General features: G+C 41.9%; 1 protein-coding gene across 3 annotated transcripts; it reads left to right on the top strand.

Moving 5' to 3' along the window:
• The first annotated feature begins 17,636 nt into the window (after window positions 1-17,636).
• Window positions 17,637-54,414, top strand: LOC121859676 (protein arginine N-methyltransferase 1-like). Of its 3 annotated transcripts, none has more exons than XM_042356597.1 (9): window positions 17,637-17,715; window positions 24,030-24,496; window positions 32,995-33,146; window positions 34,076-34,180; window positions 39,777-39,961; window positions 40,264-40,487; window positions 44,489-44,617; window positions 50,367-50,597; window positions 54,081-54,414. In XM_042356597.1, exons 2-9 carry the CDS (start codon window positions 24,046-24,048, stop codon window positions 54,188-54,190), a joined length of 1,587 nt encoding a protein of 528 aa, XP_042212531.1. In that variant the 5' UTR covers window positions 17,637-17,715; window positions 24,030-24,045; the 3' UTR covers window positions 54,191-54,414. The 3 variants fall into 3 exon arrangements, with proteins under 3 accessions (XP_042212531.1, XP_042212533.1, XP_042212534.1); XM_042356599.1 differs by lacking the exon at window positions 17,637-17,715 and adding an exon at window positions 18,472-18,500; XM_042356600.1 differs by lacking the exon at window positions 17,637-17,715 and adding an exon at window positions 19,249-19,276.
• Window positions 54,415-63,728: the final 9,314 nt, after the last annotated feature.

Raw genomic sequence — 63,728 nt, 5'->3', positions numbered from 1 at the left:
ACATAAACACAACTAGACCACTCACACAGTTGATCAGTCTCTCACTCAGGTAACACTGTACTGTGCCAGTATAAACACAATAGACCTCACACGGATTGATCAGTCTCACTCAAATGTGCAGCTGTGGCCTTGACATAACACAATAGACCCCACTCACGCAGTTGATCGGTCCTCCGTGTACTGTGCTTGACCTTAAACACAACTAGACCCCTCACACAGTTGATCAGTCTCACTCCGTAATACTGTACTGTGCCCGACATAAACACAACCTAGACCCCCACTCACACAGTTGATCAGTCTCACTCAAGTAATACTGTACTGTACTTGACATAAACACAACTAGACCCGCTCTGGTTGATCGGTCTCACTCCGTGTTTGGCCTTTGTGCCAGCATAAACACAACTGAACCCACTCACACCGGTTGATCAATTCTCACTCCGTATGCTGTGCTGTACCCTGACATAAGCTTACAACAAGACCCTCACACAGTTGATCAGTCTCACTCAAGTAATACTGTGCTGTACTTGACACTCTACAACTAGACCCACTCACACAGTTGATCGGTCTCACTCAATGTGCTGTACTGTGCTTGACATAAAGACAACCAAGACCCCACTCCTGGTTGATCAGTCTCACACTTCCGTGTACTGTGCTGTGCCGACATAAACACAGCCCCTAGACCCACTCACACAGTTGATCAGTCTCACTCCGTGTACTGTACTGCAGCCAGCATAAACACAACTAGACCCACTCACACAGTTGATCAGTCTCACTCAAGTAGCCTAATACTGTACTGTGGCATGCCCACGACATAGCTACAACTAGACCCACTCACACCAGTTGATCGGTCTCACTCCAAATACTGTGCTGTACTTGACATAAGCTTACCCAACTGAACCCCACTCCAGTTGATCAGTCTCACTCCGTATGCTGTGCCCGGCACAACTAGACCCTCACACAGTTGATCGGTCTCCTCCGTATGCTGTACTGTGCCCGACATAAACACAACTGAACCCACTCACACAGTTGATCAGTCTCTCCCACTCAAGTAATACTGTGCTGTACTTGACATAACCTTCAGGCCCACTCACACGGTTGATCGGTCTCACTCCAGCTCAATGCTGCTTTACTGTGCCCGACATAAGCACAACAAGACCCACTCACACAGTTGATCAGTCTCCTCCATGTCTGTACTGTACCTGACATAAACACAACTAGACCCCACTCACACAGTTGATCAGTCTCCTTTCAATGTCTTTGGCCCTTTATGCCTGACATAAGCACACAACCCCAGACCCACTCACACAGTTGATCAGTCTCACTCAAGTAATGCACAATACTGTGCCCGGCACTTAAACACAACTAACCCTTTCTACACGGTTGATCAGTCTCCACTCAAGTAATACTGTACTTGACATAAGCTTACAACAAGACCCACTCACACAGTTGATCAGTCTCACTCGTAATACTGTACCAGCGCGGCATAAACACAACTGAACCCACTCACAGTTGATCAGTCTCACTCAAGTAATACTGTACACAGCCCTTGACATAAACACAGCTAGACCCTCCACAGTTGATCGGTCTCACTCAGTAATGCTGTACTGTGCCCACGACGCCAAACATAGCTAGACCTCACAGTTGATCAGTCTCCTCAAGTATGCTGGCTTTACTGTACTTGACATAAACACAACAAGACCCTCACACAGTTGATCAGTCTCCTCCAAATATGCTGTACTGTGCTTGACATAAAGCTATGAACCCACTCCCTCTACAGTTGATCAGTCTCACTCAAGTAATACTGTACTGTACCCGACCTCGCTTCCACAACTAGACCCACACACTCACACAGTTGATCAGTCTCCTCCGTAATACTGTGCTGTGCCAACATAAACACAACTAGACCCTCACACAGTTGATCAGTCTCACTCAAGTGTACTGTACTTTGTGCCCGACATAAACACAACTGAACCCCACTCACACAGTTGATCAGTCTCACTCCAAATAATACTGCTGTACTTGACATAAACACAACTAGACCCACTCACACAGTTGATCGATCTCCTCCAGTAATACTGGCCTTGGCACTTGACAGCAAGCTTACAACTGAACCCACTCACACGGTTGATCGGTCCCACTCAAATGTACTATTGCTGTGCCGGCCTCTTTCAACTAGACCCTCACACAGTTGATCAGTCTCCTCCGTGTATACTGTGCCAGCATAAACACAACTAGACCCACTCACACAGTTGATCGGTCTCACTCCGTATCTGTGCTGGCCTTGACATAAACCTGTAGACCACTCACAGTTGATCAGTCTCCACCTCAAGTAATGTCTTGTACTGTACTTGGCATAAGAAGCTTACCGACTAGACCCACTCACGCAGTTGATCCGATACCACTCCGTAATACTGTACTGTGCCCGACATAAGCTTGAACCCACTCACACAGTTGATCAGTCTCACTCAAGTAATACTGTACTGTACTTGACATAAACACAACTAGACCCACTCACACAGTTGATCAGTCTCCTCCGTGTGCTGTACTGTACTTGACATAAACACAACTAGACCCCACTCACACAGTTGATCAGTCTCACTCCATTAATGCCCAGCCTTGACATAAACACTGTAGACCCACTCACACGGATTTGATCAGTCTCACTCAAGTAATACTGTACTGTGCCCAGAGCATAAACACAACTAGACCCACACTCTCACACAGTTGATCCCAGTCTCACTCAAGTAATACTGTACTGGCCTTGACATAAACACAACTAGACCCACTCACACAGTTGATCAGTCTCACTCCAAATGTGCTGTGCTGTGCCGAGCATAAACACACAACTAGACCCACTCACACAGTTGATCTATCTCCTCAAGTAGCCACAGCACTGTGCCGACAAGCACAACAAAACCCCCACTCACACAGTTGATCAGTCTCTCCTCAAAGTAATACTGTACTGTATGACCTCAAGCATAAGACCCTCACACAGTTGATCAGTCTCCTCATGTACTGTGCTGTACTTGACATAACACAACTAGACCCACTCACACAGTTGATCAGTCTCACTCAAAATACAATACTGTACTGTACTTACGACATAAACACAACAAGACCCACCACGGTTGATCGGTCTCACTCCAGGTAATACTGTACTGTGCCCGACGCCAAACACAGCTAGACCACTCACACCCAGTTGATCGGTCTCACTCCAAATGTCTGTGCTGTAATATGACATAAAACACAACAAGACCCACTCTTTGTTGATTGATCGGTCTCACTCCCACAAAAATGTGCTGTGCAGAACTTGACATAAACACAACTAGACCCACTCACACAGTTGATCAGTCTGCTCAAAAATATACTGTACTGTACTTGACACCAAACACAACTAGACCCACTCACACAGTTGATCAGTCTCACACTCAATGTACTGTACTGTGCCCGACATAAACACACACAACTAGACCCCTCACACAGTTGATCAGTCTCACTCAGTAATACTGTGCTGTACTTGACATAGTACAACTAGACCCACTCACACAGTTGATCAGTCTCCTCCAAATGTGCCTGTGCTGTGCCCGACATAAACAACAAGACCCTCACACAGTTGATCGATCAGGTATTACTTGTACTTGACATAAACACAACAGACCCACTCACGCAGTTGATCAGTCTCCTCCGTGTACTGTACTGTACTTGACGCTAAACACAACTGAACCCTTTCACACAGTTGATCGGTCTCACTCAAGTAATACTGGCACTTTGTGCCGACATAAACACAGCTAGACCCGCTCACAGTTACAGTCAGTCTCACTCCATTAATACTGTACTGGCCTTGACATAAACACAACTAGACCCACTCACACAGTTGATCAGTCTCACTCAAATAATACTGTACTGTACTTGACATAAACACTAACTAGACCCACTCACACAGTTGATCCAGTCTCACTCAAATATTACTGTGTATGACATAACCTAACTAGACCCACTCACACAGTTGATCAGTCTCGCTCAAATATGCACGTCCTTTGTGCTTGACATAAACACAACTAGACCCGCACTCACACAGTTGATCGGTCTCACTCAGGCCAATACTGTCTGTACTTGACATAAGCACAACTGAACCCACTCACAGTTGATCAGTCTCACTCAAGTAATACTGTACTGTACTTGACGCCAACACAAGCTAGACCCACTCACACAGTTGATCAGTCTCCTCAAATGTACTGTACTGTACTTGACATAAACACAACTAGACCCACTCACAGTTGATCAGTCTCACACTCAGTAATACTGTACTTTGTACTTGACAAACACCAACTGGAACCCACTCACACAGTTGATCGAGGTCTCACTCCGTGTACTGTGCTGCTGACATAAACACAACTAGACCCACTAACACAGTTGATCAGTCTCCTCCAAATATGCTGTACTGTGCCTGACATAAGCACAACTAGACCCCTCACACAGTTGATCAGTCTCACTCAAATGTACTGTGCTGTACTTGACATAAACACAACCCCTAGACCCTCACACAGTTGATCAGTCTCACTCCAAGTAATACTGTACTGTGCCCGACATAAACACAACTAGACCCACTCACACAGTTGATCGAGTCTCACTCAGGTAATACTGTACTGTATGACATAAAACCTGTAGACCCACTCACACAGTTGATCAGTCTCCTCAAAAATTAATACTGGCCTTGACATAAACACAACTAGATTACTCACACAGTTGATCAGTCTCACTCCAAGTATCTGTGCTGTACTTGGCATAAACACAACTAGACCCACTCACACACAGTTGATCAGTCTCACTCAAGTAATGCACAACTGTACTTGACATAAGCCGCAACTAGACACTCACACAGTTGATCAGTCTCACTCCGTGTACTGTACTGTGCCGGCATAAGCTTACCTGGCTTAGACCCACTCACACAGTTGAGTCGGTCTCACTCCGTAATACTGTGCTGTGCCCTGACATAAGCACAACTAGACCCTCACACGGTTGATCGGTCTCCGCTCCCGTGTCTGTACTGGCGCGACATAGCAAACACCTACAACTGAACCCCGCTCACACAGTTGATCGGTCTCGCTCAGGTAATGCTGGCCTGTGCCACGCAAACACAGCACGGAGCCCACTAACAGTTGATCAGTCTCACTCAAAAAAAATGTGCACAACTGTGCTTGACATAAGCCACAACTAGACACTCACACAGTTGATCAGTCTCACTCCGTCAATACTGTGCTGTACTTGACATAAGACCCACTCACACAGTTGATCAGTCTCCTCCAAGTAATGTACTGTATGACATAAACACAATGAACCCTTTCACAGTTGATCGGTCTCTTCAAGTAATACTGTGCTGTACTTGACATAAACACAACTAGACCCTCCTGATTGATCAGTCTCCTCCGTGTCTGTGCTGTGCCCGACATAAACACAACTAGACCACTCACACAGTTGATCAGTCTCACTCATTGTACTGTACAGCCCTTGACATAAACACAACTGGAACCCACTCACAGTTGATCGAGTCTCACTCAAGAGTAATACATGCTGTGCGACATAAACACAGCAGAACCCACTCACACAGTTGATCAGTCTCCACTCGGGTAATACTGTACTGTGCCCGACATAAGCCTGTAGACCCCTCACACAGTTAGTCAGTCTCACACTCCATCTGTGCTGCTTGACATAAACACAACTAGACCCACTCACACAGTTGATCAGTCTCCTCCGTAATACTGTGCTGTGCCGACTAAACACAACTAGACCCACTCACACAGTTGATCAGTCTCCTTTCCAAGTAATACTGTGGCTGTGCCCGGCATGAAACACAACAAGACCCCACTCACAGTTGATCAGTCTCTCCAGCATTATTACTGTACTGTGCCGAGCATAAAGCACAACTAGACCCACTCACACCCAGTTGATCAGTCTCACTCAAGTAATGCTGTACTGTGCCGACATAAGCACAACTAGACCACTAACACAGTTGATCAGTCTCACTCAAGTAATACTGTACTGTATGACATATATACAACTAAGACCCTTTCACAGTTGATCAGTCTCGCGCTCCAAGTAATACTGTGCATTGCCAGGCATAAGCCTGACTAGACCCACTCACACAGTTGATCAGTCTCACTCAGGTGTACTGTGCTGTGCTTGACATAAACACAACTAGACCCACTCACACAGTTGATCAGTCTCCTCAAGTATACTGTACTGTGCCGACATAAAAACACAACCTAGACCCACTCACACAGTTGATCAGTCTCACTCAAGTAATACTGTACTGTACTTGACATAAATAGAAGCACAACTAGACCCCACTCACACAGTTGATCAGTCTCACTCCGTATGCTGTGCTGTGCTTGACATAAACACAACTGAACCCACTCACACAGTTGATCAGTCTCCTCAGCCCAATACTGCTGTACTTGACATAAACACAACTAGACCCACTCACACCAGTTGATCAGTCTCACTCAAGTAATACTGTACACTGTACTTGACATAAACACAACTGAACCCACTCACACAGTTGATCAGTCTCACTCAAATGTACTGTGCACAGCCTTACGACATAAGCTTACAACTAGACCCCACTCACACACAGTTGATCGGCTCACACTCAAAAGTAATACTGCTTTGTACTTGACATAAACACAACTAGACCCACTCACACAGTTGATCAGTCTCCTCCAGGTAGCCTTTGTACTGTACTTGACATAAACACAACTAGACCCCTCACAGTTGATCAGTCTCACTCCATGTCTGTACTGTACTTGACATAAACACAACTAGACCCACTCACACAGTTGATCAGTCTCCTCAAGTAATACTGTGCTGTACTTGACACTTAAACACAACTAGACCCACTCACACAGTTGATCAGTCTCCTCCGTATGCTGTACTGTACTTGACATAAACACAACTAGACCCACTCACAGTTGATCGATTCACTCAAGTAATACTGTACTGTACCTTGACATAAACACACAGCTGAACCCACTCACACAGTTGATCGGTCTCACTCCGTGTGTATTTTATACTTGACATAAACACAATAGACCCACTCACACAGTTGATCAGTCTCCCACTCAAGTAATACTGTGCTGGCCTTGACATAAACACAACTAGACCCACTCACACAGTTGATCAGTCTCCTCCAGGTAATACTGCTGTATGACATAAACACAACTAGACCCACTCACACAGTTGATCGGTCTGCTCAAAAAGTAATACTGTACTGGCCTTGACATAAGTAGCTAGACCCCGCACACAGTTGATCAGTCTCCTCAATGTACTGTACAGCCTTGACATAAACACAACTAGACCCTCACACAGTTGATCAGTCTCCTCCAGTATGCTGTGCTGTACTTGACACATAAACACAACTAGACCACTCACAGTTGATCGGTCTCACTCAAGTATGCACAATACTTTGTGCTTGACATAAGAAGCTTTTAACTAGACCCACTCACACAGTTGATCGGTCTCACTCCATTGTACTGTACTGTGCCCGGCATAAACACAACTAGACCCACTCACACAGTTGATCGGTCTCCTCAAACATTAATACTGTGCTGTACTTGACATAAACACAACTGAACCCACTCACAGTTGATCAGTCTCACTCGTATTACTGTACTGGCAGCATAAACACAACTAGACCCACTCGCACACAGTTGACGATCTCCTCCGTAATACTGTACTGTACTTGACATAAACACAACTAGACCCACTCACACAGTTGATCCAGTCTCACTCAGCATTGTACTGTGCTGTGCCCGACATAAACACAGCAGACCCACTCTGATTTGATCAGTCTCACTCAGCATTAATACTGTACTGTACTTGACATAAGCTTCCTACAACTAGACCCACTCCTTTGATTGATCAGTCTCCTCCATGTGCTGTGCTGTCCTTGACATAAACACAACTAGACCCACTCACAGTGATCAGTCTCACTCAGGTATGCTGTGCCTGTGCTTGACATAAACACAACTAGACCCTCACACAGTTGATCAGTCTCACTCACAGGTAACACTGTACTGTACTTTATGTGAAAACTTCAATGGAGGTATTCTAAATTCCCCAAATCAATATTTATAATACTTTAAGTCTTATGTAAAGTAATTTCTAAACATATTTTGGATTTACAGTACAGTACAGTACAATTGCAGTACAGTGCAGTATGATCAGTGCAGTACAGTACAGTTCAGTACAGTACAGTACAATTGATGCAGTACAGTACAGTACAGTACTACAGTACAATTACAGTGTAGAGTACAGTACAGTGCATTGGTGTTACAGGCAAGTACAGTGATACAGTACAGTACAGTACAGTACAGTGAAGTACAATTACAGTACAGTACAGTACAGTACAGTACAGTGCAGTGAGTACAGTACAGTACAGTACCAGCACAAGTACAGTACAGTACAGTACAGTACAGTTTTGGTGCAACACAGTACAGTACAGTACAAGTACATTTGATACAGTGCAGTACAGTACTGTGCAGTACAGTACAGTGCAGTGCAGTACAGTACAGGTACAGTACAGGTACAGTGCAGTGATGCGATTGAAGTACAGGTACAGTACAGTTACAGTACAGTGCAGTGATGCAGTACAGTGCAGTACAGTACAGTGCAGTACGGTACGGTGAGAATACAGTGCGAGTACAGTACAGGTACAGTGAGTACAGTACAGTTGCGTACAGTGCAGTGCAGTACAGTACAGTACAGTACAGTACAGTGCAGTACAGTACAGTACAGTACCAGTGCAGTACAGTACAGTGCAGTACAGTGCATTTGATACAGTACAGTACAATGCAGTACAGTACAGGTACAGTACAGTGCAGTACAGTACAGTACAGTACAGTACAGTACAGTGCTGGTACAGTACAGTACAGTGGTATTACAGTACAGTACAGTACAATACAGTGCAGTACACAATGCAGTGCAGTACAGTGCAGTACAATACATGATACAGTACAGTGCATACGATCAGTGCAATGTACATTGTACAGTACAGTACAGTACAGGGTGCAGTAGCTGGTGCAGTAGCGCAGTACCGGTACGATACAGTACGGTACAGTACAGTGCAGTACAATACAGTGCAGTACCAGTACAGTACAGTACAGTGCAGTACAGTACAGTGCAGTACAGTGATGCAGTACGGTGCAGTTAGTATAACACAGTGAGTACAGTACAGTGCGTGATACAGTATAGTACAGTACAGTGCGGTGCAGTACAGTACAGTGCAATGAGGTGCAGTAGAGTAGAGTGCGGTACGGTACAGTGAAGTGCAGTGGGGAGTGCAGTAGAGTGCAGTAGAGTGCAGTACAGTGCAGTGCAGTACAGTGCAGTACAGTGCACTGCAGTACAGTGCACAGTGCGGTACGCAGTACAGTGCAGTACGGTACGGTACAGTACAGTACAATGTGCAGTGCAGTGGTGCGGTGCGGTACTGTGTGCAGTACAGTACAGTGCAGCACAGTGCAGTGCAGTACAGTACAGTACAGTGCAGTACAGTACAGTGCAGTACAGTGCAGTGCAGTACAGTGCAGTACAGTTCAGTGCAGTAGAGTACAGTGCAGTACAGTGCAGTACAGTACAGTGCAGTACAGTACAGTACAGTGCAGCACAGTGCAGTACAGTACAGTGCAGTACAGTACAGTACAATGCAGTACAGTACAGTATAGTGCAGTGCAGTGCAGTACAGTACAGTACAGTGAGTTCTGCTATGACGCGTGTTTTGACAACGCGAATTGGCTCTAACGCGATTTATGAATAAAGGAACAATATTTGTATAACGCGAACACTTGTTTCCTGTAACGCGATTTTTGCTTACTAGTTCTCCAATTTTGTGGTATTAACTGTGAATATGGTAAAGAAGAATATCTCCAAGAAGCGTTCTGGTGATCGCATTCCCGGTGATGATCGTAAAAGAAAGGATATAACACTTGAAGAGAAGCTCGATGTTATTAACCTCAAAATCACCCTTCTCCCCCATCAAGTTATATTCATATTTTTTCAAGGTAAAGTGTTACATTTACTGTATGATTTCATTATTAGATATGAATGTAACATTTACTTAGACTGTGCTATCCTTTGTGTTAGGCTAACTACTAAATTTTTTTCGATTTCGAGTAGTAATCTGCACCTAACCCTATTTTCTCCATAAGCCCTGTTATTTCTATTACGCGAATTTCTATAACACAACTATCGCGTTATAACAGAACTGACCGTACAGTGCAGTACACATGGAAGACCAGTTGAGACACAGGTAGGTCTAACAATGTACTCCACAACTGTACTGTACATCAACTGCCAGTACAGGCAGTCGCTGAGTTACGACCATGTCACAATCATCCACACTTACAACAGGATCACAATACATTCAACGCAAATTGTTTTTATTAAATCCCATTTTTACATTATTCTATATCGTTTAATGTCACTTTATTTATTGTGTCTGGGATATTATTGTTGTTTTGTATAGGTAGAGTTGTGCTTTAACCTAACTTAAACTATGGAACTAACACTGTTGTGACTTACCAACAAATTTTCTTATGATGAGGGTCCAGGAACTGATCCCTGTCATAAGTCAGGGACTGCCTCTGATTATACTGTAGTCTCTATACTGAAAGCTTGCAACTGAGGTCTAGGGTGAGCGTGTAGCAAGGCAGCCGATTGGTTGATGAACGGACGAGGGAAAAATCGCTACTGTTCGTTTGTACAGCTGTTAACTGTTATACTGTACTATTGACTGATTTACAATTGATCAGTTTTACGATGTTAAGAAATTAACAAACACCGCTGCGTGATGACTAGGATCAGATTTACGACGGTCACCACCTGAATGCTCTTCCTGCGTCGTCACTGCTATGAAAAGGCGATGTGAAATAACTCACAATACTCAGAGAAATGTCGACACAATATTGGAATGGCGTAAGACACAGGGTGTGTGGGAGGTTCTGTCCGTCCCCGGTGACTGCCAGACGAAGCAGTTGAACTGTCAAGTCACCCAGACGATGGCTTGCATGTGGGAGAAACTATTCTTTCTACATAAAACATATGCTGTACCAGTAAATATGAGGAATACATACAAATTATAATTACAAATTTGCATTACCACTTGGCAACTGTGTCACTACAGAGGACAGCTGCTCCCCCTCCCTGGCTCTGTGTTATCTCTCTCACCCATGTAATAAATGTTTATTCCCTTTATGTTTTTAACCTTATAATATTTACTTGTTGCACAGTCTGTATGAAACATTGTGTGTGCATGTGACAGAGCCAAAAAAATAATATTAATACAATAAAATTACAGCTGTCAACCTGAAATATAACCAGTGGGTGATAACTCTGGCTCTTCAGGGTCTCAGGAACAGAACCTATTTTACCCATAAGTTATTAATATACTGTACTGTGCTGTACTGTGCAATCTCTCAGCTTATGATGGCTTTTCAAAGTCCTTACCCCATTATATAATGGTCAAAACCTGTATATAATGTATCATATTTATATTAAGAGACAATAACTGTTGTGTATTGATCTGTGATAATTTCCAGACTTGAGGAAGTAAACATTGAAACACTCTGGTAACATAACTGTCGTACGAACATGATGAATAAATTCTGGGACATAAACTCCGCCTCACCACGTGTCATCACGCAGAGTGGTGGACGATCTCACTCATAATTTGTACTGTACAAGAATTGTTGTTCTGTTTATGTTACCAGATTGTTTTAATGTTTACTTCCTCAAGTCTGGAAATTATCACAGATCAATACACAACAGTTATTGTCCCTTATAACATCATAATATAAATAATATGCAGTGGTCCCTCGGTTAACGAACGGTTCAATTAACAAAATTTTGGTTATCGAATTAGCTCCCATAAGGATTTTCAGTTCGATTAACGAACAAAACTTCGATTAACGAAATCCTTACGCCAACACGTTTTGTTGTGCGCATCAGCTGATCGGCTAGTACGCCAATACAGTAATTGGTTCTATGTTTACATTCGTTTCCAGAGGAGTAAATATCAAGAAAGTTGTGCTCTTTAATATTTTTGCATTTTTTATATTAAAATTATTAGTCATTTTAAAATTTAGTTAACATATTGATAATATATGCAGTACAGGGAACTAGTTTTTTGTGCGCTCATCAGCCGCTTGACTCACCCGCCAAAGCATTTCTGTTTAACTTTGTTTACAGTGGAGGAAACATCGTGTTTGTCGCTCTCTTGAATACAGAGTATTTTTACATTTTTACAGTAGAATTATTGGTCATTCTGAAATTTAGTTAACATATTGATAATATATAGCGCAGTGCAGTGTTGATTTAAATAAAATAATCTTGAATTACAGCTAGTGAACTTAAAATTTTAGTTGTGAAATTACTGCATCAGGCAAGGGTCCAAAAAAATCTAGAAAGGCGAATTCAATTCAAGTGAAACAGGAAATTATTAAGAAACATGAAGAAGGTATTAGAACCACTGTACTAAGTAAAGAATATGGGCTGTCGGCATCAACTGTGTCTACAATTCTTGCGCACAAAGAAAAATTTAAAGAAGTGAAAGTGAGAGACAAATCTACCAGAGTGTTTAAAGGTAGATCATTAATTGCAGAAACAGAGAGGTTACTTCTCATTTGGATTAAGGAAAAACAAATGAAAGGAGATTCAATTTCTACTGAATTCATTTGTGAAAGAGCCAGGGAAATTTACGAACATTTCAAGGAAGATCAACCTAGTTCTTCTGAAACTGACTTTGAAGAGTTTAGGGCCAGCAAGGGCTGGTTCGATAAGTTTAAGAAAAGAGCTGCCATTTTTAGTGTTGTTAGGCATGGTGAAGCTGCCAGTGCAGGTAAAGGAGCTGAAAAATTTGTAGTAGAGTTCAAGGAACTGATGGATGAAGAGGATTATCTTCCACAGCAAGTATTCAATGTGGACGAAACTGGGCTGTTCAGGAAGAAAATGCCCAAAAGAACATTCATCACCAGAGATGAAGCCTCTTTACCTGGGCATAAACCCATGAAAGACCTTCTCACACTATTGCTTGGTGCCAATGTTTCAGGGGATTTCCGACTGAAGCCTATGGTTGTCTACCACTCTGAGAACCCCAGGGTGTTCAATCAACAAAAGGTGGTAAGAGGACGGCTTGGAGTTTATTGGAAGTCCAACAGTAAGGCATGGGTAACGAGACCACTCTTTAATGAATGGGCTGTTGAGGTGTTTTGCCCTTCTGTCAAGAGCTACCTAACCACCAATAAACTCCCTTTAAAGGCTCTTCTCCTCATGGATAATGCCCCTGGTCATGACCCTCAACTTGCGAGCACTTTGGAGGCTCGATTTGACTGTCAAAGTGTTGTTTTTGCCTCCCAACACTACATCAATCATACAGCCAATGGACCAGAATGTGATCAGCAACTTCAAGAAGCTGTACATGAAGAAAATGTTCAGAAAGTGTCATCAGGCAACTTCCACTGATCCTGATCTATCACTAGCACAGTTCTGGAAGACGCAATACAAAATCCTGGAGACTGTAAAATTCATTGTGTCCATTGGTCAGTCATTGGGCCTTGAAGTGGAGGAGGAGGATGTAGAAGAGCTTGTGATGTCTCATGAGGAGGAACTTACTCCTGATGACTTGAAGCAACTGGATGAGATGTTACAGGTAGAGGCTGACAGTGGTGAGGAGGAAAAGGAAAGTGATGACCATATGTCTTCTTCAGACTTAAAAGATGTTGTTCACTACTGGGAGATGTTCAGGAAACTGGCTTCAAGGCGCCCAGATGTGGAAACAACAGAACCTAAGTTGTGTGCCACGGAGGACAGAGTGGTCTCCTTCAAGAACCAGCTAATGATCAGGGGAAATACCACACTACTAACACTTGACAGCTTCTTCTTTAAAAGACAGCGTGAGAAAGATGCTTCCCCTCAGTGTTCCTCTTCAAGAAGGAGAGAGGATTTTCATGTTAGAGAATCTGTCAGTCCAGAGGTCCCTGACATTATTATGGAAGGTGACTCGCCTTCCAAGAAGCATTAAAATGCTTTTCTTCTCCCTTCTCCTCCACCCCCACTTCCTTCTCTTCTCCCTTCTCTTCCACTCCAACGCCTTCTCTTCTCCGTTCTCCTCCACCCCCACTTCTAATTCCCATAATCATCAACCAGGAACCTTCTACATACACACCTCAAAGTAAGTGTACTTTACTGCATTTTTTTTTTTGCTTTGTATGTACTTTTCGGAGAGCTGGAACCAATTAACCAATATCCCATTGAAATAATAGATTCGGTTAACGAAATTTTCTGTTAACGAACGACCTTCTGGAACGAATGGTGTTCGTTAACCGAGGGACCACTGTACATTATATACAGTAGTGACTCTTCCCGTCTGCCAACCAATCAGCTGCCTTGTTACAAATTGACCCTAGGCCTGAGTTAGAAGGTTTGAGTGAAGGGACTACAGTGGTCCCTCGGTTAACGAGCACAATTCGTTCCAGCAGGTTGCTTATTAACCGAAAAACTCATTAACCGAAACCATTGTTTGAATGGGTTTTTGGGTAATTGGTTCCAGCTCACCGAAAAGTACATACAAAGCAAAAAAAAATGCAGTAAAGTACACTTACTTTGAGGTGTGTATGTAGAAGGTTCCTGGTTGATGATGATGGGAATTAGAAGTGGGGGTGGAGGAGAACGGAGAAGAGAAGGCGTTGGAGTGGAAGAGAAGTCACCCCATGGTGCCATTTCACCCATAAAATTTTAGTTCTCTTGGTGTAATTCTAGATTATTTTCTTTAAATCAACACTGCACTGCATTATATATTGTCAATATGTAAAATAAATTTCAAAATGACCAATAATTTGCTTGGAAACAGAAAAAAAGCGTTAAGTTGAAGAGAGTCTCAAGCAAGATGTTACCTCCACTGAAAACACAGAGAGACTAACGCCTGTCTGGTGTGTTAACAGGCTGGATGGCACGCCAGAAACTAGTTTCTTTACCTTCAATTATGTTCAATAATTGTTAAAATGACTAAAAAAGTTAATATTAAACTTTTAAAATTATTGAATAGTATAAACTTCTTGATATTTACTAAAATAGTAGAGAATTTAAGCCCTAAAACCGATTACTGTACTGGCGGACTAATACTACAGCTGGTGGACCGCCAAATGCAAGCGAAAACACGTTGAAGTCGGCTCGTAAAAAACTCGTTAATCGAGGGATTGCTCGTTAACCGAAGTTAAGAATCTTATGGAAGGTAAATCGTTAACCGAGGCGCTCGTTAACCGAGGGATCACAGTACAGTAGAGGGTTCCCGTTATGAGTGTCTTCTATAAGTGGTCAAATAATTGTGGAGGTACATGTAACAACTCCCCACAGTTAAGAGTATTCTAAGGCTGAAATCTGTTGATCATCACAAGTGTTTGAGTGATTGAAATTCCTGCCTGCCTCCCACTCTGTGAAAGGTCATCCTTATCACCTGCACTGTAGTACAGTAGTATAGGATGGACGTGAAATTAGAAGTTACACATCATAAGAAGTGGTAAGTGTCTCAGTGAACCACTTTTACTGAGATGTGTGAGTGGTGAGGTAACTTGTGCCACATCAACACACTGACCCCAAGCAACTTTTAGGACTTTAAATAAGTTGTTGTAAAGTTAAATAATAAAAAAATAATGTGTAATAAATTATTTAACAATGCTAACCGCTGGACCACCAGGATACAAAAGCAGTCCTAGACTCTGTTATATTTCACACAAAGCCTGTTTAACGAGCTTATGGCGCCGTGAACCTCTAAGGGGGACTACCCGTATCACGTAGGTGGTCACAGTCATGGGCTCGTGGGCCGTGGGTTTGAATCCTGGCGGGTTGAGGTGTTAAAAGATACCAAAGTAAACTCTTTATGAGCGTCAACTACAACGTGATTGTTCCTATTACACATTACAGTATTACTATTAATTCTAATGGGAATTAATTGCCCTTTATAAGTGTTTCATTATGAGTGGCCTTTATCTGGTTGACATTAACCACTTATAACGAGGACCCCTGTATAACTCTACTAACTAATTACTGTACTTTACTGACCCTTTGTCTTATAGCAGGAAGCATGTGGGAGAGGGTAGAGAGGTGATCCCTCCATCTGAGACACAGGAGGTCGTCTTCCATGTTACAGCCTGTAGTATTAACTCAGTTCACAACACTAAATATTAACACAACCATAATGTGTCCATACAAGAATAAGAGTTTGATAAGGTTAGGTTAAGTCAGGTCAGAGTTTGGTTAGGTTAAGTTAGGTCAGGTTAAGTCAGGTCAGAGTTTGGTTAGGTCGGGTTACATCAGGTCAGGTTAGGTCAGGTCAAGTTTGGTGAGGTCAGGTTAAGTTTGGTCAGGTTAAGTCATGTCAAAGTTTGGTTAGGTCAGGTTAGATTAGGTCATATTTGGTTGGGTTAGGTCATATAAATTTTGGTTAGGTTAGTTCATGTTAGGTTAGGTTAGGTTAGGTCAGAGCAAGTTTGGTTAGGTTAGGCTAGGTTGAGGTAGGTTAGGTTAGGTTAGGTTAGGTTAGGTTAGGTTAGGTTGATATATTTTTCTGATGGTGTTTGATGTGGTTTTACCTGAAATAATAATAATAATAATAATAATAATAATAATAATAATAATAATAATAATAATAATTTATATACAGTACAGTAAAGGCGATTTAACCAATGATAGTTAATAAAATCAGTGTTATTTCAACATTACCTCACCAGTTATATTACATAGTATATTTAATTTACATAAACATCATAAAAAACAAACACATAAATGTTAACTACTGGTAATAGGAAGTGAAATATTGAGATAAGATAAGAAAAACATCAAATAAAAATTATATACCAATTATTCACTGGAGTTTATTTTCAACAGGAGGTAAATGTTAATTAATTCTCTACCACAATATCATGGGATAATTACCGCAAGATAAATTACATTAGTTATGACTGATGACCATAGAGCCATTAACAAGGTAGGTGGTCCTGGGTCTCTGGTTGGCCTTAATGACTACCTTCCCTTTACCTTTTATACATCATTAAATCTAATTGTATGGATATAAATAATAATTCTTAAATTTAAATAATATATAGAATTATAATACTAGAATTTTAAACAGACTGTATATATATATATTTAATTTATTTTTAATATTTTCCAACTGAAATTTATATAGATAGTTGGTTATGTCTAGGTATTAATAGAGAAGTTTTCATGTGGTTTAATTGTATATTATAAATGTGTATAGTTAAGTAAAGTAGGTGTAGAGGGAGAGTCATACCTTAACAAACTATGACTTGATCACTGGGGAGTTTATGTTGAGAAAGTACTACAACCAATGGCTATACCTATTATGTTGAGAAAGTACTACAACCAATGGCTATACCTATTAATATTTATTGAAACACAACATCTTAATATATCCTAACTTTATTTAAATATAATTAACATCTAAATTATAATATGATTTTATCTTAAATAATAAATATATTTAGCTTCTTTTACTCTTATAAAAAAATAAATTCCTCAGCTATAATGTTCGTGGTAGTGTTGTAACATACAATACCTCAGCTGTAATGGTCGTGGTAGTGTTGTAACATACAGTACAGTGTCACCTCATGGCCACAACAACAGCTTCACTATAGCTCTTGGAGGGTGAGTAGCACCACTATAGTCCTTCATGGTAGTCGCCTCACTATAGTCCTTCATGGTAGTCGCTTCACTATAGTCCTTCATGGTAGTCGCTTCACTATAGCTCTTGGAGGGTGAGTAGCACCACTATAGTCCTTCATGGTAGTCGCCTCACTATAGTCCTTGGAGGGTGAGTAGCACCACTATAGTCCTTCATGGTAGTCGCTTCACTATAGTCACTTACATGTAGCACCACTATAGTCCTTCATGTAGTAGCACCACTTTATAGGTCAGCCCTATGGTAGTCGCCTCTGCACTAAGCTCCTTTGGGTAAGTAGCACCTTTCTGTCCCTTCATGGTAGTCGCCTCACTATAGCTCTTGGAGGTGAGTAGCACCACTATAGTCCTTCATGGAAATTGCATGTGCTTTTCTAAATTGTCATGGTGATACTCTTTTATAATTCCTTCATGGTAGTAGCACCACTAAAGTCCTTCATGGTAGTCGCCTCACTATAGTCCTTCATGGTAAATGCTACTCACTATAGCTCTTGGAGGGTGAGTAACTTTTAAGTCCTTCATGGTAGTCACTTCACTGCCTTGGCTCTTGGGGGTGAGTAGCACCACTTCCCGCAGTCCTTCATGGTAGTCGCCTCACTATAGTCCTTCATGGTAGTCGCCTCACTATAGCTCTTGGAGGGTGAGTAGCACCACTATAGTCCTTCATGGTAGTCGCCTCACTATAGCTCTTGGAGGGTTAGTAGCACCACTATAGTCCTTCATGGTAGTCGCTTCACTATAGCTCTTGGAGGGTGAGTAGCACCACTATAGTCCTTCATGGTAGTCGCCTCACTATAGTCCTTCATAGTAGCACCACTATAGCTCTGGTGAGTAGCACCACTATAGTCCTTCATGGTAGTCGCCCCACTATAGCTCTTGGAGGGTGAGTAGCACCACTATAGTCCTTCATGGTAGTCGCCTCACTATAGCTCTTGAGGTGAGTAGCACCATAGTCCTTCATGGTAGTCGCCTACTATAGCTCTTGGAGGGTGAGTAGCACCACTATAGTCCTTCATCATGCTCTTGGAGGGTCACGTAGTCCTTCACTATAGTAGTCCTTCTTGGGCTCTTGGAGGAGTAGCACCACTATAGTCCTTCATGGTAGTCGCCTCACTATAGTCCTTCATGGTAGTAGCACCACTATAGTCTTGGAGGGTGAGTAGCACCACTATAGTCCTTCATGGTAGTCGCCTCACTATAGCTCTTGGAGGGTGAGTAGCAGTATCACTCATAGGGTAGTCGCCTCACTATAGCTCTTGGAGGGTTAGTAGCCCCACTGTAGTCCTTCATGGTAGTCGCCCAGTCCTTCATGTAGTCCAGTCCTTCATGGTAGTCGCCACTCTAGTCCTCATGTAGTACTATACTCCTTTCAGCCCCACTATAGCTCTTGGAGGGTTAGTAGCACCACTATAGTCCTTCATGGTAGTCGCCTCACTGTAGTCCTTCATGGTAGTCGCCTCACTATCCTTCATGGTAGTCGCCTCACTATACTCCTTCATGGTAGTCGCCTCACTATAGCTCTTGGAGGGTTAGTAGCACCTATAGTCCTTCATGGTAGTCGCCTCTCACTGTAGTCCTTCATGGTAGTCGCCCATAGCCTCACTATAGTCCTTCATGGTAGTCGCCTCACCATAGCTCTTGAGGTTAGTAGCACCACTATAGTCCTTCATGGTAGTCGCCTCACTATAGTCCTTCATGGTAGTCGCCTCACTGTAGTCCTAGTCGCCTTATACTCCTTCAGGTAGTCGCCCACTATAGTCCTTCATGGTAGTCGCCCATTATAGCTCTTGGAGGGTTAGTAGCACCACTATAGTCCTTCATGGTAGTCGCCTCACTATAGCTCTGGAGGTTAGTAGCACGACTATAGTCCTTCATGGTAGTCGCCACTGTACCTCCTTCATGGTAGTCGCCTCACTGTAGTCCTTCATGGTAGTCGCCTCACTGTAGTCCTTCATGGTAGTCGCCCACTGTTAGTCCTTCATGGTCGCCCCATTATACTCCTTCATGGTAGTCGCCTCACTATAGTCCTTCATGGTAGTCGGTCCTTCATGCCGCCTCACTGTAGTCCTTCATGGTAGTCGCCTCACTATAGTCCTTCATGGTAGTCGCCTCACTATAGTCCTTCATGGTAGTCGCCTCACTGTAGTCCTTCATGGTAGTCGCCTCACTATAGTCCTTCATGGTAGTCGCCTCACTGTAGTCCTTCATGGTAGTCGCCTCACTATACTCCTTCATGGTAGTCGCCTCACTATAGTCCTTCATGGTATAGTCTCTTGTAATTAAAGTATTTGGTGGTGGTTCGGAGAGGAGAACCGAAGGTGTGTAGGCAGTGGCATTTGTGTACAGTATAGATGAAAGTTATCCTGTGGGCCAGTTAACACTTTCCTGGCAGGTCGTGGGGTCATCTTGTCTACCACTAATTATTTTACACTTTACCACCGATTAAGTAAAGTGGCAGACATCACGACCTGCCAGGGAAGTTTTAACTGGCCCACAGGGTAACTTTCCTCCGCAGACCAGTGCCCTTGGCCTTAAGTAACAAGGGGTTCTCTCAGCTGAATAAGTGAGAATATCCTGAAGAGGGTTAACTACTGTACTTAACAAAGGACATTTCACCATAGAACATGAATGTTTTCGGTGTAAATTTGTTTATGTATATATGACCTTTATTTCTGGCGCTAATGTTAGGTTAGGTTAGGAGATATGACCAAGATTTGCACAGTGGGCGGGCCTTTGAAGATGGGGGGAAGTGTGTGGCTAATATACGACTCGTGTCCGTCAGCGGTTCGGTAATCTGCTGACGTTGTTTAGGAAAGTCTTCGAGGTAGTAGATAATGACGAAAATTACGATGTTATTTACTTGGACTTTAGCAAAGCATTTGATAGAGTACCGCATCAGAGGCTTCTGAGAAAAATAAAGGCTCATGGTATCGTGGGGAAGTTTTAAATTGGATAAAATCATGGCTCACCGATAGAACGCAGAGGGTCAGCGTAGATGGTGTTAAATCTGAGTGGGGCCGTGTAACCATTGGGGTTCCCCAGGGGTCAGTACTAGGCCCACTCGTGTTCATAATCTACATAAACGATCTAGATACTGGGATCAGCAGTGACATAAGCAACTTTGCGGATGACACCAAAATAGGGCGGCAAATTAATTCAGGGCATGATGCAAATGCATTACAGGAGGATCTAAATAAACTGCAGGGGTGGTCTGACAAATGGCAAATGAAATTCAACACCAGCAAGTGCAGCATATTTAATATTGGAAGAACAAATACTGTCAATGTATACAGCCTTAACAACATCAACCTAGAGAAGTCGACTTGTGAAAGAGACTTAGGGGTACTTGTAAGACCGGACCTACGGCCTAGAAAACAGTGCGTTAATGTTCGAAATAAGTATTGGGTTTTATATCTAGAAGTGTAAGTAATAAGAGTGCAGAGGTCTTATTGCAACTATATCTTGCGCTAGTCAGGCCGCACCTCGATTATGCGGTTCAGTTCTGGTGCCCTTATTATAGAATGGATATCAATTCACTAGAGTCGGTGCAGCGAAGAATGACGAAAATGATTCCGGGACTTAGAAACCTTCCATATCAGGATAGATTAAAGAAACTAAACTTGCATTCCCTAGAAAGACGAAGAGTGCGGGGAGATATGATAGAAGTATTTAAGTGGGTAAAAGGAATCAATAAAGGAGATATAGAAAAAGTTCTTATAATATCCGAGCAGGATAGGACCCGGAGCAACGGATTTAAGTTGGATAAGTTTAGGTTTAGGAGGGAGATAGGAAGAAACTGGTTCACAAATAGGGTGGTGGACGAGTGGAACAAGCTTAGCAACTTTGTAGTAAGTGCTGGAACGCTGGAAAGTTTTAAAAGAAGGCTAGATAGATTCATGGATGATAGAGAGTGGTAGTAACTCTCGACAGGAGCTGCCATGCACAGACCAACCGGCCTATTGCAGACTCCTTATTATCTTATGTTCTTATGTTCTTATGGGGATGTTTTTAGACACAGTTTTGTATGCTGATTACTTTCACTTCTATTCATTTTTATTGTGTAAATATTGAGTTTTATAGACATAGGAGAGTTAAGATATAGGTTGGGTCAGGTTAGGTTAGGCGAGCACATAATTTCATCCATTTTTATATTGTTTCATAACACTATATTATCTGAATAAAATAAGTGTTAACTGGGTATTTTTTAACCCAGTTACCATGAAAAACAGCAGATGGTCATTATCCAAAAAATTTCCAAATGTGTAAATACTTCTTCCTGGGACATATGCACAGTCGTTACACCACCTGACCAGTTGTGATCACCATCGTGTGTGATTATTTAGAGACGTCTATGGACCCCAAGGTAGTCCTGTTGGATCGGGTTTCCTATTGGGACCTTAGGAACAATTCATTGCATCGACGGGGGGGGGGGGAGGCCTTTGGTAGTCCCCATGAATATAAAAACTTTTTCACCCTCCGCTGTAGATATTATGCCATGACCGACTATGTTCCTACTTACGCTATTTTACTGTGAATGCGCTCTGGTAAATATTTAAAGTTGCGAACACATACTTATATATTGAGTCTTATATAGGGAGAATGAAAACACTATAGAGTTTCCATAAAAAATAATGAGAAGTAAGAAGGTGTTATCCCGTGTGTCTCACTACAGTACATTACATAAGAACATAAGGAGTCTGCAATAGGCCGGTTGGCCTGTGCATGGCAGCTCCTGTCGAGAGTTACAACCACTCTATCATCCATGAATCTATCCAGCCTCCTTTTAAAACTTTCCAGCATTCCAGCACTTACTACAAAGTTGCTAAGCTGGTTCCACTCGTCCACCACCCTATTTGTGAACCAGTTCCTTCCTATCTCCCTCCTAAACCTAAACTTATCCAACTTAAATCCGTTACTACGAGTCCTATCCTGCTCGGTTATTATAAGAACTTTATCTATATCCCCTTTATTAATTCCTTTTACCCACTTAAATGCTTCTATCATATCTCCCCGCACTCTTCGTCTTTCTAGGGAATGCAAGTTTAGTTTCTTTAATCTATCCTGATATGGAAGGTTTCTAAGTCCCGGAATCATTTTCGTCATTCTTCGCTGCACCGACTCCAGTGAATTTATATCCATTCTATAATAAGGGAACCAGAACTGAACAGCATAATCGAGGTGCAGCCTGACTAGCGCCAGATATAGTTACAATATGACCTCCGCACTCATATTACTTACACTTCTAGATATAAAACCTAATACTCTGTTTGCCTTATTTCGAACATTAACGCACTGTTTTGTAGGCCTTAGGTCCAGTCTTACGAGTACCCCTAGGTCTCTTTCACAAGTCAACCTCTCTAGGTTGATGTTGTTAAGGCTGTATACATTGACAGTATTTTCTCTTCCAATATTAAGTACGCTGCACTTGCTGGTGTTGAATTTCATTTGCCATTTTTCTGACCACTCCTACAGTACTGTGTCCCAGACCCAGGACACAGTACTGTAGTGATCCAGTGTGTCTCCTGTACTGTACTGACACTGGACAATAAAGGCTATAAGAACAGACCAAATGCCTCAATGTTAAGTGATGGTAATTATAAGTTAAACATTAAGAAATGGTTATAAACAACCTTCACCCATTTGTGTTTAGTCTAACGTGCACAAGATGGACGACAACAAGGTACATTATTGTCAAAGTTTAATAATATAAAGCATTTTTACCTACTTTATTTATATACCTAATGGTGACCCCAACTAGAGGTGACCAAGCCAAGGGATGGAGGTCAGCGTAGGACTGATCCTTCATTGTTCTTGATAGTCTTGTTAAGGGCTATTGTGTAGCCCAGTACGGTACTGACCCCCCAACTTCTACAGCTTGAGCTGGTAGACTGCTCCATAGGTTTACTACTGTATGTACTGTACAGTATACCATCTGTGGAACGAAGTATTTCCTTGATGATTTCATTCAGTGTAGGAGATGGCTACAATCCACAAAAATGTCTGTTGTTATTGAAGAGTGTTGTAGGTTGTGGTACTGTATATATTTAGGTGCGCTCACAAAAGTGTTAGTACATTATAATAGATCACCTTTGTATAATATAACATTGTTTCATTAAAAGTCTACAGAGTAATTGTTCTTACTTACTGGTAGCCAATATTTCAGGAGTCATATTCTCTGACCCACAATATTTCGTTGGCTAGTAATGACTCCTTTACTTGGGCCACACATCATATCACCAAAACAATGTATGTTTTATTAATAACATTTACTCCTCCGGCAGAGAGAAAAGTTGTGCCATGTCTGACTGTGAGGACATGCCTGCCCTCGAGGACGACGACGACCGGCCTCACACCTCGCCGCCGCCAACTCGTACCTCTCGTGTTAATAACTCGTCGCCTCCAGAAAAAATGACGTGTAGAAATGAATGTTCGGACGACGACGAAGAAGAGGAAGAAGACTGGGAGGAAATGGAAGAAGTCGTCATCGGGAAAACACTGTGTCTGTTCTGTGGCGACGTGTTATCCTCCGTACAGGTCGCCTTTGCGCACATGATTGACGCACACGGATTCGACTTTGTTGCCTTCGTGTGCAAGTTTAATTTAGATCAAATCGGTTACATCAAACTGGTTAATTATATTCGAGGGGAACGGCCGCGACCGGACAAGTTATTCGGCGAAGACAAGATCAAGTGGGAGAGTAATTGTTATATGAAACCTGTCTTAGATGAGGACTCCTTGCTTATGTATGGTGAGTACTGCTCTGTGTTTACTCTTGTTGCAATAGAAGGAATACAGTAGTGGCTTTAATTGTGTTAAGAATGTTATCTTACACGCCTATAAGTACAGCTATAGACATGTACAGTAGGTGTTAACACTATCATAATACAGTACATTTAAGGTTTGGATCACCTGAACATTAACCACCCTAATGGTAACTTAATCTAATCCCAGCCCACAGCTAGTATTAGGGTGGTTAATCCACGGGTGAAATAATGTAGGGTGTTTGATCTTCAGGTGAGGGCATCCGAGTTTAAATTATACGGTAGAACCCCAGTTATCCGGCACCTATGAGAGGTGACGGATAAAGATATCTTCCGGTTAGGTTATCCACACTCTTAGGGTCCCCCAATAAATCCTACAGTGCTACAGGCTGACCTCAAATCCGTGCATTTTCAGGAGCGTTCCCCAATTAGTGTGTTTATCACTTGTCGGTCCTTATTTGAGAACAAATATCATTGTTTTAAAATTTAACCACTCGTCAAAATGCACTGATTTGCAGAAAACAGACTTCCTTAACACTTACTTCACTCTATGTAAACGATGTGGCTTAGAAATAAATAAAATATAAAACTAGAAAATACGACCAATGAAGAGCATAGGTGTGTATGTGTGGCCGCACTCCCTGTGAGGTCATGGTATATACACAGCACAGCAGCCACACATCTGTGAGTCATCTGGTGACAGTCTGGCTGAACTGTGTTGCCTCAGGATGGTATGAGTGTGGAAGGAGCTATTTCTGGTGTATAAAATATTATGTGCTATTGTATTTTATGATATTGTTATGCCATAATTTATTAACTTGAATTATGTTAAAGATTAATACTGTACACTAATGAGGCCACATATGACACAAAAACAAAGTGGCAACTCCACACATCTTGGTCATGGGTTCAACCACAGTCCTCTCTTTATCACAACAGTTCAGGAGAGAAGGTTTGGTATTATACACATCACGAAGGATTTAAATACAATCAAATAACAAAAGTTTACCATAATAAGTGTGTAGGTTCCATAAGATAAATTAAATCAAGAGAATAAATAATAAACATGATCCTTAATAAACAACTACTACAGGTTGTACCTCTGTAGTCCGGCATTCTGTGGTCCGGAAACTCCCGTGGTCCGGAATGATTTTAGTTTGTCCAATAGGTAGATAGGCAGCTTTTCTTTCTTTTTTTTTTTTTTTTTATCTGAATTATTATTATTATTATTACAGGAGTATTAAATTTTTGCCCCTCAGGCCCCAATGTGGGTCAGTGACCTATGCCCGGGTGGGCTAATCCCTTAAAAAAAAAAAGCCGCGGGAAATTAAGGTTTGTTTACATCCGGCAGTTCGGCTGCTCTCTCTCTCTCTCTGCTTGTCTATACAGAGTACAACATTTAACCCTTCAATATATATGAGCAGTAAATAAGTGTTGCTTTCATATTCTTATGTAGAGTAATGACGATATATTTTCACATGTGCGCACTTACATACGAGCAGTCTCACTTTTTTTTTACCATTAATGGTTAGCTACTTATATTGTTCCATTTATTAACATTAAATAACATTACAGGTACTTCAAGCAACCATATTCATTTTTTACATTAATTTTACTACAGCTAAACTCAGGGTCTTATTTTCTTCAGTTTTATATGTAGAACCAATCAGTCACTGGTTTCGTAAGCTTTAACATAAACAATGCCGGCAGCCGTCTCGTCTCCTCTAATATTCCACGTATTATTAATAAATTGTATTGTTAATTTTGCACACACGTACATTAATTCAATAAAAACAAATTCAGAAACATTAATTAAAATATATATGAACAGTAAATAAGTGTTGCTTTCATATTCTTGTGTAAAGTAATGACGATATGTTTTCACGTGTGCGCACTTACATATGCGATCTCTCTTTTTTCTTTACCATTATCGTTAGCTACTTCTATTGTTCCATTTATTAACATTAAATAACATTACTTAAAACAACCATATTAATTTTACTACAGCTACAACTAAGGTCTTATTTTCTTCAGTTTTATATGTAGAACCAGTCAGTCACTGGTTTTGTAATCAACGAAAACAATGCTGTCTCATTTCCTCGTGTGTTTTAATTTTCTACGTATTATTAATGAATTGTATTGCTCATTTTGCACACAAACATTAATTCAATAAAAAAGACATTCAGTAATAAACAATAATGAATCTTTTGTACATAAGAGAAATGACGCTGTTTACACGATTATGCACGTCGTCTGCACGTTGGCGGGCCGTTCAAACCCGTCGAAATTCAAGTTTCCGCCGTCAAAATTTTTATTTATTTATTTTTTGTGTGTTCCAATAAAATACGTTAAGAATTAAAAATTCGCGAAATTTGAGAAGCTACTATACGACATTTAACCCTTCAATATGTCTTCAAAGAGACCATGACGCAGAGAAAGTGGTGCTAGTGCTTCCAGGCATAAGCACAAGTCACTATCTAACCAGGAAAAGGGTGAATTTCCATGGTCCGGCACCGGTCAGGCCCTGAGGTTGCCGGACTAGAGAAGTACAACCTGTATTGGCACCGTTCATAAACAATAAACCACCTCGCAAGACAATAATTGATTGCTCTTCACACACCATGGATAATAATAGAACAGCACTGAATATAATACTCAACTAAACCCTATTTGAAAAAGGTATCCACCGCTGACAAACTGGGACGTCCTCCTACTCCCACGGCCAGTGACTGACATAGCTCCATACTCCAGGGGACTACAAACCTTACACTAATATTAATCAACTCCAACATTAAGCTGCAGAAATACCAACATACATAAAAGAAACATTATGTATCATGTACCAGCGCTGCTCACACATAATAATACGAAATATTCTATTAACATAAGTTGAGGTTAACATGCCTCCAGATATTTCACTATGCACCACAATATGCTATTTTATTGTTTATACACTAATAGCAATTTTTTTTCATTTCATGTTCAAATTTGGTTAACCTTTTGCTCAGTAAGTTGTTTAACTTTCAACCACATCTTTTATATAAATTGGAATAAATGTTAAAGATCTGGCCAATAAATATGACAGCTGATCCTTATTGCTTGTGGTGTTCAAGCTCTAGTGGTTCATTTAAGAGGATTTATTATTCACAGTCAGTCCCCGCACTAGTGATGGCGCTGGAGAGGGTTTGGAGACTGCCTCACCCTCTTATGTGCCGTCATTTGATACCCACCAGTGTTATTCTGTGGGTGTTTCTCTTCCTTGGGGTCTGCTATCTTGTACACCCCCCCCTGTGCCTGTCTTAACACCTCGAGTACGATGACCTACTCGTAAGTCATCATACTGAAGGGTTAAGTCATCATAAAGCCAGAGAGAGAGAGAGAGAGAGAGAATACTTAGTGTGTGTTGATGTGTATGGAAGGAGAGAGAGAGACAATATGGAGATAATATATCATGTCATAATCTCTTGACCGGGAGAATCACTTGGAGACACTGTGGTTCATGTTGAGAAGAACTGAATTGAATATAAAAGTGAAGAAGCATGTAGAGGTGGAGAGTCTCACTTGGTGTAGATTGTGAATAAGTCGGGGTATTTCAAAGTCGTGTTATTGAATTTGGTTATAAGCCTTGGTGTCTGCCGTTTCTCCTCCCCCCCCCCCCTGGTTCAAGGTGAGGGGGGTCATCACTTCACATCAGTTTTGTTTATATATTTGGAATTATTGTGTTAATTTTTATACCTGAAACTTGTATATAATCAGAAATATTTTGGATCACTTGAAGATTATCCACCCCAGTTTATTACACCTGATGATTAAACACTAACACTACCTGGGGGTTAGGTTAGGCTTAGGCCAGGCTGTGCACATTATGTACTTGACCTAGGCAGGTGACCTGAAATATACTGGTACTGTACTTGTCTTGACAAATTTTTGAAGGAAATTTGCTTGCCCAAATTTGTTATGGTAAAAGTTAGATAAACATTTTAAAATATTCACATTTAATTTGTGTATGAACACAGTGGCAGTAACCCTTGTCATGTGAAGTCATAACTGGTGTGTCATCACAGTGGCAGTAACCCTTGTCATGTGAAGTCATAACTGGTGTGTCATCACAGTGGCAGTAACCCTTGTCATGTGAAGTCATAACTGGTGTGTCATCACAGTGGCAGTAACCCTTGTCATGTGAAGTCATAACTGGTGTGTCATCACAGTGGCAGTAACCCTTGTCATGTGAAGTCATAACTGGTGTGTCATCTACTCAGCTTGGTGGTTCCTTTGACAACTTGACACAGACTGACTAGACAGAGGCTTAATGTAGAGATAAGTTACCTGCACCTGTCATGGGTCGGTAATCCTAGTACAGTCAACCCTCACTTTACGCGGTTAATATAACCCACAGGGTACCGCGGAAAGTGAGAAACGCGTAAAGTGAACAACATAACATATGGGATTAATTGAAATAGAGACCGGGCCGACCCCCAAACTCCACTTTTTGACGACACACAACTATGTTGTAGTAAAAATTTTATCTTAACTATATGATGGTATGAACAAACAATTAATATAGAAGAGGTTAGGTTAGGAAAAATAAAGGTTAGGTTAGGAAAACTAAAACTTAGGTGGAACACTTACGTTAGTAGAAGAGATGGGTCGGCATACGGGGATGGCGGCTGGTTCTGAGGCAGAGGGCAGGCTACTGGCCCTCAGGTGAGTCACCATCACTGTCACCCACACTTGTCAGGGCCTCCCTGACAAATCCCTCAAAGTCATCTTCACTGTCTCTACCTCTGTCACTATCACTGGCTTGGGCTGGCTGTGGTGGGTTGCGGGCGAAGAACTCTGTTATGCTTTGCTGACGGCTGGTGTTTATGTTGTCGTGATACACCTTGATGTAGGGCTCCATAGTCTGCAACAGCTGGGTAGTGAAGATTTCATACCTGTTTGCGTCAGGGTCGTCTGAAAGGAGGAGCTTGATTTTCTCGATACACTCGATGGCACCCCTTACATTACTATGGGATAAGCGGTGTTCTTCTTGGGATGACGCACCACCTGCCTCTTCACTGACGTCATCATCATCTACCATCTTGTCGGTAGTCACATCAGGATCCCTTATCACCTCCAGGATGTCATCGTTGGTGGTCTCGGAGAAGCCTGCAGCTGTAACACTCTGCGCAGCTTCTCTGGCAAGGTCCACTGCTACTGCAACAGTCTGAACCTCACCAGTCACAGATTGACTCCTCCTCTCACCTGGTATTCCATGCAACACATGTCTCCATGCGTGACGAATTGTAGCAATAGACAGCTGATCCCATGACTCCACCAAGAAGTCCACAGCTTTCTTGATGTTAAATACTCTCCAGAATTGTTTGAAAAGTATTTTTTGCTGTGCCAACTGTTGATCCTCATCTTCTTCGCTCTTGCTATCGGTGGTGGTGTCACTCAGGTTACGCAACTCTTCCCTGGTGTTGGTGTAGTCGTTCAGGAGCTTGAATTTTTTGTTGAGAATGCAGCTTTTACATTACAGATTAACTCTTGGTCCATGGGCTGTAATATAGACGTAGTGTTGGGAGGAAGGAAGACCACTTTTACGTTGGGGTGACGATCTAACAGTAGGGGCGAGTGTCCTGGTGCGTTGTCCAGCAGCAACAAAATCTTGAATGGCACATTCTGTTGCTCACAGAATTTCTTTACATCGGGAACGAAACAGTCATCAAACCAGGAGAGGGACAGTGTAGAGAACATCCACGCCTTACGTGCGGTCAGCCAGTGGACATTTAGCTTGGTCATGTCCATGCACTTGTAGGCGTGCGGCTTGCGTGCTGTGTGGATCACCGATAACTTGAGCTTACAGGTACCGGAGGCATTGGTGGTAAACAGGACGGTGATGCGCTCCTTCTGCAACTTCCGGCCCCGAATCTTGCTGGCATTCTTCACAACGAAGGTCTTGGAAGGTAGCTTTTTCAAAAAAAGACCAGATTCGTCCATGTTAAACACCTGGTCATCGGTGTTCTGTCCTTCCTCCATAATCTCACGTAAAAAAGGAGGAAATTCCCGAGCTGCAGCACGGTCAGCACTCGCTTCTTCACCACCAATGTTGATATTGGTGATCTTGTTACGCATCTTAAACCTCTGTAACCACCCAGAGGAAGCATTAAAGGGTTTGAGCTCTGTAATTCCCATCTTTCGTGACACTGCAGCATAAAGTTCACGTGCGTACTCCTTAACAGAGCGCGTGTCGACCGCCATGTTCCATCTCGCCTGATGCACCAAGGAGCTCACAAGTAATTTTTCTGTCTTGAGAAGCACCTGGTTGTGGAAATACTTGATCATAGAAGCACCTGTAGACTTTGTGATCTTCATGTGCTCCTTTATCTTGGCTGCATCCTTCTTTATCGTCCGGATCGTAGATTCGTTTACACCATGCTGGCGCGCCAAATCAACCTGTCTTGTTCCTTTCTCTAACTCTTGGATGATCTTGTACTTCGCCTCGTAGCTTAAGGAACGTCGTGTCTTCTTGGGCTTAGGGCGGCTGGGTCCAGGTAAGGAAAGGTTTCTCTCTGGGGGCGGTGGTCCAGCGGAAGCCATTTTACAGAACAATGGATGCACGTTTACATGGTGTGGCCTGGAGGGATGAAACTGCCGCGGCTAGGTCAAGCTTCGTCTTTCCTCCCTCCCTCCCTCCCCCGGGTGGACACGTCATACAGGTAGTTCTGCTATAACGCGATAATTGTGTTCTTGTAAAATATCGTGTTATAGAAAATCGCGTAATAGAAATAACAGGGCTTATGGAGAAAATAGGGTTAGGTGCAGATTACTCGAAATCGAAAAAATTTAGTAGTTAGCCTAACACAAAGGATGTTAGTCTAAATAAATGTTACATTCATATCTAATAATGAAATCATACAGTAAATGTAACACTTTACCTTGAAAAAATATGAATGTAACTTGATGGGGGAGAAGGGTGATTTTGAGGTTAATAACATCGAGCTTCTCTTCAAGGGTTATATCCTTTCTTTTACGATCATCACCGGGAATTTTATCACCAGAACGCTTCTTGGAGATATTCTTCTTTACCATATTCACAGTTAATACCACAAAATTGGAGAAATGGTAAGCAAAAATCGCGTTATAGCAAACAAGCGTTCTCGTTATACAAATATCGTTCCTAATTCATAAATCGCGTAAGAGCAAATTCGCGTTATCAAAACACGCGTTATAGCAGAACTCACTGTATTACTATAAACCAATTACAGCTAGCAGCGGAGGGAGGTTGGGATGCGTGGCCAATCACAGTCCGATACGTCATATGACGTCACTGATAACGCAACAGAGACATGCACTGCGCAACCTTACAGCGCGGCTTGGCCAGGCGGAGGCGGGAGCAGGCAGGAGGGGCGAATCTAAAAATAGCGTCGAGCCGGACACTCTCTGCGTAAAGGGGTACACGCACCGCGGAATGTGAGCATCCCGGTTTCGGCAGGGTACCGCGTAAACGTGGAAACGCGGAATGTGGGACCGCGTAAAGTGTGGGTTGACTGTACACTGATAACAAGCGGCTCATTAACTCACAGTGAGGCGGAGTCTTGTGGCAAGTGGCAAATTCCTTCTAGATTTTTTTCTCTTAAAATATTAACTTGTCCGCCGACCACTTGGACACAAAAATTTACTTGTCTGACCCAGAGTCTGGACAGAGTCAGGTTGCCGGGAACCGTTAATCTGCACAGGCTGGTTTAGGCGATCTTATTCTTTATATTTAAAACACTAAACTGAGTCCTACTAAAACAAACCAAAAGGTGACAGTTTTTCATTTATTAAAGCTATTATGTTAAAACCCAACAGTCAGATTTATTAATACCAAATGATTAAAACTTTCTCTGCCCCGTAGATATTCTCTCCCCCCCGAGGAAATGCCTGGGTGGGGGGCTCCCTCATAGACGACCCCCCATGTAGATCACTGCACTCAAGGCAAGTGGAAGATGAAGGGAGTCTCTGACTTGGTTACTGTTGTCTCATTGTTTCTTTATGTACTGTACTGTACTTCTCTGTCACGTTAATGTTGGGTGGATGACGGGCTACAGCACCTGAGCAAGACAAGTGTAGGAAGGGGCTAAGACAACAGCTACAAGTACTGTGTCTACACAAACACAGTGGGTGTGTGCATGTACCTTTTCTCTTCCATCTGTGTGTGAGTAGGAATAATACTGTATTGTACTGTACTGTACTGTACTGTACTGTACTGTGCTGTACTGTTCTGTTCTGTACTGTGCTGTACTGTTCTGTACTGTGCTGTGCTGTGCTGTGCTGTACTGTTCTGTTCTGTACTGTACTGTACTGTACTGTTCTGTTCTGTACTGTACTGTACTGTTCTGTACTGTACTGTACTGTACTGTGCTGTGCTGTACTGTACTGTACTGTACTGTACTGTACTGTACTGTACTGTACTGTACATTAGAGTTACACTTCATGAAGCTGCTCTTATAATTCCTAGATGTGGAGGAAGTAACGTGCGGGCAAGAGCAACTGAATCAGAGCGCAGAAACCAAGTATAACGAAGCGACTTATGAAGAGTTAACAGAGATTATCAGCAAGCAACGGGAAGTTATGCAGAGAATGTTGCAAGCTGTTCAAGCCAACAGTAAGGTAGAGCAATTTATAGTCATAATATTGGAACTAACTATTGTACTGTCACATGGTAGTGTTTATGTTGGAGAAATGGGAATATAAATAAAAAGATTGGAATGGACAATAGGTAAACATTGTGTAATTCTTCATGTCTTATGTTGCTGAAGACAGAAGACAAAAATTACCCCCACCCCCAGATGTACAATTTATAGAGGTCTCTGTTTAGTGAGACCTCCATAAACGAACTTTTCTCCATACAATCCTTTAGCTGGGGGTCTCACATGTAACAGACCCTCGATAAAACGGACCGTCCTCCCTATATTGTCCATTAGATAAAGGTTTCACTGTGTAATGAATAAATATGACACAAGGTAAAGAGTAAATAAAGATTATAATTACTGCTGCTATAGCCTGAGAGCGTGTTAGACCGTGATAACCATGAGTCAGATAAGAAAATACAGTAAAGGTGGAGTTATAATAGAGCCAGAAGCAAATTGTAGTGGAAAATAAATTACTAAATAGGTTAAGTGAGCATTGAGTGAATGTGTTTGTCTGTGCTGTAGAGGTTATCCCAGAAGAGCGGTAACCCTTAAGCCCCGGGTTAGGGTGCTGCTGGCAGTAACACCCCCCCCCCCCCTCCTATGGGGTTAAATTGAGAACAAAATCAACTTTTCCAAAAATAATAATAAAATAAAAAAATTGGCGGGAAAATAGGCGGACATTCTGGAAGGTCACCCGGGGCCTAAGGGTTAACATAGCATAAGGAACAAGGGGGAATTACATACTGTAGACTAATTCCTTGTTGGCTGCCAGTGTATGTTGTATGACTGGTCAGGGAGAAAGACTAATGACCCTCTCATTGTGTTTACCCCAATGGCCGCCCACCCCAGAGGCAGCCACACCAATAGACGCTCATATTTGTTTCATTTTCTTACGATATTTTTCAGAACGACGATGTCTTGGTAAAAACAGTAGGGGACATGAGGCCCGAGGACGACGAGGGGTACTTCAACTCCTACGCCCACTTCGACATCCACCACGAAATGCTCTCGGTAAGGGGTCGTCTCCGGCTTTAGAATTGACGTGTAAAACTTCTCCATAGACTGACAGTGGACTTGATTTCTGGCTGTTGTGATAAATGAGCCTCAATGTGGCTTTAGTCATCCATATCTTTACTGTAATGACAATGAACTGTTGTTAACTTCTATGGTGACTCTGTTAAAGTCATTGTATCACCTGGAGGTTAGCCCCTACCCCCCCCCCTTATTTCACTTGATGATTGGACACCTTTATGCTACCTTGAGTTAGGTTAGGTAAGTGTTAGGTTAGGTTAGATTAGGTTAGATAAGTGTTAGGATGGTTAATCTTCAGGTGAAATAAACTGTGGTGGCTAATGTTGGTCAGATGTAAGTCCTCGTACCAGTTTCACACTGTGCCTTAGTTAACCTCTGCTTGTGACAATTTCTTGGTCTGTTGTACCTGTCGTGTAATAGCCTCTACCTCATACCTCATGTGTCTGGGAATTTTGAATTAAAATATAAAAAGGTTGAAGGTAAACAGAGACTTATCATACAGGTGTGTTTGGTCAGAGGTACTAATGATGAAGGTGATTAAGACAGGATTGGTTGGTCATAATATACAGGTAGTCCCCGACTTACGACTGCTTGGACTTACGACCGCCCGAGTTGTGACCTTTTTTTCTTTTTTTTTTTCAAATTTTTTTTTTCTTCAAATGACACACATTTTCTATACCGAAACGTTTCCAGTTAATGTAATCTCCATGTATAAATAGAAAATTATGGGGGCCCCCATGTGCATTCAGCTGACTACATTAAAGGTAAGTGCTCAGTCACACTGTATCCATTCCTCATTATTTATTACTTTTACTATACTGTATTTCATTGTAGATTTTTTATTTAAAAAAAAATTTAATTTTTTATCTATATATTCGGACTTACGACCTGGATTTGGGTCCCTAACCCCGTCGTCAGTCGAGAGCAGCTGTTCACCCGTCAACATAACTACTGTCATTACCAGAACTAAATTTTGTCATTATACATAGATTTCCTTCCCTAATCACCAGTTAATTATTATATAAACTTTTTAATATTAACCAAGTGGAGGAATTTATCATTAGTTTCATAATACATAATTGGATACATTTATGAGATACAGTAAGTCCTCACTTAACGTCGGGGTTATGTTCATGAAAACGTTAAGTGGATTAATTTTCCCCATAAGAAATAGATAGAATACGTGAGTTACGTTCCCCAGCCTCCCTTTGACCCATGAAATACATTACATATACAGAAAATCATTGCCATTTATATAGAAAATAATGCATACATATACAACTACTAAGTTTGTATTGGTACTCACTGATGGGCGGAGGTGGTAGAGCGAGTGTGTGGTGGGTAGTGGAGGTGGGAGGGGAGGAGGAGGTGGGAGAGGAGGAGGAGGAGGGTGGTGAGTCACTGAGACTGTGGCTGCCTCCTCCTCCTCCTGCTCTGACTGGGGTTCCTCCGCCACTGGTTGCTCCTCCTCTGCTGCTGTGTGCTCCTCCTCGGCTGCTGGTTGTTCCTCCTCGGCTGCCAGCTGTTGTGAAGAAGCTGCTCCTGTCGGTCGTGACGAACAAATTAATCCAGTGTTGACAGCTTGGTGCTACTCTTCTTCTTCTCCTTATACATCTCAGTGTAACAACCAAGACTGTCATCAATGAACCTTTGAGCTACGTTCTCTGTTTGGGTCGACATCTAGAAGCATTTGCATTCCTTGCTGGATCCTGTTGAACACTTCTGCCATCCTCTTGGTAGTTAGCGTTTGTTGAGGTTCTTCATCGTCGTCGACGATGTCTTCAACGGGACTGTGTTCTGTTAACAGTTGCAGATCTTCGTTGGTGAGCTCTACTGTATAGGATGCCAGGACTTGCTCAATATCCTCTGATTCCAGCTCATCAAAGCCTGCCTGTTTAGCCAAGCTGAGGATATCCCTATTCACTGCAGGGACTAAGTCCGTGAACCCTGAAACCTGTTGACACACTCAAGCCACAGATTATGCCACACACCATTCAGGCAACTTTCTGAAACCTCTTCCCATGCCTTGCCAATGTTGTCAATTACATGAAGAATGTTGAAGCCGCGCCAATATTTTCAGATCGTGGGTTTATTTTCCCGTCCCTGTAGCCTTGAGCAGCTGGTCCATGGTACGGCGTAAATAATACACCTTGAATGCGGCGATGACGCCTTGGTCCATAGGCTGCATCAGTGCTGTCGTGTTGGGAAGCAGGAATACAACTTTTACACTGTCATGCAAGTCGTCAAGATTGGGAGGATGAGCTGGAGCATTGTCAAGGATCAGAAGAATTTTGAGTCAGGTTCTCCTTGGCACAGTATTCCTTCAGTGCAGGGGCGGCGTACACATTCAACCAATGGCTAAATAGCGGCTGGTTATCCAGGCCTTCTTATTTGCCTTGTAGATCACAGGAAGGTGATCCTTAAAGCTTTCAGGGCCTGTGGGTTAGTAGTCAGCAGGGCTTCAACTTGAAGTCAGACGTTACGCACCAAGCAGCAGGCGTCAGCGGTGTTTTGCGCTTTAAAACCTGGCTCTTTTTCTCCTCCCTGGAGATATAGGTCCTCTCAGGCATCCTCCTCCAAAACAGACCAGTCTCATTTACATTGAAGACTTGCTTCGGTGAGTAGCCTCCTTGCTGGATAATCCATTAGAGTTCTGGCGGGAATGTCTTGGCAGCTTCACCAATCATCTTTATGTTGTGGAAGTTATAACGACACTTCATCGTTGAAACCATCCCCGGCTGGCCGTAAAGGTCTCTTCCTTCGATCCTTCACCCTCTTCTGCCCCATCCTTGGCTGGCCGTAAAGGTCTCTTCCTTCGATCCTTCACCCTCTGCTGCCCCAGCCTTGGCTGGCCGTAAAGGTCTCTTCCTTCGATCCTTCACCCTCTGCTGCCCCATCCCCGGCTGGCCGTAAAGGTCTCTTCCTTCGATCCTTCACCCTCTGCTGCCCCAGCCTTGGCTGGCCGTAAAGGTCTCTTCCCCGATCCAGGGCTGTGGAGTCGGAGTCGGAGGAAATTTCGGCAATGGTCGGAGTCGGTAAAATTGTCCAGACTCCGACTCCAGCTAATTGTTTTGAAGCTGGATAACAAAATCTTGTTAGCTGCTGTTTACCTTGATCCCATGAATAGAATTTTGTTGGACAATGATCGAACTAGTAAGGAAAAAGAGGCACTATATGAAATAGTATAAAAAGAAAGTCACAAACTGAAATTCATGAACCTGAACAAGTTAGAAACATTGACAAGTCAAGTAGCTCAGATTCAGATTCAGCATCTTCAAACAAGGAAATAGACTTTGATTCCTACTTGGACACAATAGAACAAGCAAAGGTAAGCGACATCGGATGAAAGCAGCAGCAGTGGACATTAAAAATCGGATTTCAGCAAGATTTCTTTGGTGCACTGATGGAAGTGGAGAAATTTGACCGGTCTTCAAAAGTGACAGTGGAAGAAGCCATACCTGCTTACCCAGAGTGTAAGATGTAGCTAGAGCTGTGACAGCAATGCCACCCCTCAGGTCAGTGTAGAAGACTGTTTTCTGCACTGAAAATAATCAGATCAGATTTAAGGGCTTCCATGAAGGAAGATCTGACTGAAGCTATTCTGTTCCTAAGAACAAATATATGAACTCAGGCATATTCATTGCAGTGATTCCACTGATCCACCTAATTTCTTAAATTATTAAAAGAATTTATTTCCATTTTATAAGCATTATTATGAATTTATTGTAGCAGGCCAGTATAGCACTATAATTTTTGGACGATAGTCTCTTCTTTACCATTTGAAATTTTGAATTATATCAAATTTTGTTTCGTTGAAAACTACAGAGGCTCTCAGCTACAAAACAATTAGCTACAACCTGTTTTGGTGAGATTAAGGCAAATTTAATTTAATAACTTAATCATGTAAGGTTTATCCATTTTCCTTAATAAGGTATTCATTTCTTTAATGTACATAAATATATAACTTTACTTTAAAAATTGTAGGATCATCATTTAGATCCACATCAGATTATGAGCTTAAACAAAATTCATATGCTGAGATCGAACTTTTAGATATACATGTAAATGGTGTTTTCTAGTTAATATCTTGAATTCTTAATAAATTTATTTTTCTTTTGATTGAAACTTTGAAAGTCAAGCCTATCATCTTTTTGTAGTTCTTAAATATCGTCCAGATCATTAATAAAGCTGTAGCAGTATAGCCACGGTGTTTACTTTTACCTCACGAGTTACAACATACAAATTACAATTAGGATGGTAGAAATAGTTGTTACAAATAGGCCAAGGAGTCGGATTCGGTCGGGCATAAAATTTGAGAAGTCGGAGTCGGTCGAAAGTTTGTCTTCGACTCCACAGCCCTGCTTCGATCCTTCACCCTCTGCTGCCCCATCCTTGGCTGGCCGTAAAGTCTCTTCCTTCCCTTCACCCTCTTCTGCCCCATCCTTGGCTGGCGTAAAGGTCTCTTCCTTGATCCTTCACCCTCTGCTGCCCAGCCGCGCACGTAAGGTCTCTTCCTTGATCCTTCACCCTCTGCTGCCCCATCCTTGGCTGGCCGTTAAGGTCTCTTCCTTCGATCCTTCACCCTCTTCTGCCTTTAAGTCGTCAAACAAGGATCTGGCCTTATGCTGGATAACCATAAGGCTCACAGGGGCATTGCGTTGATTCTGGTCCTCCATTGCCAGCATCTAGTACGGTTTGTCTTTGTTGCACTCAGAGGTGTACCACTTCCAGCACTAACCTTAACCTTGTCAGCGTTGGTCTTGATAGTACGCACTGTTGTGTGGGTTAGACCAAGCACAGTGGCTATGTTCACTTACGTTCCCCTTTTTCAAAACAGGCTAATACATCCATTTTCGTAGCCAGGGTAACGGTCTAATGTTGCCTCTTCACTACACTAGCATTAGTAGCACTTGATGGCGCTTGGAAGCCATTTCGAATGGTTATAGTTCAGTTTTAGAGCAAAAGCGCTTAATCACACACAAATGATGTGAAGTCGGAACAAAGACTGGCTCGGCGTTGCTTGGGGCGGCTGTGGCGTTCAAGTGAGGGCAGCAGCGGGCAGGCGTAAGTGCAGCCAGACAAGAGCGTGTGATGCGCCGTAGAAGGTAGTCCCTGGCACAGTATATCTCAAGGTGAGGTATTAAGACTATTGTTAACTTTTACCTCAAGATGTAGTCAGTCTGTAGAGTCTTAATAGATCGTGAATTGTTATGGAATTTTACAGGGTGATTGGCCAACAAACTCTTGTCTTAACATGACCCAAAGTTGTGGGAGCCAAGACCACGACTGTACTCAGGTCAGGACTCACACACATATTTATCTTTGAACCAAATAGTTTATCACTTAGAGGCAGCCTGAGATAGTTTGTTCATCTGGAGGGAATTGAGTCAAGAGGAACATGAGTAAATGTGCAGGGGAGGAGAGCCAGGGGCAGGCCAAGGACATTGGGAAGAAGTTGAGAAAAATATTACACATGATGAAAGAGACCACACAGTATGGAGAGCTGCCGACGAACCCACACAGACATGGGAAATGGCTGTAAAATGATGATGATGATCTTTTTTTTGCTCCACAGGATCAAGTAAGAACTGAATCATACAGGGATGCTATTTTGAACAATTCAGCTCTTCTGTGTGGCAAGAGAGTGTTGGATCTTGGATGTGGGACGGCCATCTTGTCCATGTTCAGTGCCAGGGCTGGAGCTGTGGTCACAGGTGTAGACATGTCAGAGGTCATCTACCAGGCTCTAGATATTGTCAAGTTAGTCTTTATTAGTTTTATTCTCTTTCTTGATTTCATCTTTTTGTTGATGAGCTTAAACAATTAACTCCTCAAAACAGACGTTACTCTCCATAATAATTGATTAAGCGGCAGTAGTCGTCTTTTGTTCTGTCAGTATTTGCTGGGTGTGTTGATTTATCCACTGTATATAGATAGGGTTATATTATATAGGTAATACAGTATTTAATAACAAACTTTAGATAATTTATGGACTATATCTTAAATATAATTATTATGTTTAATATAATGAATCGTATCATCATTAGTACACATACACACAGAGAGAACCGGCTGGATGAGGCCATCACGTTACATAAAGGCAGACTGGAGGACTTGCAGTTTGACCACAAGTTTGACTTCATTGTTTCTGAATGGATGGGCTACTTCCTTCTGTTTGAGGGCATGTTGGACTCTGTGCTCTACGCCCGCGATAAACACCTGGTTGAGGGAGGTCTACTGCTCCCCAACAGATGTACGATGCACCTCGTAGGGATGGAGGACATGAGTAAGCTCACTGTATTAGATGTGGTCATATTACACCTAAGAATGTGGTGTAGTCCTGACTGACACTAGACCTCTATGGCTCAGGTTTAGCCCCCAAGAGTTGCCCTCACCTCAACCAGACTGAAGTTTAACTCTCTGGGGTTGGGGGGTGCTAATCTTCAGGTGATCCATACCATAAAGGCTAAACTTATGAAAGATCTGAGTCTCGGTATCGACCACGTGAATGGTGTCTTGTGTAAAGATATATATATATTTCTATAAACAATGAGTTTCTAATATATTATACTCTAGTTCCATACTATATTGTAACACACACACACACACACACACACACACACACACACACACACACACACACACACACACACACACACACACACACACACACACACACACACACACCCACCAATCATCTACCAAGGCTTCCGTTCCTTCATTTATTTATATCCTCTTCACACTTCCTCTTTCTCCATTGTGCTCTTCTTGACATCTCTGAATAGTTTCCATAATTCTGTTATTGTTTGTTTGTAACTCTTCACTTCACTGTTTGGTGGCACATAACTCACTCCTTCACCATATAACACCACAATGTTTACCATAATAACTCACCCCCTTCACCATATGAACACCACAATGTTTACCATAATAACTCACTCCTTCACCATATAACACCACAATGTTTACCATAATAACTCCTCCTTCACCATATGAACACCACAATGTTTACCATAATAACTCAGTCCTTCACCATATGAACACCACAATGTTTTACCATAATAACTCCTCCTTCACCATATAAACACCATGTTTACCATAATAACTCAGTCCTTCACCATATGAACACCACAATGTTTACCATAATAACTCACTCCTTCACCATATGAACACCACAATGTTTACCATAATAACTCAGTCCTTCACCATATAGACACCACAATGTTTACCATAATAACCACTCCTTCACCATATGAACACCACAATGTTTACCATATAACTCACTCCTTCACCATATGAACACCACAATGTTTACCATAATAACTCACTCCTTCACCATATGAACACCACAATGTTTACCATAAACTCACTCTTCACCATATAACACCACAATGTTTACCATAATAACTCACTCCTTCACCATATGAACACCACAATGTTTACCATAATAACTCACTCCTTACCTAAACATGATAACTCCACCATATGAACACCACAATGTTTTACCATAATAACTCAGTCCTTCACCATATGAACACCACAATGTTTACCATAATAACTCACTCCTTCACCATATAACACCAAATGTTTACCATAATAACTCACTCCTTCACCATATGAACACCACAATGTTTTACCATAATAACTCTCTTCACCATATGAACACCACAATGTTTACCATAATAACTCACTCCTTCACCATATGAACACCACAATGTTTACCATAATAACTCACTCCTTCACCATATGAACACCACAATGTTTTACCATAATAACTCACTCCTTCACCATATAAACACCACAATGTTTACCATAATAACTCACCCTTCACCATATGAACACCACAATGTTTACCATAATAACTCACTCCTTCACCATGAACACCACAATGTTTACCATAATAACTCACTCCTTCACCATATGACACCACAATGTTTCCAAATAACTCCTCTTCACCATATGAACACCAATGTTTACCATAACTCACTCCTTCACCATATAAACACCACAATGTTTACCATAATAACTCACTCCTTCACCATATAAACACTTCCATAATAACTCCCTTATATGCACAATGTTATAATAACTCCTCCTTTTTGTTTACATAATAACTCATCTTCACATATAACACAATGTTTACAACTCACCTTCACCATATAACACAAATGTACAAATAACTCACTCCTATTAAACACCACAATGTTTACCATAATAACTCATCCTTCACCATATAACACCACAATGTTTACCATAATAACTCACCCCTTCACCATATAAACACACAATTTTACCATAATAACTCACCCCTTCACCATATAAACACCACAATGTTTACCATAATAACTCACTCCTTCACCATATAACACCATTGTTTACCATAATAACTCACCCTTCACCATATAACACCACAATGTTTACCATAATAACTCTTTCACCATATAAACACCACATGTTTACCATAATAACCCTTCTATAAACAAATGTTTCCATAATAACTCACTCCTTCACCATATAAACACCACAATGTTTCAATAACTCACTCCTTCACCTATAACACCACATTGTTTAATGTTTACCATAATAACTCACCCCTTCACCATATAAACACCACAATGTTTACCATAATAACTCACCCCTTCACCATATAAACACCACAATGTTTACCATAATAACTCACTCCTTCACCATATAACACCACAATGTTTACCATAATAACTCACCCTTCACCATATAAACACCACAATGTTTACCATAATAACTCACTCCTTCACCATATAACACCACAATGTTTACCATAATAACTCAGTCCTTCACCATATAAACACACAATGTTTACCATAATAACTCACCCTTCACCATATAACACCAATGTTTTCCTTCACCTTCCACAATGTTTACCATAATAACTCACCCCTTCACCATATAAACACCACAATGTTTACCATAATAACTCACTCCTTCACCTATAAACCACAATGTTTACATAATAACTCCCTTTTTCACCATAAACACCACTGTTTACCATAATAACTCACCCCTTCACCATATAAACACCCAATGTTTACCATAATAACTCACTCCTTCACCATATAAACACCACAATGTTTTACCATAATAACTCACCCTTCACCATATAAACACCACAATGTTTACCATAATAACTCACCCTTCACCATATCCCATAATGTTTACCATAATAACTCCTCCTTCACCATATAAACACCACAATGTTTACCATAATAACTCACTCCTTCACCATATAAACACCACAATGTTTACCATAACTCACCTTCACCATATAAACACCACAATGTTTACCATAATAACTCACCCCTTCACCATATAAACACCACAATGTTTACCATAATAACTCACTCCTTCACCATATAAACACCACAATGTTTTTCCTAATAACTCACCCCTTCACCATATAAACACCACAATGTTTACCATAATAACTCACCCCTTCACCATATAAACACCACAATGTTTACCATAATAACTCACCCTTCACCATATAAACACCACAATGTTTACCATAATAACTCGCCTTCCCTATAAACACCACAATGTTTATATAAACTCACCCTTCACCATATAAACACCACAATGTTTACCATAATAACTCACCCCTTCACCATATAAACACCACAATGTTTACCATAATAACTCACCCTTCACCATATAACACCACAATGTTTACATAATAACTCACCCTTCACCATATAACACCACAATGTTTACCATAATAACTCACCCCTTCACCATATAACACCACAATGTTTACCATAATAACTCACCTTCACCATATAACACCACAATGTTTACCATAATAACTCACCCTTCACCATATAAACACCAAGTTAATACTCACTACCATATAAACACCACAATGTTTACCATAATAACTCACTCCTTCCATATAAACACCACAATGTTTACCATAATAACTCACCCCTTCACCATATAAACACCACAATGTTTACCATAATAACTGACCCCTTCACCATATAAACACCACAATGTTTACCATAATAACTGACCCCTTCACCATTCTTGTCTCCTCTCCAGAATCTTGTCACCATTTTAACATGTAGTGATACGGCACCAATTCTTTTCAATTTTTTTCTCTTAAATTTTGATAATATTTTAGAATTATATATTTATAAAACCTAAATAATGGGTAATATTTATTGTTTTTATCTTGTTTAGTTAGTTAGTTATTCAGTTATTTTCGTTATTTATTTAGATTCTTGTGGCTGATGAGTTTGTGTGTGGTTTCAGGTACATACAGTAAGCTGGTAGCCTTCTGGGATGACGTGTACGGGTTCAAGATGTCGTGTATGCAGAAGGAGGTAATCAAGGAAGCCACCACAGATATAGTGAAGGAAGAATGTATTATTACTTCAGCAGGTAAAGTAAATGTGACTTACTGTGAAACCTCCATATAATGAACCTCTTTCTCCTTGTTATCTGTTTGATGGAGGTTTCATATATAATGGACCCTCGATATAATGGACTTTCCTCTCTTATAGTTCATTGTATGGGGGTTTCATATATACTGGACCCTCGATATATTGAACTTTCCTCTCTTATAGTTCATTGTATGGGGGTTTCATATATAATGGACCCTCGATATAATGGACTTTCTTCTCTTTATAGTCCATTAAATAGAGTTCTCACTATGTTGTTGATTTAGGCAGCTGAGGAGAGAGTGCCACAGTAACAAGTAGTGGTGTGGGTTTAAGAGTTGGGATACAGTGAGGAGGGTTACAGCAACAAATACTGTACTTTACTGTATCTTCTTGTTTATAAAACCAGTTATAGATAGTAGAATATTTACAGTGGGGAGATTTTGTAAGAGAAATAGACGGTAAGATTCAGTGTATTTTAAATTTTTATTTATTTTATTTATTTTTAACTTTTTTATTTATATTATTTTTATTATTACGTATTATTACTTTTTTCCGTGTATTAACCCACCCGGGCACAGGGCACTGACCCACGTCAGGGCCTGGGGCGAAAAATGTATTAATAATAACAATAATAATGATAATAATAATTTTACAAAATCATAATAAATGTTAAAAAAATACAAAATTAAAAATAAATTACATTATAATAATAATAAAGATCAATAGTGAGAAACAATATATGTATGTTGTGTTGTCAATAGGAAGAGAAACAATTGAGACCCTGCAATTGTGTGTAAATGAGGCAGAAAGTCAGATCATCAACCTGGGACTTGGTCACATATGGCAGCAGGGTCTACCATTAGACAACACATTATGCTTCCAATATCTTCCTCCCTGTTTGGTAGCTGCCTACTATGGCTACTGAGTGTTTAATAGTGATGTGTACAGTGTGTTGTGGTGACCGAGGTGATGGTTGTGTGGTGATGTGTACAGTGTGTTGTGGTGGCCGAGGTGATGGTTGTGTGGTGATACAGTGTGTTGTGGTGGCGAGGTGATGGTTGTGTGGTGATGATACAGTGTGTTGTGGTGACCGAGGTGATGGTTGTGTGTGTGTGTACAGTGTGTTGTGGTGACCGAGGTGATGGTTGTGTGGTGATGTGTACAGTGTGTTGTGGTGGCCGAGGTGATGGTTGTGTGGTGATACAGTGTGTTGTGGTGGCCGAGGTGATGGTTGTGTGGTGATGATACAGTGTGTTGTGGTGACCGAGGTGATGGTTGTGTGGTGATAGTGTGTTGTGGTGACCGAGGTGATGATACAGTGTGTGGGTTTGTTTGTTAGTTTTGTTTCATTGTTAACTCCATCAAGTACCTGTAGTTGTCATTAGGTAAATTCGTAATCAACTGGATCACTTTTGTTAATGTAACGGCTTTACTTTTGGCTCATAAGTAACCAGAGTTATGAAGTGACTAAATAAATTGACTTGAGTTCTGTAGTCAGGTAACATTTGGGGTATTTTTTAAAGAGTACTGTACAGTCATTTCTGCTACAATGTGTGTTGAGTTGGTTGTAACGCGATTGATGAATAGGGGAACGCTGTTTGTGAAACGCGAACTTTTGCATACGAATGTTGGCTATAGCACGATTCCATCCTCAATGGTGCGGGGTTATGCAATGTTTACAGTTCACGTTCGACATCACATGTTCAATTGAGTCGTGTCTTTTGTTTGTGAAGTGTTTTTTTTTGCAAATTTATCTGTTACATAAATACTTTATGGAAATAATTGTTAAAAAGAATGTTTGGCACCGAGGACTAATAACGGTTTACACCAGCGCTCACTGTTTACATCAGGTGAAGTGTCCTCCGTGATTTTCGCTGTTTTCTCCAAGTTGTTGTGTTAGCCGTGAATATGGAAAGAAGAGGGAAGAAGGTGGTGAATGTAAAAGAAAGGCTGTAACACTATTGCTGGAACAAGCTTGAGTGATAGCAAATCTGTGATATCACAGCCAAAGTAATATGCACCTAACCCTATTTTCTCCATATGCCGTTATATTTATTGCGCGAATTTCTACAACGCGAAGTTTTAAAAGAACGCAACTATCGCGTTGTAGCACAAACGACTGTACTCAAATTTTTTAGTACTTTTACTTGAGTGTGGCTTTCTTTATCCCAATAATTGAAAAACAAAAATCATTACTCATTACATGACCCAAACAAAAAGTTTTAATGTTTGTGGCAAACTAATAATATATTTAAATTAATTATTAACCATAGTCCAAGAGTTGTGTGGGTGGAGCTGTGAGGGGTACAGTGTGGGAGACACCACGCGGTCACATACCTAGAGGTGACGTAAGGTCAGGTCAGGCGGCCATGACGGCGGACTTTCTCTTGATCTTCTTGTGTCCATTAGCACCTTGACCACCCGGCCTCCCCTCCTCCCCTCTCTTCTCCCCCAGGGACTTGGTCTTCCTGTTAGATGTCAGTTGCTCTTCACATATACCTACACCCCCCAACACCTGCCAGATGTTAAATAGTGAGAAAAATTCAGCCAATCATCAATTAGAATCCAAGAGTGACGTGACCACAGCCACAGTTAGAGGGACGGTTCACAGGGAGTCTTAGTCAGACTCGGTCACTACAGAGGCAACAATCATCCACAAACTCAACTGAAGGAGCTTGATAGCTACTTGTCATGCCCAGGGGATGGAATGGAGCTACTGAGGTCTTTCCCAACATTATGTGACTTATCTCTCAAGCTTAACACCCCACTACCTGCAGCTGCTGAGTCATGCTGGCCTTATTATTTATTATTTAATTAATTTATTACACCCCAGGGGGCAACAATCCTTGTCACAAGACCATGTGGTCAGACACTAATACATTGATACTTGTGTCTCGCAGGACACACTGTGACTTGTGATATGGAGACAATATTGATATGATTTGAGGACTGTGAGAGTTAGCACCACCAAAGTGTGGGTAGTGTACAAGAATTAAATCTAAATTATTATGAATAAATAGGTGGTGACATGTAGTGGTTAGTGACTCTTCCCTGTGGTAGGAGGTCCCTGACAGTGGGACAGTCAAGACAGTACAGTAGTGTTGAAGGGTGTTAGTGTTGGGACAGTTACACAGTTTACAGGAAGAGAAGTGTAGGTCATCCCCTGCCTCAGATACTTGCCAGATAGGTCTGTATCCTAACCTAATGCCAGCAGAGACAACATTGTATCTGTGGACCATAAGACCACGTTGATGATACTTGTGTGGATAAGGAAGAAAGTGATCATAGTGTTGGATGGTTATATTCTCAGCCTGTTGACCATCCCTGTGATGGATTGTAGGGAGAAGAGCGGGTGGATGTATTCTCTTTCGGTAGGTCACGCTGGACTTATATTTAGTGGCGTCGTTAAACTCGGGCTTCCAGGGCTTCTTTTTTCCTGATACCAAAATAAAGATTTATGTCATATCTTATTACTGAAAAAAGCTGGAAAACACTTTTTCCATTTCCGCTCTGGTAGCTGTAAATTATGAATACCAAGAAACACCGTCCATTCAACCTTATTCTATATGTAACTGAACTTTTCAGCTGTTGTGTTTATCCTCACAACAACTATCTTATAGAAAATGTTCGGGAAAGTTATATTAGCCATGTGTGGGCCAGATGATAAATGAGATTCATCATCGGTTTTCGAGTATAAATGCTGATCTGTTAAGAGGAATTCGGGCAAGCAGCCCTACTGCTGAAATGTTTTTGTCCAAGCAGTGCCTCACAGTCATTGCCAGTCATTATAACATGGAGTTAAAATCTGAGGAACTAACAGTAGCGAAACATTATTTAGCCCGCAGAAAAGGGGCTGGTAATGCCAGCCTTATTAGACCCTGATATGTTTCCATCACTTAATGAAATATTACAAGTTACCCTGACAGTGCCAGTCAGCAGCTGGAGTTGCAAGAGAGCTTTCAGTAGGCATCTGTACACCTGACTATGACGAACACTGGGGCAAAGGAGACTGCATCACCTGGCTGTCTTATCTATTAAAAAGGAAATGCTGGAGAATGTCAGACACAATGAAATAATAACACATTTGGACGACTCAACGACAGACGTTATGAAGTAATGCTCCCATCATTTAGCCTCTAAGGAATTGTTAACCAGAGTGAGAGACCTATATGACACTAGCTGGATCTGACCATGTTCTGAGTGTTCTGCCCAAGAGTAATTTTGTAATTGATGATCATTTATGTATTAACCTAACGATTCCCTAATGTTGTCCATTTATCATTTGAACTTTGTAATAGTTTCCATACATGCTGTATAAAGTCATGCTGTATAAAATGTGAAAATAAATGTGTGTATTAAGCTGTTATTAGAGTTAACATAAAGAGTGAGTCATGATGAGCTAGCAGGAGTTTGTGGGGAGTGGAGGGTTAAAGCCCCTGATGCTTTGTGTGGCTAACAACGCCTCTAGTTTTACTTAGGCCTAAAAGATCTTGATTGGACAGCCATAATTTCGAGAATCAGTTATTGATAAATATCAATAGAAAGATTTGGAAATAAACATGTGTAATAATATGTCCTTTATTTTTATCTTTAGTTAACTATTTTTTATAATTTAATGTAGATTTATTTTATTATTTGAGACAGTTAATAATTTTGTGTTACTTTTTACTTTCAATACTTTAGTACTTTATGAATGAGATACTTTTGTACTTCTACTTGAGAAACATTTTGTCAATGTAACAATACAGTGACCCCTCGTTTAACGAACACCTCGGTTAACGTAATTTCGATTAACGAACTGCCTTCCATAAGGATCTTCAATTCGGTTAACGAAAAAAAATTCGGTTAACGAAGTTCTTACGAACCGACCTCAACATGTTTTCGCTTGCACTGACCGGGCAACCAGCTTTAGTATCAGTCCGCCAATACATTAATCGGTTCCAGGGCTTAAATTCCTTACTATTTTAGTAAATATCAAGAAGTTTATACTATTCAATAATTTTAAAAGTTTAATATTCAATTTTTTAGTCATTTTAACAATTATTGAACATAGTTGAAGGTAAAGTGACTAGTTTCTGGCGTGCCATCCAGCCTGTTAACACACCAGACAGGCGTTAGTCTCTCTGTTTTCACTGGAGGTAACATCTTGCTTGAGACTCTCTTCAACTAAACGCTTTTTTCTGTGTTTCCAAGCAAATTATTGGTCATTTTGAAATATATTTTACATATTGACAATATATAATGCAGTGCAGTGTTGATTTAAAGAAAATAATCTTGAATTACACCAAGAGAGCTAAAATTTTATGGGTGAAATGGCGCCATGGGGTGACTTCTCTTCCACCCCAATGCCTTCTCTTCTTCCTTCTCCTCCACCCCCATTCTAAATCCCATCATCATCATCATCATCCAGGAGCCTTCTACATACACAACTCAAAGTAAGTGAACTTTTCTACCATTTTTGTTGAATTTAGGAAATTTTCGGTGAGCTGGAACCAATTACCCAAAAACCCATTGAAACAATGGTTTCGGTTAACGAACTTTTCGGTTAACGAACGACCTTCTGGAACGGATTGAGTTCGTTAACGGAGGGGTCACTGTACTTTTACTTAAGTAACAAAGTCCAGTACTTTTTACAACTCTCTAAGTAACCACACGGCGTTTTACGTTAAAAATAGATTTATACGGAGACACAGTTTACTGTTAATCTTCTTATGTAAATCCGTTCATTATTATACCTTTTCCTCCAGACCAGATTGCCGACTTTGACCTCATGAAAATCACTTCAAGAGACACGGAGTTTACGTCGAGATTTTCCCTCACTGTAGAGAGAGACGGTCGGCTCACGGGATTGGTTGGCTATTTCGACACTTACTTTGACATGCCGAGTGCCGTTTTCTTCTCCACTGGTCCGCACTCCACGCCCACACACTGGAAGCAGACGGTATTTTACCTGCCTGAACCTCGTGCTATTAAAAAAGGTACGTACTCTCATGATCTATTATATTGTACAGTACAGTACTTGTTTCTTGTTACTGAACCACTCTTCACCTAACACAAGTGACCTAGTAGACTCTATTAACAATTTTAACCTTTATGCATCACCAGATTATCACCCTTATATAGTTTCAGGCTGGTTACACTAGGGAGGGTGGGGGTAAGACTTCAGTTGAGCTCTTGGGGGTTAATCTTCAGGTGATTCATGAAGGGTGACCTATGTGCCTGGTCTCATCACTGAAAGGTACTAGAGAATGGACTAACAAACTCAATTATTTATCCACAAAGTCTACAGATTGAAAATTTAGTGATGTTTTCTGTGGTTGGCGGTAAAACACTTTTGGTATCTCTAGTTGTTATGTGGTAATGTGGTGTAACTGTATTTGTGAATTGTGGTATAAACTGTATTTGGTACAGTAAGGCCTCGAATAACGACGGTAATGTGTCCTCCAATATTGCAGTGTAAGGTGAATCATTGTATCGCGACTCATTAATGACCATTAAAATAAAGCAATAATAATGAGATGTGTTCCCAAGTGTGACCTTTTCATATCTTTTGTGTGGCTTTTTACCCTCCTCTCCCCCCCAAAACAATACAATTAATGAAAAGTCCAAACTATATTCTTTAAATAATGTTTCTGAATGGTCCTTATACAATATAAATGAATAATAATATGGTCACACAAGAGGAGATGGGACGCCATTGTTTTCGTTTGTGTTTACAGCCGGGAGTCCGGGACGATAGTTCTACACGAGAACCTAAAGAAAATAAGACCCTGGTTGTAGCTGTAGTAAAATTAATGTAAAAAATTTAATACATGTTTTAAATAATGTTATTTAGTGTTAATAAATGGAACAATAGAAGTAGCTAACCACTAATGGTAAAGAAATAAAGCGAGACGATTGGGAACGCCAACACATACGTGGACATTTAAGGTTACTGCATCATTTATCTTTTTAAGAATACAGGCAGTCCCCGACTTACGACGGGTTTAGGGACCCAATTCCAGGTCATAAGTCAAATTGGTCGTAAGTTGAAAATGCGAAAGTAATACATAGAAAATCTAAAATGGGTGTCTCTTTTTCTTCTCAGCACCACAAAACTCACTTTGAAGCTTGCCAGCCATTTTAAAGTGAAATACAAACGAAAATTTTGTCAGTACACAGCGCAATCACTAACGTTGGGACTCGAAAATATGTAATTTGGAAAAATTTTGGTACGACTGAGGCGGTCGTATGTCTGGGTGGTCGTAAGTCGAGGAATGGCTGTATACTTATTTTTACCCACAATAAGGCAAACTAAGACAAATTATGTATCAGTAAAAGCACATTATGCAAAAACTGAAATTTTAAAAGATCAGAATCTCATTGAAATATTACACAGCCTCGGAAAGTTGGTGGATGAGTGAGAGACCGGGGAGCTTGGCCGCTCAGCTGTCAGCAGAGGCGGGAAATATGAAGTTGTTCGCATTACTGTAATATTTTCCACCTCTGCTGATGGCCGTGTAATATTTCAATGTGATTCTGATCTTTTAAAATGTTAGTTTATGAGATTTTGTACTGGACAGAGTGAGGGATGTCTTGTGTGGGAGGTGTTTGTGAGAACTTGAGGGAAGTAATATCAACTATTGTCTTTAAGTTTCACTGTACAGGAGGCCCCCAAATTCGCAGGGGTTAGGTTCTCAAAATGGCCGCGAATCGCCAAATCCGCAAATGACCGGAGGGGGGGGGGGTACATTTTTACTTGTGTACAAAGATATGTATATTCCCTTTATGTGTTTGTCCTTAGGACAATTATTTCTTTTACCTGTAGTATTGTATATATGGGTGTGTGTGTGTGTGTGTAGACACACACACACACACACACACACACACACACACACACACACAAATATACAAATAAATGTTGAGTCTGTGGGGTACATTTGTTTGGTTCACACTCAGGATGGGATGGAGAAAGGAAACTCACAATGTGCTCTCTGTATACATGTTGTATTGGATGTACAGTGCAGCTTGGTGCTGGGAGGGCAGCATGGTTACAAGCGTGATGTAGAGAGAGCTGGTTGGTGAGGGTGCTCAAAGGAGGACCAGCTTGTGGGTCGCCATGCTCGCCGGCGGGAGCGAGGGCCGCCAGGCAGTGGCGGAGGAGGAGGAGGAGGTGTTGCTTGGAGACTGGCTGTAGGTAGAAAGAGAGGTAGGTGACCACGAGGTCAGGTCTTATATAGCGGAGGTAGGCGTGGCTTAATAGTTGACCTCCGTCATGTAAGGCGGCGCTGGTTGACCTAGACCACGAGGCATATACTGGAGAATTCGCGGGGTCGGCTACTCAGCGACAAGCGTTTGTAGGGGAGGGATCCACTACAGTCTACCCACAAGTCCGTGCTTTATTAATAAAGTACTGTAATAGAGAACAGATTTGAGGGTAGACTCACATTTTTTATAAATTTCTTTCTGATTATTTGTGAGAGTATTTTCTAATTATTATTTATTTGTATTTGTTTTGTGTGTGTCCGTCTACACACACACACATTCACAATACAGGTAAAGGAAATTACTGTCTCTAGAATGAATGGCTCCCTGTCTTGACCACGTAAATGCCAGCAACTTTAAAACTACCCACAGACATTCTTGGGTACATCCAGGGTGTCATCCGCTAATAATAGAGGACCGCGAAGTAAAAGTCTACCAACTTGGGGCATAAAGAATAAACCAATCACATGAAGATTAGGCACCCTAGCTCGTTCCATGTGACAATTAAACTAACATGACATAACCTAACCTAACCTAACCCTTCCAAATAGTATTACTGTATTAAATAATTTGAAACAACCCGGCGTGTCTCATCTTCAGGTGGATCAGAGTACTGTACTGTATATACCGAATGTCTAAAGTCTGTTTCTGAGACACCAATTTGCTACTCAGGAAAAGGATAATGCTACTCTCTCCAGAATCATTTAATGTTTTTATTTTTTTAATTTACCTTTTTTTATTGACCCAAAGATTAGTATATTACCCTCATGTTTCCTGTGGAGTTAAGTTAGGTTGGTGTTAGGTTAAGTTAGGTTAGGTTGGTGTTAGGTTAAGTTAGGTTAGGTTAGGTTAGGTTATATTAGGTTTGGTTGGGTTAGGTTAGGTTAGGGTGTTTATTCATCAGGTGAAATAAGCTAGGGTGCCTAATATTCTCAGGTGACCTCCATCTTTCTCTCTCTCTTGTAAACCTTGTCTTAGTACAACACCAATTATCTGGAGTCACCATCAACACAGCCCTCCCTCCACTGGTGTCTGTACCTTCTCCCAGTATTACCAGACTGTCTTCTCCCACATCAAGTCCTTTAGGTTAGATCATTAACTTCCTGTATGAGAGGGAAACAGAGCTAATTTCTTTATTTCTTTAATATTTTGGGCTACATACAACCTCCATCTGTAGAGAGAATGTAATCAATCACATAAGTTTGTCTCTGTTGCAGGTGAGATTCTCGAAGGGTCCATATCAGTGCGTAGGAAGAGAAGAGAAGTGCGGTCACTGGACGTCGGGATTTATTTTGACAACCAAACTTTCAAGTATCTAGTAGAGTGAAGCCTAGCCCAGTGTAACACCTCAGCAATATCCCTCGAAATAAAGTGAATGGAATCTTATTTTATTAAAGGTTTAAATTTTCATGTTATTTTTGTTTTTTATGACAGTTTTAGGGATTTCTGTTGTGGCTTCTCAGGATACATATTTTTTTTATGCCATTCATATTGAGTGTCATCATATTTTTTTTTTAATAATAATAATAATAAAATCTTCTGAGCATTATATTGTGTGACTTTTATATCTATCTCTCCTCTTGAATACTAATTGAGTTTCAAAATTTAGTTATTTACTTTTGAACAAGAGCCACTGAACGAAGTCACGGTTTGGGGATTATGATGCAGACAGATGAAGTACTGGACAGGAAGATTAAAAGTGATGAAGATACCTGGATTAAAGTCACTGATTTAAAATGTACGAAAGAAAAAAATTACTACTAAAGTTCCAGACTCGACCTCCCAAAGTGATGCTGAAACCCGGGTAGTAAAGATACCTCGGTTAAAGTGGCTGAAGGGAGGTACACTCGCACCAAAAAGTATCGGTGCTGGGTGAGATCGACGACTTCCAAAACGGTACGTAAACACTGTGATATGTCGGGAAGGTTGGTAAGTGTATCCTCATAACCCCCCCCCCCCCACTAGGTGTTGCCATATGGCTGACAATCAGTGTGTTTGTTTCCTCTTTTCGGATTGTTGCTTTGTGTCGACTGAATGATGAGCGAGGGTTCGGTCTCGGTGAACGTGGGTATAAAACAGAGGCAATATGAAGCAGTAGAGATCTACACATGCCAGACGACATGGAAACCTCAGAGGGAACACGAGGAGCTATTATTGACCTTCATAACGAAGGGTTCGGCGTCACAGATAAGCCAGCGGGTTGGTGTCCACAGGAACACCGCTGCACGATGGATTCGGCGATGCCTCGAAACTGGTGCTACAGACGACAGGTCTCGGAGCGGCCGTCCACGCTGCACCACAACTCAGGGCTGCCAACATATGGCTGCAACAACTCGCCTTTCCCAATACCTATCGTCACTGGTCTCAAATTGTTCGCACTACAGTATGCACCGATACTTTTTGTTGTGAGTGTACATCCCAACAAAAACTGAGGTACACTCGCTACAAAACTTAGGTGCACTCACTACAAAAACTGAGGTACACTCACTACAAAAACTTAGGTGCACTTGCTACAAAAACTGAGGTGCACTCACTACAAAAACTTAGGTGCACTTGCTACAAAAACTGAGGTACACTCACTACAAAAACTTAGGTGCACTCACTACAAAAACTGAGGTACACTCACTACAAAAACTTAGGTGCACTCACTACAAAAACTGAGGTGCACTCGCTTCAAAATCTATCCTCATGATTTGTTATGAGACAATATGACACAACAGACGAAGGATTCTGACAACCCTACCGAGACAACAGAGTCACAGTGTTCATTCTGAAGCTCATTGCTCAGTGAAGATACTGTTTGGTGTATGTGAGAGCTTGTGAAGGGGTGAGCAAACTTCTCAACCTTATAAAGAGAAGATGTACAGAACTATAGTACCGTATTACCCCGCTTTACGCGATTTCACTTTCCGCGATTTCTCATTTACGCGGTGCCTCGCCAGAACCGGACTTTCACTTTCCGCGGTGCATCTACCCATATACTCGCAGAGTGTCTGGCTCGACGCTATTTTTAGATTCGACCCTCCCGCCTGGGCAAGCCGCGCGGTAAGGTTGTGCAGTGCATGTCTCTGTTGCGTTATCAGTGACGTCATATGACGTATCGGACTGTGATTGGGCCACGCATCCTTACCTCCCTCCGCTGTTAGCTGTGATTGGTTTAAAGTAATATGACGTGTCCACCCGCGGAAGGGAGGGAGGGAGGAAAGACGACGCTTGACCTAGCCGCGTCAGTTTCATCCCTCCAGGCCACACCGTGTATACGTGCATCCATTGTTCTGTAAAATGGCTTCCGCCGGACCACCGCCACCAGAGAGAAACCTTTCCTTACCTGGACCCAGCCGCCCTGAGCCAAAGAAGATACGACGTTCCCTAAGCTACGAAGTGAAATACATGATCATTCAAGATTTGGAGAAAGGAACACGTCAAGCTGATCTCGCGCGGCAGCATGGAGTCAACGAATCTACGATTCGTACTGTTAAGAAGGATGCAGCCAAGATCAAAGAACACATGAGAATCACAAAGTCCGCAGGTGCTTCAATGATCAAGTATTGCCAGAACAAGGTGCTGGTAAAGGTGGAACATTTGCTGGTGAGTTATTTGATTCGTCAGGCACGACTCAACATGGCGGTGGACACGCGATCCGTTCAAGAGTACGCCCGTGAACTGTATGCAGCAGTGTCACGTAAGATGGGAATTGCAGAGCCCAAACCCTTCAATGCTTCCTCTGGTTGGCTGCATAGGTTTAAGAAGAGGCACAAGATCACCAACATCAACATTGGTGGTGAAGAAGCGAGTGCTGACCATGCGGCGGCTGGGGATTTTCCTCCGTTCTTACGTGAGATTATGGAGGAAGGGCAGTACACCGACGATCAGGTGTTCAACATGGACGAATCCTGTCTCTTTTGGAAAAAGCTGCCTACCAAGACCTTCGTTGTCCAGTCTGCCAGCAAGATTCGGGGCCGGAAGTTGCAGAAGGAGCGCATCACCGTCCTCTTTACCACCAATGCCTCCGGTACCTGTAAACCCAAGTTATCGGTGATTCACACAGCCCGCAAGCCGCACGCCTACAAGAACGTGGACATGAACAAGATTAATGTCCACCGGCTGACCGCACGTAAGGCGTGGATGTTCTCTGCTCTGTCACTCCCCTGGTTTGATGACTGTTTTGTTCCCGACATGAAGAAATTCTGCGAGCAACAGAATGTTCCATTCAACATTCTGTTGCTCCTTGACAACGCACCAGGACACTTGCCCCTACTTATGGATCGCCACCCCAACGTAAAAGTGGTCTTCCTTCCTCCCAACACTACGTCATTAATCTAGCCCATGGACCAGGAGATGATCTGCAATGTTAAAGCTGCATACTCTGTAAAGAAATTTAAGCTCCTGAACGACTGTACCAACACCAAGGATGAGTTGTGTAACCTGGGTGACACCGATAGTGAGAGCAAAAGCGACGAGGACGAGGACAAGGAACAAGAGGTGGTGAATCAAGAAGTTCTCGTCAAACAGTTTTGGAAAAAATTTAACGTCAAACAAGCTGTGGACTTCTTGGTGGAGGCATGGGATCAGCTGTCTATAGCTACGATTCATCATGCATGGAGGCATGTGTTGCATGGCATACCAGGTGAGAGGCGGAGTCAACCTGTGACTGGTGAGGTTCAGTCTGTGACAGTGGCATTGGACCTTGCAAGAGAAGCTGCGCACAGTATTACAGCTGAAGGCTTCTCCGAGACCACCAACGAAGACATGCTTGAGGTGATCAGAGATCCAGAAATGACTGCCGACGAGATGTTGGAAGATGATCACGTCAGAGAAGAGGCAGGTGGTGCGTCAACCCCAGAAGAACACAAGTTAACGCATAGTAATGTTAAGGGTGTCATCGAGTGTGCAGTGAAATTGAAGCTCTTCCTTTCCAACGACCATGACGATGACCGCTATGAAGTCTTCCATACCCGGCTGGTGCAGGCTATGGAGCCGTACATTAAGGTGTATCAAGACAACATCCACACTAGCCGTCAAAAACGCATTACCGATTTCTTCGCCCGCAACCCACCACAGCCAGCCAGAGCCAGTGACACTGAAGGTGACTTTGAGGGATTTGTCAGGGAGGCCCTGACAACTATGACGGATAGTGATGGTGATTCACCTGTGGGCCAGTAATCTGCCCTCTGCCTCGGAACCAGCCTCCATCCCCGTATGCCGACCCATCTCTTCTACTAACGTAAGTGTTAAACCTAACCTAACCTTTAGTTTTCCTAACTTAACCTTTATTTTTTCGAACCTAACCTCTTCTATATTAATTGTGTGTGCATACCATCATGAAGTTAAGATAATATTCTTACTACAACATAGTTTTGTGTCGTCAAAAAGTGGAGTTTGGGGGTCGGGCCAGTCTCTATTGGAATTAATCCCATATGTTCTGTTGTTCACGTTACGCGGTACCCTGTGGGTTCAATTGACCGCGTAAATCGGGGTACCACTGTATGTGGGTGTACAGTACTGTATGTGGGTGTACAGTACAGTATGTGGGTGCACAGTATAGTATGTGGGTGCACAGTACAGTATGTGGGTGTACAGTACAGTGTGTGGGTGTACAGCACAGTATGTGGGTGTGCAGTACAGTATGTGGGTGTACAGTACAGTATGTGGGTGTGCAGTACAGTATGTGGGTGTACAGTACAGTGTGTGGGTGTACAGTACAGTATGTGGGTGTACAGCACAGTATGTGGGTGTGCAGTACAGTATGTGGGTGTACAGTACAGTATGTGGGTGTACAGCACTATGTGGGTGTACAGTACAATGTGGGTGTACAGCACTGTATGTGGGTGTACAGCACTGTATGTGGGTGTACAGCACTGTATGTGGGTGTACAGCACTGTATGTGGGTGTACAGCACTGTATGTGGGTGTACAGTACAGTATGTGGGTGTACAACACTGTATGTGGGTGTACAGTATAGTATGTAGGTGTACAGTACAGTATGTGGGTGTACAGTACAGTATGTGGGTGTACAGTACAGTATGTGGGTGTACAGCACAGTATGTGGGTGTACAGTACAGTATGTGGGTGTACAGTGCAGTATGTGGGTTTACAGCACTATGTGATGTACAGCACTGTATGTGGGTGTACAGTACAGTATGTGGGTGTACAGCACTATGGGTGTACAGCACTGTATGTGGTGCACAGCACTGTATGTGGAGTGTATGTGGGTGTACAGCACTGTATGTGGGTGTACAGTATGTGGGTGTACAGCACTGTATGTGGGTGTACAGCACTGTATGTGGGTGTACAGTACAGTATGTGGGTGTACAACACTGTATGTGGGTGTACAGTACAGTGTATGTGGGTGTACAGTACAGTATGTGGGTGTACAGTACAGTATGTGGGTGTACAGTACAGTATGTGGGTGTACAGCACTGTATGTGGGTGTACAGTACAGTATGTGGGTGTACAGTACAGTATGTGGGTGTACAACACTGTATGTGGGTGTACAGTACAGTATGTGGGTGTACAGTACAGTATGTGGGTGTACAGTGCAGTATGTGGGTGTACAGCACTATGTGGGTGTACAGCACTGTATGTGGGTGTACAGTACAGTATGTGGGTGTACAGTACAGTATGTGGGTGTACAGTACAGTATGTGGGTGTACAGCACTGTATGTGGGTGTACAGTATATGGGTGTTCAGTACAGTATGTGGGTGTACAGCACTGTATGTGGGTGTACAGCACTGTATGTGGGTGTACAGCACTGTATGTGGGTGTACAGCACTGTGTGTGGTGTACAGCACTGTATGTGGGTGTACAGCACTGTATGTGGTGTACAGTACAGTATGTGGGTGTACAACACTGTATGTGGGTGTACAGTACAGTATGTGGGTGTACAGTACAGTATGTGGGTGTACAGTACAGTATGGTGTACAACACTGTATGTGGGTGTACAGTACAGTATGTGGGTGTACAGTACAGTATGTGGATGTACAGTACAGTATGTGGGTGTACAGTACAGTATGTGGGTGTACAGTACAGTATGTGGGTGTACAGCACTGTATGTGGAGTGTACAGTGCAGTATGTGGGTGTACAACACTGTATGTGGGTGTACAGTACAGTATGTGGGTGTACAGTACAGTATGTGGGTGTACAGTACAGTATGTGGGTGTACAGTACAGTAAACTGTATGTGGGTGTACAGCACTGTATGTGGGTGTACAGCACTATGTGGGTGTACAGTACAGTATGGTGTACAACACTGTATGTGGGTGTACAGTACAGTATGTGGGTGTACAGTACAGTATGTGGGTGTAGTACAGTATGTGGGTGTACAGTACAGTATGTGGGTGTACAGTACAGTATGGTGTACAGTGCAGTATGTGGGTTTACAGCACTATGTGGGTGTACAGCACTGTATGTGGGTGTACAGTACAGTATGTGGGTGTACAGCACTATGTGGGTGTACAGCACTGTATGTGGTGCACAGCACTGTATGTGGGTGTACAGCACTATGTGGGTGTACACTTATGTGGGTGTACAGCACTGTATGTGGGTGTACAACACTGTATGTGGTGTACAGTATGTGGGTGTACAGTACAGTATGTGGGTGTACAGCACTGTATGTGGGTGTACAGTACAGTATGTGGGTGTACAACACTGTATGGTGTACAGTATGTATGTAGGTGTACAGTACAGTATGTGGTGTACAGTACAGTATGTGGGTGTACAGCACAGTATGTGGGTGTACAACAGTATGTGGTGTAGTAGTATGGTGTACAGCACTGTATGTGGGTGTACAGCACTATGTGGGTGTACAGTACAGTATGTGGGTGTACAACACTGTATGTGGGTGTACAGTACAGTATGTGGGTGTACAGCACTGTATGTGGGAGTACAGTATATGGGTGTTCAGTACAGTATGTGGGTGTACAGCACTGTATGGAGTGTACAGCACTGTATGTGGGTGTACAGCACTGTATGTGGGTGTACAGCACTGTATGTGGGTGTACAGCACTGTGTGGGTGTACAGTACAGTATGTGGGTGTACAACACTGTATGTGGGTGTACAGTACAGTATGTGGGTGTACAGTACAGTATGTGGTGTACAGTACAGTATGTGGGTGTACAACACTGTATGTGGGTGTACAACACTGTATGTGGGTGTACAGTACAGTATGTGGATGTAACAGTACAGTATGTGGGTGTACAGTACAGTATGTGGGTGTACAGTACAGTATGTGGGTGTACAGTACAGTATGTGGGTGGGCTGTAACAGTATGGGTGTACAGTACAGTATGTGGGTGTACAAGCACAGTCAGGGGTGTACAGCACTGTATGTGGGTGTACAGTACTATATGTACAGTACAGTATGTGTACAACACTGGGTGTATAGTATAGTATGTGGGTACAGTACAGTATGTGAGTGTACAGCAGTATGTGGGGTGTACAGTACAGTATGTGGTACAACACTGTATGTGGGTGTACAGTACAGGTGTACAGTAGTAGTGTACAGTGTATGTGGTGTACAGCATATGTGGGTGTACAGCACTGTATGGGTGTACAGTACAGTATGTGGGGTGTACAGCACTATGGGTGTACAGCACTGTATGGGTGCACAGCACTGTATGTGGGTGTACAGCACTATGTGGGTGTACAGCACTGTATGTGGGTGTACAGTACAGTATGTGGGTGTACAGTACAGTATGTGGGTGTACAGTGCAGTATGTGGGTGTACAGCACTATGTGGGTGTACAGCAGCATATGGGTGTATGAACTGTATGGGTGTACAGTACAGAGGGGTGTACAGTACAGTATGTGGGTGTACAGTACAGTATGTGGGTGTACAGTACAGTATGTGGGTGTACAGCACTGTATGTGGGTGTACAGTACAGTATGTGGGTGTACAGTACAGTATGTGGGTGTACAACACTGTATGTGGGTGTACAGTACAGTATGTGGGTGTACAGTACAGTATGTGGGTGTACAGTGCAGTATGTGGGTGTACAGCACTATGTGGGTGTACAGCACTGTATGTGGGTGTACAGTACAGTATGTGGGTGTACAGTACAGTATGTGGGTGTACAGTACAGTATGTGGGTGTACAGCACTGTATGTGGGTGTACACATTAAGACAGGCCTTGACACCAAGAGTATAGATAATATATTTATCTGGTGGAACAGGTAAGGGCCTGGAACAATGAACTAGTGTGAGTTACAAATAACCGGGGAACACAATTTGCTCGTGATAATATATTTTGGAAAACATGGCTGCCTTGGGGGTCTGTTGGTCAACTCAAAACATTAAGTTCCAGTGAAGATAAACTTGAAATCAACACATATACACTTTAGCAGTGTGACGCCGTTAGTCTGAGTAAGTTTATGTTAACAAAAATGGCTGAGCAACAGGTGAGGACTAGCCGCGGAGTCTTCGGGTTCATAGCGAGTTAGCGACACTAGATGACTACCTTAGTGGCTCACAATTGATCGTGAGAGACCGCTTAGATTGTGCAGGTATTGTGTTTATAAGACTCAGTGAGAGATGTGTTGCAGAGAGAAACATGGCCCTCCCCCGAGTTAAAGTGATTATAACATTAGACACAGGTAAGGTAGCACACCTGTGTAGTTGCGATGACAGGACCATCACAGTCTACTATTAGTAGAATTATCGAGGCACTCACGACCCCCAACATTTTTAGATCTGTGAACTTTCCCCTCAATCAACGTGAAAAACAGAAAAAACAAGTTCAGTTTATGCACATTCAGGGCCGGCCCTTACTATATACTCAGAGCTTAGGGCCCCGACCGCTAAGGGGGCCCCATAGTCCTGTCCGCTATTGGGCCTCTCGCCTGTCTGCTAATGGCCACGGCCAGTCCTCTTAATGGACATTCTACCTGCAGTCCTGACCGCTAAGAGGGCCCCTTAGTCCTGACCGCTAAGGCCCCTGTTATATGGCAGGCCACGGGATTATACTGTACGTAATAATGTTTGTATTGACAACTCTCTCGGGCCGCGCTCATGTGTATAGAATAAAGCTGTTTAATAACTCGAGAAAATAATCAACAATAATGTACGATAATTTTGGTGACAAAATATAATATTGCCCTCAGTGAGAAGTCTCAGAAAAACGAAGGAAAAAGAATACCGAGATGAAGTTATTTCTTGAGTCTTATAATGTGATACAATATACTGTAGGTGAATAATTGCTGACCCAATTTGACTAGAAGTTTACCTTCTGTTATGCCGAGGCATAATTTGGTATTATATTTTTTGTGAACAAGGCGTTTTGTTGTTTTCTATTTCAAGCAGCAGTTATTTTAGCAAGTTTAGGTTGATTTTCGTGTATATATTGATGTATTACCTACAGTATGTAAGAATTTTCTAGAATGTATTGCATTATTTTTTTTATGATTTACCTCTTATTGTAATCCTCGTTCGGAGTGGAGTGTTCTACAGTAGAACTACCCAGACCTGATTGGATGGTGCTCGGGTGTTCTAGGGGCGTCTCATAAGGCATATAAACGGCAGCGAGCTGTGCCTGCACGAGTCGATCACTTCAGCACAGAGTGTAGTGACAACTGAAGATTATTGTTGTGCAAGTATTGTGGGATTGTAGTGAACAATATAAAGTGAAAAGACTAAGGAGTTGTACACTGGTAATGTGCTGACTATATTGAAGTGATAAGTCCAGCTGTGAAGACATTACCCTGTTAACAGTGCTGTGAAGAATTAGTGATTATTAAAGTAGACTACAGTGCACAAGTGTGTCTGACCTGGTGGAAATTTTCCTGCCTCTTGTCTGTCTGTACACTGATACCGATCATCGGAAGTTACCGGAGACTGACAGCCAGCGGTAATTCGGACAACTCTTGTGAGA

This window comes from Homarus americanus, unplaced genomic scaffold (assembly GCF_018991925.1).
Source record: "Homarus americanus isolate GMGI-L3 unplaced genomic scaffold, GMGI_Hamer_2.0 scaffold39306, whole genome shotgun sequence".
NCBI classification, from domain to species: domain Eukaryota; kingdom Metazoa; phylum Arthropoda; class Malacostraca; order Decapoda; family Nephropidae; genus Homarus; species Homarus americanus.
The sequence above is the reverse complement of the archived record's forward strand: the minus strand, read 5'-3'. Positions and strand labels throughout refer to the sequence as shown.

What these genes read in the sequence shown, in the direction of transcription:
- LOC121859676 (XM_042356597.1), top strand. Translation starts at nt 24,046, where the DNA reads ATGTCTGACTGTGAGGACATGCCTGCCCTCGAGGACGACGACGACCGG. An exon ending in CAGGCTCTAGATATTGTCAA is followed by an intron (nt 39,962 to 40,263) that starts GTTAGTCTTTAT and finishes ACATACACACAG; the next exon opens with AGAGAACCGGCTGGATGAGG. An exon ending in ATGTATTATTACTTCAGCAG is followed by an intron (nt 44,618 to 50,366) that starts GTAAAGTAAATG and finishes CTTTTCCTCCAG; the next exon opens with ACCAGATTGCCGACTTTGAC.